We start from the raw sequence: 72,089 nt of genomic DNA, 5'->3' as shown, positions 1-72,089 counted from the left end.
TCTTGCATATTTACTTTGGGACTACGAGGCGGTACCTCGGGAGATCCCCCCTGTCGTGCATATTTACATTTGGACTACGAGGTGGTACCTCGGGAGTGCTCCTGTTGTTTACCTCTATTTATTGTGCTGATATTTTCTGAAACTTCTTATTGTTTAAATTCTCAGTCATTTCAAAATATTATTATTTCTTCTGCCTTACTTTTCTTTTAAACCAGTAGGGCCCTAACCTGACCTCGTCACTACTCTAACGAGGTTAGGCTTGGCACTTACTGGGTACCGTTGTGGTGTACTCATACTACACTTTTACACATCTTTTTGTGAAGATCCAGGTTCTTCCCACCAGACCAGATACCAGTGAGTTGGACCGCACGTGGAGACTTCAAGATATATCTGCCAGCGTTCGCAGACCTCGGAGTCCCTCCTCTATCCTTACTATGTTATTTTCCTTATTTTCTTTAGATTCTAATGTATAGAGACACTTAGTATTTGCTCTTAGAAGCTTGTGACTTGTTTTCACCGGGTTTTGGGAGTTATAATTATTGAATGTCAGTTTTATATTTATATATCATGTGTTGAGGTTGGAGTTTAGTTTATTATTCATTGACCCCGCAAATTGTTAGGCTTACCCAGTCTTAGAGATTAGGTGCCATCACGACATCCTACGGATGAAAAAATGGGGTCGTGACACGCAGAAAATTAGTGATTAGTGAAAAGAAAGATTTTTACCTTTCTTAGAATTGTACCTGGGGTAAAACTCCCCTACTATATATAGGGGATACTTATTATTTATTAGAGACAGTGTAACGCGCATACCAAGGCAATATACTTCTGTTTCTGAAAGCTATTCAAAGTTCTTATTCTTGTTCGTAACTTCTTCACAAGTGCAAGCTCGGAACCGAAGGCGGGTTCCTTGTTAAGCTATTTACCGAGCTCGGACTCATTTTTATCATTGGTTTGGTAATTTATTACGTCTTTTATTTGCTTATTCTAACGTCATTAATCACTTGTATTGAATTAATCCACATATCCTTAAAATCGCGTATAAATTCAATTGTTATCTGTTTTTAAAGGTAAACAATATTATTATACGACAGTATACGTTTTAGACAAGTTTATATTATAATATCAGAAAATAAGTTTTACTTCTATTGTTTTCTATGAGAAGTTTGAAAATAGTAACAATATCCAAGGAGATATATCGTAAATTTTGGAATTACAATCAAATTTCATTTCATTTAGTTCGAAAAGGCACTTGATTAGATAAAAAAAAAAATATAGTCACTTACACAAAGGAAATGGGATCATCGTCATTATATGCGCACTTACATAAAGTATGAAAAAACACATGATTTGAAGATTCTCATCCTAGGCCCCTAAGATAAGCTTGAATATGGGGTTAGATGCTTCGTCCTTGTCATTTGTTAATTGGATAGAAGCTATTTTCACTAGCAAACAAGGGCAGGGCTAAGAGTTTTAGGTTATATGTTCGGACAAACACACTCTAACTTTAGTCCAAATTTTAGATTTATTTTAAAAATTTAGTAAATATGTACTATAAATTATTATGTAATTTAAAATCTGGCAATTTAAAAGACTAAAATTCTAACCGTATAAATTTCAAATTTTGATGCTACCTCGACTAATTGCTACTTGGAGTTCCTAATATTTAGTGCGAGTGGTCGCTATACAATGAGATGACACGAGAATTGGAACATTTTTTGGTCACGGATAACGTAACACATGATGAGTTCTGGACCAGTTTAATCATCGTACCATTTGAGCATCAAATTTTGATGGACCTTGTTCTCCAATTGACAAGATCGATAGAAAAAAAAAAACGAGAAAAGAAGTAAGTTGAGTGCTATAAAATTCCACTACAACATAGAGATAGGACAGGTAAAAGGATAATCAGCAATTTTGAATGGTAAATATGGCAATGGTGGGGATCCATTTGTTGGGATATATACTATTAACCATGGGTTTGATTTAGATATAGTATTTATTATGAAATAATTATTTATTCAGTTTTAATAAAGTTTTAAATAGATCATATATTAGTCTGTGTCATTTGGTTATATAGTAGATGATTTAGTGTATAGAGTTTAGCTTATACACGGAAGATTAAATCATCGGTTCTTATAAGTATAAAGTTTGAGTTCATAATCTAACGATAGAATTGGACAAACCATCATGGATAATTGTAGCACAAGATTAAATATAATTTATCTTGATTATGGGAATGGTTTAATTCCAACTTCTTGTGCTAGTACATTTTGTATGTATTGAATGGACCAAGTAGAGATAAGTATTTTATACTGACTTAATAAATTAAACTCTCTAGCCATTAAATGTACCTATACTCTTAATTTTGATATAATTATTATTAACTGTGTATATTATTATTGTTTTGATTTATTAAAAGGCGAGATTCTTTTGTGGGTCAATATGCCTGGTAAATTGGATAATAATAATGTACATTGGCGAAGTTTAGTTAGTTGATGGAATCCATGTATCGGTTTAGAGATTGATGATACACCTTTATGAAAGCTTATAAGTTTTCATGTGTAAACCTAGCCGGTGAATTTTGTATCTGACACATAAAATAAGTTAAGCGAAAGTCTAAAGAAAATAATCAATAAATTAAATCGTCAGTAATTTAATTTAATTGATTAGTATCTGAATCTTAACATGGGGAGTTAAATAAGATTTAATGGATGGATTTCGAAATTGAATAAGGAGTGCAATTACGAATTTTTAGTGGAATAATTCGTAATTAATTATGGTGAATATTAATTTCGAAAATTAGAAATTAATTCCATAATTGGAAGCCTTGTTAATTAAATTCTGTGATCCCTGCTGTGCCTAAATAATAGAAAATAAAGGAATCATTTTTCTGGTGAAAAAGAAAACCCAACAGGTTTTGAAAAAGAGTTTTAACCCTTAAAACTTGTGCTATAAATACATAAGGTTTTTCACCTAGAGGAAGAAGAACAAGGTGGCCGAAATTTTCAGCCTTTTTCCTAGAAAATTTCACCCACACGAAATTATTATTTCCGGATATTATTTGGGTAACACAGTAGAAGACCGTGGAACGTTCGCGAATCTTTATCATGCTGATGATGGAGAATTCATTGAGTTATTGTGGAATTGGAGGCTCATGTGATAGAGGAACTTTGTTCACGCTTCAAGAGGTAACTCGCGAAATTCCGTTTATGCTAGTTGTCTATATTACATGTAATTTTTATACTGGGATTGCTTCCGCTGCTTATATTAATCCATCAATTGATATCAAAGCCCACTCACATCTAATTAGATAATTAAATTTTTCATGAAACAAGAATATCGTGTTTATATGCGTTTTTGAATTACATGTATATGTGGTTTTCTGAAAAACTGCACTGCTGTTTTGTGAATTAACTGTGCAAAAAAATTGGATTATTCTTGTAATCATGAGATATCTGTTTTTATTGATATTTGATTGGGATGATCTGGATTTTTTTGGTGAACCCTAGAAAAATGCAAAACCTAATTTTGACCAAATTGCCGGTATTTTCGGAGCTCACCGAACTTGACGGACTCCGATTGAGCTGAAATTTGGTGGGTCCATTGGAAATGGCGTGGTGAGAAAAACGCACTGCTTTAGAAGTTAATCATGGTGTTTAGGCATTTTGAGGTTGTTTGGACTGTGTTTTGGACATTTTTCTAATTTTTGGAAATTATTTCTTAATAATTTTAATTCAATGGTGGTGAGGGTGACTCTCCATGGTCTCCATAATTAAATACTGGTGATATAATAGGTTTACACATTGGCTATTAGTAAATAGACATGTTGTTATATTAAATTTAATAATAGAAGTGTAGGATTTATTGACTAGGTCTTACAAAGTATACTTGATATTGTATGATGATATAATTATTTTGTAAGAAAGTGAAATCCTCTGTTTGATATCCTGGATGACTAATGATTGGTGCGTTTGGAATATTTGTGCATAAAATATTTCTCAAATTTTAGTTTATGTTTTCATGCCCTACGTGATTACTAGTCTTGGATTTTCGATTAAAAAAAATATTCTCTAGTTGGAGGTTGTAATTAAGTGAAATATGACGGTATTTTGTATGAGTTTTATATTATTGGTATGGCTTTTAAGCTGTGGTCCATAATCTGTCGTAAAATAATTTTATGAGCTACATGTATCTTCAATCGTAAATTGAGAATTTTGTGAGTAATAAATAGTTACCATTAAAGTGGTCTGTTTGTTTGAACTCATGAAAAATTCTTAATAAATTTGTACATATGAAATTGTGTCTATTCATGGATTGAGAATTATGATTAATAAGTAGGATCCACAAAATGGTCTATTTATTTGAGTCATTAAAATCTGCTTAATGTACCATGTGAAAATTATCTTTGATAAATCTACATTAGTGGTGGAGGTTCTTAATTAGAAAAAGAGTTTTATCTTTGGGTACTAGTGAGACCAACTCCATCCAGGAGAAGAGATATTAGATTTTTCGCCGAATGGGAGAAAATATAATATCTTAGGTTCTTGTGTATTTAATAAAAGGATAATTTATTATAAAAGGAGATATTATGTATCCTAGAAATAGGAAGAACATAATATATGCCTTGAGCTCATAGTATAATTATAAGGAGAATATAAATCAATATCATAATTATTTTAATTCATGAAACTGCTTAAACGATTATTCTCCGAGTTTGGTTAAAGGCTGGTGGTCATGAATTTGATAAAGTCCGATTGACCTGAAACTTGGTATGTTCATCGAAAACGATCTAGTGAGAAAAACTCACTGCTATGCAGTGAATCATGCTGTTTTTCGGCATTTTGAGGTCGTTTAGATGGGTTTTCAAGCAGTTTATTAAATTGAATTTGTTATAAATATGAAAAAATTATTCTTTATATATCGGCTATATTTGTGTTAAATATGAAACATGATGATTTAACTTGATATGATATATAGCAAGAATGCAAATCACATGGATTTAACCCTAAATACGCCAAAAATAATTTATTTGAATTTGGTCTAGTTTTTTGGTGATCGTTAATTTCACGATCTCCGAATGACCTGAAATTTAGTAGGATCATCGGAAACGACCAATTAAGCAGAACTCACTGCTATGCAGTGAACCAGATCGTATTTTGATGATTCGAGATCGTTTAGATGAGTTTTTTGAAGGTTTGGCGGATTAAAGTGTGATTTACATACGAAAAGTCATTCTTTCTATCATTTTATTTATGTCTAATCTGGAACATGATAACACATGTTGATTTGACATGAATTGGTACATGATAAAAATGTAGGTCATATTTTAAATTCTTAAAAAATGCTTAAAATGATAATTTTCCAAATTTGGTCGCAATTTTTGGAGATTGTGATTTTAACGATCTCCGATTGGTCTGAAATTTGGTAGGTTTATCAGAAATAACCTAGTGAACAATACTCACGGCTATGCATTGAAAAACGTTAAATTTAGCATTTTAAGACTGCTAAAATAAAGATTGAGCATTTTATTTAATTATGGAACTTAATCCTCAGAGAAAAGTTCGTGGTTGTGATAAAGTGGTGATAGGAATTAACCCCTATGTTCTCCATTTTTTATTTATAATGAGATAATAAATTTACGCGTTGACATTAGGTCTTCCTCCATATCGGATAAATTTATTATGAACTCACTGGATACAATTACTAGTTATTGATAACCTGTATTAACTCTCTATCTGTAACGACCTGGCCGGTCATTTTGAATATTATAACCTCGTTCCCCCATTTACTACTCAAATTATGTCTTGCAATTGATTTATGACTTATCGGGTTAGTTGGTTCGGGTCCGGAAGGAATTCGGAATGAAATATGACACTTAGTCTCATAATTGAAAATTTAAGTTAGAAAAATGGACCGAATATGGACCTATGTGTAAACGAACTCGAATTTAAATTTTGATGATTCCAATAGCTCTGTATGGTGATTTTGAACTTAGGAGCGTGTCCGGAATATTATTTGGAGGTCCATAGTGGAATTAGGCTTGAAATGCCGAAAGTTAAATTTTTGGGAAGTTTGACCAGAGGGTTGACTTTTTGATATCGGGGTCGAAATCCGATTCTGAAAATTAAAATACCTCTGTTATGTCATTTATGACTTGTGTGCAAAATTTGAGGTCAATCGAACGTGATTTGATAGGTTCCAAAGTCATTTGTAGAAATTAGAAATTTCAAAGTTCATTAGGCTTGAATCTATGTGTGATTGTGTTTTAGTGTTGTTGGATGTGATTTGAAGGCTCGACTAAGTTCGTATGATGTTTTAGGACTTGTTGGTACATTTGGTTGAGGTCCCGGGGGCCTCGGGAGAGTTTCGGATGGTTAACGGATCAAATTCGGACTTAGAAGAAATAGCTGAAGTTTCTGCCCTCTGCTGCAATCGCACCTGCGGAAATTCCATCGCATGTGCGAGCTCGCAGAAGTGAGCCTGGCAAGCGCAGATGCGCTATCACTACCCGAAATTTCCCACCGATGGGACCGTGATGGCGCCTAACATTTCACTTGCCAGGCAAGCCGACGTTAGTGAATCATTAAATCAATTCCTTATTTCCATTCAGTAAATAACAATAATTAACTAAAATAAAATATAATAAGTGCGGAATATCATAAAACTGTATTAATTACTACCACCCGGATCTGGACTCACAATTCATGAGCATTCTAGAATTTACTATAAGTGATAGTCTGAAAGAAATACAACTGTCTGAATGAAAGAAAATAGTAGGACATAAAAAGATAGACGGGAACTTTAAGGTCTGTGAACGCCGACAAATCTACCTTGAGTCTCCGGACAACGGACCAATAGCAAATCTCGATCAACCTGAGCCGGTATCAAAATCTGCACAGAAAGTGCAGAGTGCAGCATCAGTACAACCGACCCCATGTACTGGTAAGTGTCGAGCTTAACCTCGACGAAGTAGTGACGAGGCTAAGACAAGGCACCTATAATCAACCTGTACAATTTAACAGTGTATACGCAAATAACAAGAATGAAGAACTAAACAGGAAATGTCGAGAGGGGAGACATACTGAGGGAAATACAGATAAAGAACTACAATAGAATGATCACCGGAGCAGTCAATATACCATGAATCAACATGAATAATGAATACAGTAAAGAAAAATGTACGGCATCACCCTTCGTGCTTTTACTCTCAATCTCATCGTAAAATTAATAGAAACGGCACGACATCACCCTTCGTGCTTTTACTCTCATATCATGGCACGACATCACCCTTTGTGCATTAACCCTCACAATATGGTACAACATCACCCTTCGTGCATTAACACTCACAATATGGCACGACATCACCTTTCGTGCATTAACACTCACAATATGGCACGACATTACCCTTCATGCATTAACACTCATAATATGGCACGACATCACCCTTCGTGCATTAACACTCTCCCTTACCATAATGTAATGCATGAATAACAACAGGGAGATAGAATAATAAGTACAAACCTTACTTCAACATTTGGTTCCATAATATCAATCTCAACTTTGAAATAAAAATTTAATTATCACCAGAAAATTCCTTAAACATGATAAGAACGATAATTTGAACAATACCAATATGACACGTAGCAATTTGGCATAGGAATAAGACAATATAAGAAAAACAGAGAAACATGAAAAACAAGTAAATTAGCGGCGCATAAGTACTCGTCACCTCACATATACGCCGCTCACATGAATTTCACTTAGCAAATAATCTAAGATTCCTAATTCCCTCAATTCGGGGTTAGACACAATATTTACCTCGCTCCGAAGGCCACTTAATTATCAATCACAACTTTTCCTTTAGAATTCACCTCCAAACTACTCGTATCTATTCAAAAATGACTCAATAATATCAAATATTGCTAAAGGAATCAATTATATTTCATAAATTAAATTTTCTAATTTTTCCTCCAAAAAGTCAAAAAATTGATCCCAGGCCCGCTTGGTCAAAACCCGAGGTTCAGACCAAAATCTTTTTACCCATTCACCCCCGAGCCCGAATATGTAATTAGTTTTGGAATCCAACCTCAAATTGAGGTCTAAATTCCCAAATTTCCGAAATCTCTATTTTCTACCCTAACCCCTAATTCTACCATGAAAACTCTAGATTTTAGGTTGAAAGTTCAAGAAATATAATAGGTAACTGAAAGAAAATGGTTTAGAATCACTTACCAATAATTTGGGGACGGAATGACTCTTGAAAAATCGCCCCTCACCGTTTGGTTTTTGAGAAAAATGAGTTTTTTGGCAAAAATCCCGTTTTGGATTCTGTTAAGTGCTAGGCGACAGTGTTCATCGCGTTCGCAAGAGCACTGTCGCGTTCGCGAAGTGTATGGCCTGCCAAGCCTTCGCGTTCGCGAGGCAGTGCTCGCGTTCGCGTAGGCTACCCTTACCTGGTCTTCGTGTTCGCGAGACATTGCTCGCGTTTGCGATGAAGAAAAGGCTGACTCCCCCTCCCCAATGCCTAATGCTATGCGTTCGCGATGGGCTTGTCGCGTTCGCGACGGGTAACGCCCCCATCGCTTCGCGTTTGCAACCAAGCCTTCGTATTCGCGAAGAAGAAATCCTCAGTTGCCCAGTTTACTCTTCGCGTTCGTGAGAGTACCTTCGCGAACGCGAAGAAGGACATGCCAGAACGCAGATTTTTCAGAAAAACTAGATTTCCAAAGTCTAAAACATCCCGTGGCCTATCCAAAACTCACCCAAGCCCTCGGGGCTCCAAACCAAACATGCACACAAGTCTAGAAACATCATACGACCTGCTCGTGCGATCATCAAAATAACACCTAGAACTCTAAATTTAGCACCAATTCAAATGAATTCTCAAGAACACTTTAAAATTTCTATTTTCTCAACTCGACGTCCGAATCGCATCAAATCAAGTCTGTTTCTCACCAATTTTCACAGACATGTCTTAAATATCATAATGAACCTGTACCGGGCTCCGAAACCAAAATATGGACCCGATACTAATAATGCCCAATATCAATCAATTCTTAAAAATAAATAATTTTCAAACTTTTAATTTTTATCAAAAATTCATAACTCAAGCTAGAGACCTCCAAATTCGATTCCGGGCATACGCCGAGGTCCCATAATTCGATACGGACTACCGAGATCGTCAAAGCACGGATCCGGACCCGTTTACCAAAAATATTGACCGAATTCAACTAAAATCAACCTTTAAGGCAAAAATTCTTATTTTCATTAGTTTTCAACATAAAAGCTTTTCGGAAACCTGCCCGGACTGCGCACACAAATCGAGGAGGGTAAAATGAGATTTTTAAGGCTTAAGAGCGCAGATTCGAGTTCTAAAACATAAGATGACCTTTTGGGTCATCACATTCTCCACCTCTAAAACAACCCTTCATCCTCGAACGGACATAGAAAAATACCTGGGCTGGTGAAAAGGCGGGGATATCTACTCCACATATCGGACTCAGACTCCCAAGTAGCTACCTCAATAGGCTGACCTCTCCACTGTACTCGAACTCAAGGGTAACTCTTTGACCTCAACTGACGAACCTGTCGGTCTAGAATGGCCACCGACTCCTCCTCGTAAGTCAAATCCTTGTCCAACTAGACAGAGCTGAAATCTAACACGTGGGACGGGTCACTATGATATTTCCAGAGCATAGACACATGGAATGCCGGATGAACTGAGGATAACCCTGAAGGCAACGCAAGTCTATTAGCTACCTCCCCCACTCTCTCGAGGATCTCAAATGGCCCGATATACCTAGGGTTCTAACTTGCCCTTCTTCCCAAATCTCATAACACCCTTCATGGGAGATACCCGAAGAAATATTCTTTCTCCAACCATGAATGCAATATCACGAACTATATGGTCAGCATAACTCTTTTGCCTGGACTGAGCTGTACGAAGTCGATCCTGTATAATCTTAACCTTGTCCAAGGCCTCCTGAACTAAATCTGTACCCAATAACCGAGCCTCCCCCGGCTCGAGCCACGCAACTGGAGACCTACACCTCCTACCATATAATGCCTCATAGGGAGCCATCTGAATGCTCGTCTGGTAGCTGTTATTGTAGGCAAACTCCGCTAACGGCAAAAACTGATCCCAAGAACCTCCAAAGTTAATAACACAGGCGCGGAGCATATCCTCCAAGGTCTGAATAGTTTGCTCGGACTGCCCGTCCGTCTGAGGATGAAATGTTATGCTCAACTCAACCCGCGTACCCAACTCACGCTGAAATGCCCTCCAAAAGTATGAGGTAAACTGCGTACCTCGATCAGAAATGATAGACATGGGCACACCGTGAAGACGAACGATCTCACGAATATAAATCTCAGCCAACTGCTCCGAGGAATAGGTAACTGTCATAGGAATGAAATGCGCTGACTTTGTCAGCCTGTCCATAATGACCCAAACTGCATCGAACTTCCTCTGAGTCCGTGGGAGTCTAACAACAAAGTCCATAGTGATACGCTCCCACTTCCACTCAGGAATATCTAACCTCTGAAGTAAACCACCAGGTCTCTGATGCTCATACTTTACCTGCTTGAAATTTAGGCACCGAGCTACATAGGCAACTATGTCCTTCTTCATTCGCCTCCACCAATAATGTTGCCTCAAGTTCTGATACATCTTGGCGACGCCCGGATGAATAGAATACCGGGAACTGTGGGACTCCTCAAGGATCAACTCACGAAGTCCATCCACATTAGGCATACAAATACGACCCTACATCCTAAAAACTCCGTCATCTCCAACAGTAACCTGCTTGGCACCACCGTACCGCACTATGTCTCTAAGGAAAAGTAAATGCGGATCGTCATCCTACCGATCTCTGATGCGCTCAAACAAGAAAAACCGAGCGACTGTACAAGCTAGAACACAGCTGGGCTCAGAAACATATAACCTCACGAACTGGTTGTCCAAGGCCTGAACATCCAATGCAAGCGGTCTCTCACCAACTGGAATATATGCAAGGCTACCCATACTGACTGACTTTCTACGTAAAGCATCGGCCACCACATTGGCCTTCCCGCGATGATACAATATGGTGATATCATAGTCTTTCCATAGCTGCAGCCACCTCCTCTGCCTCAAATTGAGTTCCTTCTACTTGAACAAATACTTCAAGCTCCGATGATCAGTGAATACCTCACATGGCACGCCATAAAGATAGTGCCTCCAAATCTTCAGCGCGTGAACGATGGCTGCCAGCTCTAGATCATGAACATGGTAATTCTTCTTGTGAACCTTCAGCTGCCGTGAAGCATATATAATAACCTTGCCACCCTGCATCAATACCGCACCCAGACCAATACGAGATGCGTCACAATATACTGTATAAGATCCTGAACCTGTGGGTAACAACCAATACCGATGTTGTAGTCAAAGCTGTTTTGAGCTTCTTAAAGCTCACTTCACACTCGTCTGACCACCTGAACGGGGCACCCTTCTGGGTCAATCTAGTCAACGGGGCTGCTATGGATGAAAACCCCTCCACAAATCGACGGTAATAGCCCGCCAAACCCAGGAAACTACGGATCTCTATAGCTGATGTGGGTCTAGGCCAATTCTGGACTGCCTCAATCTTCTTAGGATCCACCTGAATACACTTTGCTAATACAACGTGACCCAAGAAAGCAACTGAACTCAACCAAAACTCGAATTTTGAGAACTTAGCATATAATTGACTGTCTTTCAGAGTCTGAAGAACGATCCGAAGATGCTGCTCATGCTCCTCTCGACTGTGGGAGTAGATCAAGATATCATCAATAAACACAACCACAAAGGAATCCAAGTAGGGTTTGAACACCCGATTCATCAAACCCATAAATGTTGCTGGGGCATTTGTCAGCCCAAATGACATCACTAGAAACTCATAATGCCCATACCGAGTCCGAAAAGCTCTCTTAGGAACATCAGATGCCCTAATCCTCAACTGATGGTAGCCAGATCTCAAATCAATCTTTGCAAACACCTTGGTACCCTGAAGCTGATCAAATAAATCATCAATCCTCGGTAATGGATACTTGTTCTTGACGGTGACTTTGTTCAACTGTCGATAGTCTATACACATCCTCATCGATCTATCTTTCTTCTTCACAAATAACACAGGTGCACCCCAGGGTGAGACACTAGGTCTAATGAAGCCCTTATCAAGCAAATCTTGCAACTACTCCTTCAATTCTTTCAACTCTGGCGGGGCCATGCGATATGGCAGAATGGAAATGGGCTGAGTGCCCGGAGCCAAATCAATGCAGAAATCAATATCCCTGTCGGGTGGCATCCCCAGCAGGTCTGCAGGAAACACCTCTGGAAACTCACGAACAACTAGCACTGAATCCATGGAAGGAACCTTCGCACTAGAATCGGGGACATAAGCCAAATAAGCTAGACACTCCTTCTCGACCATATGCCGAGCCTTCACATAAGAGATAACTTTGTTGGCAGAATGGCCAAGATTCCCTCTCCACTCTAATTGAGGCAACCCCTGCAAGGCTAAGGTCATCGTCTTGGCGTGACAATCTAATATAGCATGATAAGGTGACAGCCAATCCATACCCAGTATGACATCAAAATCAACCATGTCGAGAAGTAAAAGATCTACACGAGTCTCAAGACTCCCAATGGTGACCACACATGAATGATAAACACGATCTACAATAATAGCATCTCCCACTAGTGTGGACACATACACAGGAGCACTCAAAGAATCACGGGGCACAACCAAATAGGAAAAAAATAGGAAGACACATAGGAGTAAGTAGATCCCGGATCAAATAGAACTGAAACATCTCTACTGCAAACTGAAACAGTACTTGTGATAACATCATCAGGTGACTCATCCTCAGGCCCTGCTGGGAAAGCATAACACCGGGGCTAGGCCCCACCACCCTGAATTACGTCCTTGGGACAGCCTCTAGCTGGCTGGTCTCTACCTCTAACGGCCTGACCTCCACCTCTAACTGTTTGGCCCCTACCTCTGGCTGCTGACCCCTGCCTCTAGCTGGCTGAGCAGGTGGTGCAGCAACTGGTGCCGGAACCATGGCACGAGAACTCTGATGCTGTGAGCTGCCCGTTGCCTGAGGGTAAAATCTAGCAATGTGCCTCGAATCACCACAACATAACCTCGGCTGCTGTGACTGCTAACCCTGAAATTGACCTTGTCGACCTGAATAACCACCCTGATAACTCTGGAGTGGAGGTGCACTAATAGGAGCTGGTGGTGCACTATAGGCTAGCTGGTCGGAATAATGCATCTAAGGGCCACGACCACCTGAGGCACCGTGGGATGCCTGGAGCGCTGAATGAAACGGCCTGGAGGATGGCCTCTACCAAAAGTACTCCTGCCTCTAGATGAGGCACCGCTGAACTCACTGGAATGACGAGGCCTCTTGTCAGACTCCTGACCTCCCTGAGTAAGAACCATCTCGATTCGTCTGGCGACATTAGTAGCCGCCTGAAAAGAAATCTCACTCCCAGTCTCCTTAGCCATCTGCAATCTGATAGGCTGAGCAAGTCCATCAATAAACCTCCTCACCCTCTCTCTCTCGGTGGGAAGCAGAATAATGGCATGACGGGCCAAATCCACAAAACGGGTCTCATACTGAGTAACGGTCATACTGCCCTACTGGAGATGCTCAAACTGACGGCGACGCCCCTCTCTCAATGTGATAGGCAGAAACTTCTCTATGAAGAGCTGAGAGAACTGGTCCCAAGTAAGAGCAGGCGACCTAGCTGGTCTGGTCAACAAGTAATCCCTCCACCATTTCTTGGCGGAACCAGTCATCTGAAATGCAGCAAAATCGACCCCATTGGTCTCCACTATACCCATGTTCCGTAGAACCTCGTGACAATTGTCAAGATAATCCCGGGGGTCCTCTGAAGGAACACCACTGAAGTGAACAGAAAAGAGCTTGGTAAACCATTCCAATCTCCATAAAGCCTCAGAATACATAGTTGGCCCATCTCCAACCTGTGCCGCAATAACCGGCTGAACTAACCCGATTGGCTGAGCTGCTGGAGCCTGATATTGGAGAGCTATCTGCTCCGGAGCGGGAGTGGTAGGAGTCTGGGCTCCTCCTCCAGCCTGAGAGACTGCTGGTGCCATGGGAAATGTGCCAGTCTGGGCCACACTCTCCATAAGGCCCACCAAACGGACCAAAACGTCCTGAAGTACTGGGGTAACAATGAACCCCTCCGGAATCTGAGCTGGTCTGACAGGAACAGTCTGGGCTGGAACCTCCTCGTCAATGTCTATCTGAGGCTCCACTACAGGGGCTGCTGCTCGGGCCCTAGGCTGAGCCCTGCCCCTGCCTCGGCCTCTGGCACGGCCTCGGCCTCGACCTCTGCCCCGCGTAGGAGCTATCACTGGAGGCCCTAGCTGCTGCTCAGCTGAGGAAGCGGTACGTGTTCTCGCCATCTGCTAGAGAATAAGAATAGAAGAGTTCAATCAATATTGAGAAAGCAAAATCGCACGACAAGGAATAATAGAAGTGAAACTTGTTCCTAAACTTCATAGCCTCTGGAAGATAAGCACAGACGTCTCCGTACCGATCCTCCAGACTCTACTAAGCTTGCTCGTGAATCGTGAGACCTATGTAACCTAATGCTCTGATACCAACAGTCACGACCCGAAATTTCTCACCGACGGGACCGTGATGGCGCCTAACATTTCACTTGCCAGGCAAGCCAATGTTAGAGAAAAACCAATTCCTTATTTCCATTCAGTAAATAACAATAATTAACTAAAATGAAATATAATAAGTGCAGAATATCATAAAATTATATTAATTACTACCACCCAGATCTCGAGTCACAATTCACGAGCATTCTAGAATTTACTACAAGTGATAGCATGAAAGAAATACAACTGTCTGAATGAAAGAAAACAATAGGACATAAAAAGATAGACGGGGACTTCAAGGTCTGTAAGCACCGACAGATCTACCTTGAGTCTCCGGACAGCGGACCAATAGCAAATCGCGATCAACCTGAGCCGGTATCAAAATCTACATAGAAAGTGCAGAGTACAACATCAGTATAACCGAACCCATGTACTGGTAAGCGTCGAGCCTAACCTCGACGAAGTAGTGACGAAGCTAAGGCAAGGCACCTACAATCAACCTGTACAATTTAACAGTGTATACGCAAATAACAGGAATGAAGAACTAAACAGGAAATGTCAGGAGGGGAGACATACTGAGGGGAATACAGATAAAGAACTACAACAGAATAATCACTGTAGCAGTCAATATACCATGAATCAACATGAATAATGAATACAGTAAAGAAAAATACACGGCATCACCCTTCGTGCTTTTACTCTCAATCTCACCATAAAATTAATAGAAACGGCACGACATCACCCTTCGTGCTTTTAGTCTCATATCATGGCACAACATCACCCTTCGTACATTAACACTCACAATATGGCACGGCATCACCCTTCGTGCATTAACACTCACAATATGGCACGACATCACCCTTCGTGCATTAACACTCTCCCTTACCATAATGCAATGCATGAATAACAACAGGGAGATAGAATAACAAGTACAAACCTTACTTCAACATTTGGTTCCATAATATCAATCTCAACTTTGAAATAAAAACTCAATTATCACTAGAAAATTCCGTAAACATGATAAGAACGATAATTTGAACAGCACCAATATAACACGTAGCAATTTGGCATAGGAATAAGACAATATAAGAAAAACAGAGAAACATGGAAAACAAGTAAATTAGCGGCGCATAAGTACTCGTCACCTCACATATACGCCGCTTACATGAATTTCACTTAGCAAATAATCTAAGGTTCCTAATTCCCTCAAGTCAAGGCTAGACACAACACTTACCTCGCTCCGAAGGCCACTTAATTCTCAATCACAACTTTTCCTTTGGAATTCACCTCCAAATCACTCGTATCTATTCAAAAATGACTCAATAATATCAAATATTGCTAATGGAATCAATTATATTTTATAAATTAAATTTTCCAATTTTTCCTCCAAAAAGTCAAAAAATTGACCCCGGGCCCGCTTGGTCAAAACACGAGGTTCGGACCAAAATCTTTTTACCCATTAACCCCCGAGCCCGAATATATAATTAGTTTTGGAATCCAACCTCAAATTGAGGTCTAAATCCCCCAAAATCCCTATTTTCTACCATAACCCCTAATTCTACCATGAAAATTCTAGATTTTAGGTTGAAAGTCCAAGAAATGTAATGGGTAACTGAAAGAAAATGGTTTAGAATCACTTACCAACAATTTAGGGAAGGAATGAATCTTGAAAAATCGCCCCTCACCGTTTGGTTTTTGAGAAAAATGAGCTTTTTTGGAAAAAATCTCGTTTTGGATTCTGTTAAGTACTGGGCGACAGTGTTCATCGCGTTCGCGAGAGCACTGTCGCGTTCGCAAAGTGTATGGACTGCCAAGACTTCGCGTTCGCGAGGCAGTGCTCGCATTTGCGTAGGCTACCCTTCCCTGGTTTTCGCGTTCGCGAGACATTGCTCGCGTTCGCGATGAAGAAAAGGCTGACTCCCCCTCCCCAGTGCCTAACGCTATGCGTTCGCGAAGGGTAACGCCCCCATTACTTCGCGTTCGCGACCAAGCCTTTGCGTTCGCGAAGAATAAATCCTCAGCTGCCCAGTTTACTCTTCGCGTTCGCGAGAGTACCTTCGCGAACGCGAAGAAGGACATGCCAGAACACAAATTCTGCAGAAAAATCAGATTTCCAAAGTTCAAAACATCTCATGGCCTATCCGAAACTCACCCGAGCCCTCGGGGCTCCAAACCAAACATGCACATAAGTCTTAGAACATCATACGGACCTGCTCGCGTGATCAAATCGCCAAAATAACACCTAGAACTCTAAATTTAGCACCAATTAAAATGGGATTCTCAAAAACACTTTAAAATTTCTATTTTCTCAACTGGACGTCCGAATCACGTCAAATCAACTCCGTTTCTCACCAAATTTCACAGACATGTCTTAAATATCATAATGAACCTGTACCGGGCTCCGAAACCAAAATACGGACCCGATACTAACAATACCAAATATCAATCAATTCTTAAAAATAAATAATTTCCAAACTGTTAATTTTCATCAAAAATTCATAATTCAAGCTAGGGACCTTCAAATTCGATTCCGGGCATATGCCCAGGTCCCATAATACGATACGGACCTACCGGGACTGTCAAAGCATGGATCCGGGCTCGTTTACCAAAAATATAGATAGAAGTCAACTAAAATCAACTTTTAAGGCAAAAATTCTTATTTTTATTAGTTTTCAACATAAAAGCTTTTCGGAAACCTGCCCGGACTGTGCACGCAAATCGAGGAGGGTAAAATGAGATTTTAAGGCTTAAGAGCGCAAATTCGAGTTCTAAAACATGAGATGACCTTTTGGGTCATCACATACGCAAATGGACTGTGGGGCAGTGGTCACAGGTGCGAGGGAAATTCCGCACTTGCGTGAGCGCAGATGCGGAGGGACGCGCGCAGAAACGGCTTGCACAGAAGCACAAATAGACGCACAGATGAGGGCAAAGGTGTAGATGCGGGACTTTTTCCGCACATGCGGTTGGCGCAAAAGCGGCCAAGTTGCCGCAGGTGCGATAACCTCTGGGCAGTACAAAAACATAGGGGTTACGAGCTTTTGCCATTTTTGGGCATTTCAAGCTCGGGTTGGGCGATTTTGAGCAAGGTTATCACGGGAAAACTTGAAGTAAGTCCCTTGTGATCATTTCTACTCCATAATATTGAATTATCATCGAATAATCCGACTAGATTAATATTTTTGACGTGTAAATCGGGGGTTTTCAACTTAGGGATTTGAAACAAGATTTGATGATTTGGAGGTCGAGTTGATGTCGAATTTTGGTAAAATTAGTATGGTTAGACTCTGGGTGGAGTGAGCTTTCGGATTTTGTAACTTTTGTCGGGTTCCGAGACATGGGCCCTACAGGCGATTTTTGAGCTAATTTTCGGATTTTTATGGAAAATTATTATTTTCTTATGGAATTAATTCCAATGAATTTTATTGACTGAAATGAATTATTTATAACTAGATTCGAGGCGTTTGGAGACCAATTCACGAGGAAAGGACGTTACAGAATAAGAATTTCACGCTTGAAGTAAGTAACAGTTTTAAATCTGGTCCTGAGCGTATTAAACCCCGGATTTGGTATCATGTGATTATTTTAGAGGTGACGCATATGCTAGGTGACGGGCGTGTGGGCGTGGGCCGAGGGGATTGTGACTTGGTCCGTCCCGAAAAATCGTAAAGTTGAATAATTTATTGTTAGCTATATGCTCTCTATGTGTTGATAAAATTTGACTATAAATCATGTTAGAAATCATGCTTAGGCTATGTGATAGTACTGTTGGGACCCACAGAGGTCGTGTACTTGTTGAATTGCCTGCTAAATGCTATATTTGCTCAGTCTCAGTTTTTACTTGTACATTTTATCTCAGTCTCTTTTATTATTATTGATACATCATATCATTATTGTTTGGGCTGATTTCATGATTATTGAGAGCCCGAGAGACTGGAGAGATTTTTGACTGAGTGAGGTCGAGGGCCTGATTGTGAGATATTGATACTATGACACGTGGTTTCAGAGATTTTCCAATAATGACAGATAGCAACTAAGTGCAACAACAAATGGAAATCAAGTACAACCTCTTAGGACAACAATCACTCACTGGGCTCCCAGCCCTCATCACTCCCTGGGCTCCCAGCCCTCATCACTCTCTCAATGGGTACTCACGCTCACTGGGGGTGTACAGACTCTGGAGGGGCTCCTACAGCCCAAGCGCTATAATCTGCACGGACAACTCACGTGTTGCACGGACAACTCACGTGCCATAATATAAATATCTAGATCTGCACGGCCAACTTACATGCTGCCCGGCCAACTCACGTGCTATAGTATAATATAAGGATCCGCACGACCAACTCACGTGATATAGTATAATATAAGGATCCGCACGGCCAACTCACGTGCAACCCCCCGGTCAAACTTTCCAAAAATTTGACTTTCGCCATTTTAAGCGTAAATTAGCTACAGACCTCATATTTTCAGTCCAGACACGCTCCTAAGTCCAAAATAATCCAACAGAGCTAATGAAATTGACGGAACTCCATTCTGGAGTCGTCTTCACACAGTTCCAACTACGGTCAAAATCCTAAGACTTAAGCTTCTATTTTAGGGACTAAGTGTCCCAAATCACTCCGAAATCAAAAACAAGACCTCTAGGCAAGTCACATAAGCAGAAACTGTTTATATACGGATTACATGAATATGAACTGTATAAAAATTAATTTGACATTAATCTGCCAGATTTGATAGCATGTCTATTCTTGGCTGAAATTACTCGAAATGAACCATAACTGTGTAGCTCGTTACTATCTTCAGTTCCTTATTTATTATTGTTACTTGCTGAGTTGGTTGTACTTATACTACACCCTGCACTTCGTATGCAGATGCAGGTGTTCCCGGACATAGCGGGTGTTGATTCTTTCGCGCGATTGATTTTCAGGAGATTTTGAAGTAGCTGTCGTGTTCCGCAGACCTTGTCTCTCCCTCTCTATCTCTTTGTTTACCGTATTTGGTCTCAGACTATTATAGACTATATTTTTCAGACTTGTATTCATATTAGATGCTCATATACTCAGTGACACCAGATTTTGGGGAGTGTTTGTCTTGTATTTAAATATTATATTTTCAATCTTGAGAGAAATTGTGGTTTATTGAGATTTTCGGCTTGCCTAGTATTGAGATAGGCGCCATCACGACGGGTGAGATTTTGGGTCGTGACACTATCTGAGTTTAAAGGGTTAAATCAATTTTGTAACTAAAATACAATCATGATTAAGTGGTGATGGAAATATATTTTTATGGTCTTCCACTATTAATTTTAAGAGAGTAATAAATTTATGCGTTGAATTTAGGTCTTCTTTCATATCGGATAAATTTATTGTAAGCTCACTAGGTGAAATACTAGTAATTGATATCTTGTATTTACTCTCCATCTGAGTATACATGTTGGATCAATGGAACTAGAGCTATAAATTATGAGGTTCACTTGACTTAAATTAACAAAATACTCTCCATTTGAGTTGGGTCTGTTTTAATTATTGGAGTGAATAATCTGGCATTATATATGTATTTTGCATGAGTAGTTCTTTTTCCATCGAAATTGCTATTCAGGATGCATGACATATATGTGTAGTGTGTTTAAAATTTTCATATTAAAAGGTTATATACAATTAACTGGAAATAATAGTATACTCTACGTCTGAGTTGGTTCTATTTATTTTTGGATTGCATAATTCTTGCATTATATAATATACTTTGCATCAATGATTCTTTTCCCATCAAAATTTATTATTCGAGATGCATGTATGTATATAATTATTGAATGTAGTCTGAATTTTACTATTCAGTGTTTTGACTTATTATGATCTATTTAATATTTTTATTTCAACTCCATAATGACTTCATGCTATTTGTCGTATTACTTGTTAAAATTTTCTTTTAGTGATAAGACATTAATTTAAAGGATGCGATATATGTACCTTTTGTTAGAAGGAATTTAATTTCGATTTCTGGGCAAAATAAGAGATGGATATTTGTTTTCTTTTTCGAATAACTCTTGAGTTATTAAGCTTGATAAATATTTTATCATTTGTGGTACATGAATGCATAACCTTGTTATTGTATATTAATGTCTCTCCTGAACAGAACAATATTAGTCTACCTCATAAGAGAATATGTTCTTCAAAAATTGAGAAAAACTTATCTGTACACTTTCGTCTAAGTCATATTAATCTGGATAGGATTTCAAGTTGGTCAAGGATGGACCTTAAGGTTCATTGAAAGTAGAGGCACTACCAACTTGTAGATCATGTTTAGAAGGAAATTTGACTAAAGGTTGTTTCCCTTCAAAAGGAAATAAAAGCTAATGATAAGCTAGAATAAATCCCTTCTGATTTGTATGGTTAAATGAACATACTGGTAAGAGATAGTTTTGAGTACTTTGTGGCGTTCATAAATGATTACTCAAAATATTAATATATTTATTTGATGCACCGCAAGTCTTAATGATTTAAGTAATTCAAGGTTTTTAAGACTTGAAACGGAGAAGCACCAAGGAAATATATTAAGTTACTATAATTTGATTGTAGTGGCGAGTACCTCTCTAAAGAGTTCTTTTGTTACTTATCAGAATAAGGGATTACATCTCTATTGTCTATACTGTAAACTCCATAATAGAGTGGTGTGGTAGAAAGAAGAAATAAGTCTCTTTTGGACATGGATAGATTAATGAAGTGTTATTCAGATTTGCCTTATTCGTTTTTGGAATATTTCCTAGAAACTGCAAATTACATTCTGAATTTAGTTCCTTCTAAGTTAATATCTGTGACATCTATAGAACTGTGGACTGAATGTAAGCTCAGTTTGTGGCATGTTCAGATATAAAATTATCCCGCATATGTGCTGAAAGGGAAAGCGAATATGTAATTTGGAACTAAGAATGGATAGGTGCATGTTTGTTGAGTATCCAAGAAAACGAATGGAGTATTATTTTATTGTCCTAAAGAAAATAAGGCAATTGTTAAAACAATGGCATTTTTCTAGATAAGGACTAATTAATAAACCATGTTCCTAGAAGTAAACTATTTTTACAGGAACTGGGCAAAGAAATAACTAGATGTTCAAGAACATCAAAATTCACACGTCGGAATTGACGTTCCATTGCATTTAAGTAGTGGGAGAACGTTAATAGATATAATATGCCTTTATCGAGTGAGGGTGATGTTTGAACAGTGAACACTATAGTAAGAAGTAGCTAATATTTCAATACCGTAAGGTAATGAAGGTAATATTAGTAGTACTTCGTCGTAGTGGGAGAATACTAAGGAAAATCATAGTTCGGTGTACACTCTTGGGATAGTTTCGGTAACAGGATCCCTGAAGAGTTTAATACCAAACTAGATAGTGACGGCAAAGAACTACTAGACAAAGATTGCATCGAAAATAACTTGTCAAGATTCTTTAACAAAACCTTATTTGGTGAATACTTTTAATAGTCATGTAAAAGAATGCCAGAGAAAGTTGTAGATGTATGGCTATGAGTCTAAGTGGGAGATTGTTGGGGCATATACTATTAACCATGTGTTTGGATATAGTATATTCTAACAATTGTCATGGTTAAAAGCCTAAGTGGGAGATTGTTGGGATATATACTATTAACCATGGGTTTGGTTTAGATATAGTATTTATTATGAAATAATTATTTATTCAGTTTTAATAAAGTTTTAAATAGATCATATATTAGTTTGTATCCTTTGTTTATATAGTAGATGATTTAGTGTATAGAGTTTAGCTTATACACGGAAGATTAAATCAACGGTTCTTATAAGTATAAAGTTTGAGTTCACAATCTAATGATAGAATTGGACAAACCATCACGGATGATTATAGCACAAGATTAAATATTATTTATCTTGATTATGGGAATAGTTTAATTCCAACTTCTTGTGCTAGTACATTTTGTATGTATTGAATGGACCAAGTAGAGATAAGTATTTTATACTGACTTAATAAAATAAACTCTCTAGCCATTAAATGTACTTATACTCTTAATCTTGATATAATTATTATTAGCTGTGTATATTATTATTTTGATTTATTAAAAGGCGAGATTCTTTCGTGGGTCAATATGCCTGATAAATTGGATAATAATAATGTACATTGGCGAAGTAATAGTTATTTGATAGAATCCATGTCTCGGTTTAGAGATTGATGATACACCTTTATGAAAACTTATAAGTTTTCATGTGTAAACCCAGCCGGTGAATTTTTGTATCCGACACATGAAATAAGTTAAGCGAAAGTCTAAAAGAAATAATCAATAAATTAAATCGTCAGTAATTTAATTTAATTGATTAGTATCTGAATCTTAACATGGGGAGTTAAGTAAGATTTAATGGATAAATTTCGAAATTGAATAAGGAGTGCAATTACGAATATTTAGTGGAATAATTCATAATTAATTATGGTGGATATTAATTTCGAAAATTAGAAATTAATTTCATAATTGGAAGCCTTGTTAACTAAATTCTATGGTTCATGCTGTGCCTAAATAATAGGAAATAAAGGAATCCTTTTTATGGTGGAAAAGAAAACTCAACAGATTTTGGAAAAGAGTTTTAACCCTTAAAACTTGTGCTATAAATATATAAGGTTTTTCATCTAGAGGAAGAAGAACAAGGTGGCCGAAATTTTCAGTCTTTTTCCTAAAAAATTTCGCCCACATGAAATTACTATTTTCGGATATTATTTGAGAAATACAGTAGAAGACTGTGGAACGTACACGAATCTTTATCATGCTGATCATGGAGAAGTCATTGAGTTGTTGTGGAATTGGAGGCTCGCGTGATAGAGGATCTTTGTTCAGGCTTCAAGAGGTAACCCGTGAAATCCCGTTTATGCTAGTTGTCTAGATTACATGTGATTTTGATACTGGGATTGCTTCCGCTGCTTATATTAATCCAACACCATTAACATTAGAATCTCTCTTATCTTTTCTGCAGTTCTTACAGGGACATGAAGCACTCGCTATATAATATTACTAGTAAGGGTAACCCATGCTGCGCATGGGCCCAATAACATCATATTTAACGGATGTTTATGTAAATAGTCATCCATATTCATGGTTTACCTTTTCTAGCGATATATATAATTTATACATTGAGTATACAAAATTATACACATATAATATATAAATTATGCATATATTATATCTCCACCGAATATTTTTAGTTTAAACAGTTGGGTGGGCGGCTATTTGGGTTAATATTTCTATATTTAGGTTATGTTAATTAGCGTGAGTGAATTATTTTCTTAATTTATATGAATTGATAATCTAAAATTATATGATTTTAGAAATAAATATACTACAGTTAGATATTCAATTTATATTGAGTGAAAGAATATTAGTTTTAGTTTAGAAAAAGGAAAATACAACAAGATTTATTTTTTGGTATGCTATAAATTTCACGTGTAAGAAGAAGATATTTGATAGTACATGTGCCCAAGAAATAAGCTAGACATGACACTTGCGAATTTGTGAGAAAATAAAAGTTAATTTTATGTAACTCCAACTTTAAATAATTTTTCCCTTATTTTCCAAAGCTGTCTAAATGGAATTTGCATGAATTAATCATTCTCTCTAAATAACCGTAAACGAATAAAAGTTACTAATAACATAATCTAACCTTGAGATATTTATGTTAAACTCGTAAATATTTCTAAATGTTCTACTATTTTCCCCCCTCATTTAAGTACTCTCTTTATCTCATTGTATAAGACCTAACTACGGGTTAGAGAAAATAATAGTAATATTTTCCCATAAGAATTTAATTTTTTCCTAGTAAAATAGTTTTAATTATAATTTCATTTTTATAGTTTAAATTCTTAGGACATGATGTGAATTCTACTTTTGAAAAGATTACAGTGTTCTTCTCATAAAACATTTGAAAAGCTGTATTTCTCTCGATAAAGCTTTTACAGTGAAAACGTTTTGCCCGTATTTTTCAAAGAATTTAGTTGGAGTTCAGTGGATGCTATAAAACACACATTTTTTCCTAAAAGCGGTCAAATGGAGATTGCAGAAACTTAGCAAAGAAATAAACATGCTAACTTTTAAGTTATCTGAAGTTATTTGACACTTTCTATTAGATATAGAGCAAGCAAAAACATATAATACCAATGGTTCTATAAATGAGATTCAAAGGTATAAGAGAAATAAATGTAGGGACCAACCTAAACTTTCTAAATGGTCCAAGAAGATCAAGTTGATATAATATTCAATCTCTTCAAGATACATAGTGTTGGAATATGATTTAGGTGGTAAAAATTAATTTGAGATTAATCTATGCTATATGGGAGGTGGGATCTGCAGTAGCTTTGGATGCCATTTAGCATTTGAAAATTTTTCATTAGAAGCTACCCCGTATCTTAAATCTATTTATATTAATCTACATAATCTTCTTAATTTGAAATATAAGTTATAGCTAATCTTCAAGTGTATCCGTTAAGATTTTAGCAATGATTTTCTACGATTAATTATATGGCTAGCAAGTATAGGCCTTCAGCGAGAAAAGCTGAGGGTCTAATTGTAGAAATTGGCAGAAAATTTTGGAGGACTATGTTGTAGGAAATTTTGGAGGACATGCATAGATTAATAAATTCAACTGATAGATTATTCTGTAAATAGACTTATATTAAAATATTAATATAACAGGAGCAAACTATTAGTGAGACATTCAGGACATATGTATCAGCTATGATAACAACGATTAAATTACAAATTTTATGTACCAGTTCTTTGAATTAATAGTTCTCAAGTTTTAAATCAAGAATGCAATAAGATGCTAGGGTGTTCAGTGTGGTCCCATCATAGACAAACAGTGAGCATGGGCCCTCAAAGTACAGCTGCGCAGGGATATTTCAACGTGGCACAAGGTCTGCACAAAACGATGGTCATCTTATGTAGTTGTTGTTAACGTCCAAATACTGAAGCACTGAGTGCAACTCTCTCAAGTAAGCTAACATGATAAATTTTGAAAATGCCCTTAATTTAAACAGGCATGTTGACGGGCTGGTGCCCGCTATTCCCTCTTCTAAGAAGTAGGAAAATTCATATTATATGTAGTAAAAATGTTTTAAGTACAAATAAATAAATGTTTATGTTTACTTTTACTTTGATCTTCAGTATTGAAGTTCATGAACACGTAAAACATTCATTTACACCAGCTCATATCAATTTATATTATGGTTAAGTAATAAATTAAATAAGAATATATATATATTAACTAACTATAATTTAATAATAATGATCATATTTATAAAAATAATACTAACATATATGTTTGACCAAAAAGTATAATTTTCGGTTTAAACTATTATATTTATGTAATAAAAGATTAAACCTAGTTAATGACAATATCTCTAGATGCGAATCTTGAAAACGTGTATAAGGTGGGACAGATCCAATAAGGGGTTGACAATAACACGCATTAAATAGTCATAAAGTATGATCAATAATGGAAGAGTAACTGATCATAAATAGCAATAAATGACATTGAAGTAAATAAGAGAAGTGATTCACCCAATAAACAATGAGGTAGGTGATTATTCCTCCTACAATGATGAGTGACAGACATATCTTAGAACATTCAAAATATTCTCGGATCTTATGAAAAAATGTACAATAATATGAGCAAGAATCTTGATAAAAAGGTAGTCTTTGTGTCTTTACAAGAGAGAATCTTTTAGCAAAGTCTGCTCTTATCACAATGAATATCACATGCCCTTATTTACTATCTTTTTTCTATTTATATGGGACATACCCCAATAAACCCTAGTAGTACAAGTATAAAGAATATCCAATGAAATATTCTCTTTAATATCCTTCCCTAATAAACTAGTCGTTGCAGTTCTTTTTGCGGCGCTCGACATCGATCATCTTTTGTATCTCGACCACGGGCTTCGCCATCTCCTGGTCGACCTCAACTGACTCTTTTCTCGATGTTACTTAGTCCCAAGTAATGAGACAATTTTTGACCCATACAGTTAGTACATCCGCTTATTAAGACCGGCATCTGACGAGCGCAAAACACACACTTAAATTATGCTCGCTAGTCAAAGATAGTATAGATAAATTATCGTCTCCACAGGGATTGGAATTAAACAGTGTTGAATAATTTTCAGTTGATTACTATCCAGAAAAATTAATACTTGGTTGGATATCTATTACTACGATTAACTATTGAAGTTCAAGCAAATATCAATTGATCAATAAAAAGAGCAAGTAAGCATGAAGAAATATGTCACGACCCAATTTTTCCTCCGTCTGGGCATCGTGATGGCACCTAGTCTTAGGGACTAGGTAAGTCTAACAATAATTAAAATAACATTATTTAAATAGAATCTCTTAAAACTCCCAAAACCGGTAGTACAAGCCATAAGCTCTACAGAATATTTGCTAGAAAACTTCTAAATACAACTTTCTAGAAATAAGAATAAACAGTGCAAAACGAAAAGTTGAAGGTGACTCTGAAGCCTACGAACGCAGCAGCAGGTTTACCTTGAGTCTCCACAGTAACAGTCCACACAAATAGCTAACGAACAAGTACCTGGATATGCACAAAACAATGTGCAAAAGAATAGCATGAGTACACCACAGCAGTGCCCAGTAAGTATCAAGACTAACCTCGGTGAAGTAGTGACGAGGACTAGTCAAGACACCTACTGGTCTAATAAATTGAACAAGTATAAGTATAGGGATGACAGAACATGACATCTATCTAAGGACCCCGAGATATGACTAACGACATAGCAACTGCAATAAGGAAGGAAAAGCAGCAAGCAACAGCGGAACACCAGAATAAGACACAGAAGAATGAACGAAAACACAACCCAAATCCAGAAATCACAATACAGTAAAGGCAAGTAGTAACTCAGCAGCTGCAATAGTTTTCGCATCAGGTCTCAGCCAACAACCCCAATAAATTAGTCAAAATTCTTCAAGTGTAAACATTCACCCGTAAGTTTTTTTTTTAAATTGAGGTCTTTAGAATATAATCCTTTCCAATAAGAAATTATTTTTGAAATATACTTCCTTCAAACATAGTTCTTTCAAGATAAAACCTTTCAAATATAAACTTTTCAAATAATTAGCCTTCAAACATAGTTCTTTCAAGATAAATACTTTTTAAGGATAACCCTTTCAAATAAATATCTTCAAATATAGTTCCTTCGAGATAAATACTTTTCAAATATAAACATTTCAAATAATTAGCCTTCAAACATAGTTCTTTCAAGATAAATACTTTTCAAGTATAACCCTTTCAAATAAATATCTTCAAATATAGTTCCTTCGAGATAAATACTTTTCAAATATAAACTTTTCAAATAATTAGCCTTCAAACATAGTTCTTTCAAGATAAATACTTTTCAAGTATAACCCTTTCAAATAAATATCTTCAAATATAGTTTCTTCGAAATAAATACTTTTCAAATATAAACTTTTCAAATCATATCCTTCGAGTATAAGTCACCTTGTGACACCTGAGCATGGAAGATTTGCAGCCCTGAACACAGATATAACCACAGTGGGAAATCTACCGGAATACCGTCCCGTAATTCCAAAATAAATATGCAGTGCTGGGGGATCTCCCGGAATACGTCCGTAGTCCCAAAGTAAATATGCAAGACAGGGGGATCTCCCGAAATACGTCCATAGTCCTAATTTAAATATGCAGTGCTGGGGGATCTCCCGAAATACATCCGTAGTCCCAATTTAAATATGCAGTGCAGGAGGATCTCCCGGAATACGTCTGTAGTCCCAAAGTAAATATGCAAGACAGGGGGATCTCCCGGAATACGTCCGTAGTCCCAATTTAAATATGCAGTACTGGGAGATCTCCCGGAATACGCCCGTAGTCCCAAAGTAAATATGCAAGACAGAGAAATCTCCCGGAATATGTCCGTAGTCCCAATTTAAATATGCAGTGCTGGGGGATCTCCCGGAATACGTCCGTAGTCCTAATTTAAATATGCAGCGCAAACAACAGAGATAACAACTATAACACGACAGAAACCTCGTAAATCACCACAACGAGTACAAAAGCAACAATGACAGAAATGCAAAGTACGGCGAGCAAATCAACTCAAAAATTTAACTCACAAGAACGGTATAACTCATTCACAAGAAATAACCACAGTAAAGAATGTTAGGCACAAGGAGAACAACTTAACAAGGGAAAACAAAACAAAAATATAGAAACGATTCCACAATATTCAAGTCAACAATAAGAAGCCAACACAAGTCAAATAGTTGCAAATAATGGCAAGTCAACTAAGATATAGGTTATCTAAACTCCTTTTGAGGTTGAGCAATTACGAGAAAAATTCAACAATTCAAATAAGGATAAGCAGCGAAAGATAATCATAACTCCAATTAAGACTAAACAATTATAGGGTGATAAAATAATGATTTCAATTAAAGATAAGCAGTTATGAAAAAAAATAATATATAGCACGGCGATAGAAGAGGTAAAATCTTTGGTTAAGTCGAATAAGGGTCAAATAGACAGTAAGAGTGAATCCTAAAGCAATTATCTCTAGTCAAAGCATGTAGAGGTGAAACTAGCAAATAAGAATTCAAAAAGATCAAAAACAATATCATACACAGTGAATATAAGGACATAAGAACCCTAAAAGGCCAACTTTCCACAAATAGGTCCGAGCACGCACTCGTCACCTCGCGTACACAGACTACAATCAACATAGATAACTCAAATCCTAAGGGATAGTTCCCCCACACAAGGTTAGGCAAGATACTTACCTCGAGTCAAGCTCAATAAATCCGTAAGAATGCCCATTCCACGAATATCCGGCTCTGGATGGCCCAAATCTAGCCAAAAGAAGTTACATATCATAATTACAACAATAATAGACTCATCTAATTAACGAAATCAACATTTTAACGAAAATTCCAAAATTAACTCAACATCGCCCGTGGGGCCCACTCACGAGTCCAACCATATAAGAATTACTCAAATCCGACCACAAATCCCCTTTCAAAACTCGAAATCTTCATTGAAGAAGTTCTTCCAATTTTTCCCAATTTCAACCCCAAAAATCCGAAACTAAATGGAGAAAACAACTATAGATTAATGGAATAGAACCAAAAACGAGTTAGGAATCATTACCCCAAAGTTTCCTCCGAAAATTCCTCGAAAAATTGCCAAATTCCGAGCTCTCAAGTCCAAAAATGAAGAATGAAACCAAACCCTCGGATTTCTCTTTTCTGCCCAGGCGTGACGGCACCTGTGCATAATTAGCCGCATCTGCGCGACCGCAGGTGTGCACGTCCAAGCCGCAACTGTGCTTCCTCTCGCTTCCATCTTTCTGCTTCTGCGCTTGCCTCTCCGCATGTGTGCTCTCGCACCTGCGGCCTCTTCACCGCAGGTGCGAAAATACCAGAAGCCTGAAGACTTAGCAACAACACAAATCAAACTTTTAATCCGGTAAGCACCCGAAACTCGCCCGAGTCCCCCGGGACCTCAACCAAACATACCAACCAATCCTAAAACACCATACGAACTTAGTCGAGCCCTCAAATCACATCAACTAACGATGAAACTACGCATTGCACCATGAATCGAACTTAAAAATTTCAAATCTTTCAACTTCTAAAACCTGTGCCGAAACCTATCAAATCAACCCGGAATGACGTCAAATTTTGCAGGCAAGTCCCAAATAACATAATGGAGCTGTTCCAACTCTCGGAATCGCATTCCGACCCCGATATCAAAAGTCCACTTCCAGTCCAAATCTCCTAAAATTTGACTTTCGCTATTTCTAGCCTAAATCCGCTACAGACCTCGGATTTTCAGTCCGGACACGCTCCTAAGTCCAAAATCACCCAACGGAGCTAATGGAACAGACAGAACTCTATTCCGGAGTCGTCTTCACGTAATTCTGACTACAGTCAAAATTCTAAGACTTAAGCTCCCGTTTTAGGAACTAAGTGTCCCAAGTCACTCCTAAACAACCGGTAACTAAATTCAACCATGCACGCAAGTCAATACACATAATATGAAGCTGATCATGGCCTTATGCCGCCGAACGAGACTTAAATTCTCAAAACGACCGGTCGGGTCGTTACATCCTTCCCCTCTTAAACAAACGTTCGTCCTCGAACGTGCTAAGCATCGCCTCGAAGTCTTGAAATCACTAAAAGCACATGTTCAACATACACCCGTGGTTGACCCCACATCACCCTAATCCACATAAGCCTGACGATACCATAACAACTATAACACGACAGAAACCTCGTTAATCACCATAACGAGTATAAAAGCAACAATGACGAAAATGCAAAGTACGACGAGCAAATCAACTCAAGAATTTAACTCACAAGAACAGTATAACTCATTCACAAGAAATAACCACAGTAAAAGAATGTTAGGCACAAGGAGAATAACTTAACAAGGGAAAACAAAACAAAAATGTAGCAACGATTCCACAATATTCAAGTCAACAATAAGAAGCAACACGAGTCAAATAGTTCCAAATAATGGCAAGTCAACTAAGATATAGGTTATCTAAACTCTTTTTGAGGTTGAGAAATTACGAGAAAAATTCAACAATTCAAATAAAGATAAGCAGTGGAAGATAATCATAACTCCAATTAAGACTAAACAATTATAGGGTGAGAAAATAATGATTTCAATTAAAGATAAGCAGTTATGGAAAAAAAATATAGCACGACGATAGAAGAGGTAAAATCTTTGGTTAAGTCGAATAAAGGTCAAATAGACAGTAAGAGTGAATCCTAAAGTAATTATCTCTAGTCAAAGCATGTAGAGGTGAAACTAGCAAATAAGAATTCAAAAAGATCAAAAACAACATCATACACAGTGAATATAAGGACATAAGAACCCTAAAAGGCCAACTTTCCACAAATAGGTCCGAGCACGCACTCGTCACCTTGCGTACACAGACTACAATCAACATAGATAACTCAAATCCTAAGGGGTAGTTCCCCCATACAAGGTTAGGCAAGATACTTACCTCGAGTCAAGCTCAATAAATCCGTAAGAATGCCCTTTCCACGAATATCCGGCTCTGGATGGCCCAAATCTAGCCAAAAGAAATTACATATCATAATTACAACAATAATAGACTCATCTAATTAAAGAAATCAACATTTTAACAAAAATTCTGAAATTAACTCAACATCGCCCGTGGGGCCCACTTCTCGGAATCGGGTAAAAATCATAAAATATGGACACTCATTCACTCACGAGTCCAACCATATAAGAATTACTCAAATCCGACCTCAAATCCCCTTTCAAAACTCGAAATCTTCATTGAAGAAGTTCTTCCAATTTTTCCCAATTTCAACCCCAAAAATCCGAAACTAAATGGAGAAACAACTATAGATTAATGGAATAGAACCAAAAACAAGTTAGGAATTACCCCAAAGTTTCCTCTGAAAATCCCTTAAAAAATTGCCAAATTCCGAGCTCTCAAGTCCAAAAACGAAGAATGAAACCAAACCCTCGGATTTCTATTTTCTGCCCAGGCGTGACCGCACCTGCGCATAATTAGTCGCATATGCGCGACCACAGGTGCGCATGTCCAAGCCGCACATGCGCTTCCTCTCGCTTCTGCGCGCCAAAATCTGCATCTGCGGGCATCGCAGATGCGGAATTTTCCTCGCACCTGCGACCCCTGGCACTCCTCCACCTTTCCGCTTCTGCGCTTGCCTCTACGCATGTGCGCTCTCGCACCTGCGGCCTCTTCATCGCAGGTGCAAAAATACCAGAAGCCTGAAGACTTAGCAACAACACAAATCAAACTTTTAATCCGTTAAGCACCCGAAACTCACCCGAGGCCCCCGAGACCTCAACCAAACATACCAACCAATCCTAAAACACCATACGAACTTAGTCGAGCCCTCAAATCACATCAACTAACGATGAAACTACGCATCGCACCATGAATCGAACTTATAAATTTCAAATCTTTTAACTTCTAAAACCTATGCCGAAACCTATCAAATCAACCCGGAATGACTTCAAATTTTGCAGGCAAGTCCCAAATAACATAACGGAGCTGTTCCAACTCTCAGAATCGCATTCCGATCCCAATATCAAAAAGTCCACTTCCGGTCCAAATCTCCAAAAATTTGACTTTCGCCATTTCTAGCCTAAATCCGCTACAGACCTCGGATTTTCAGTCCGGACACGATCTTAAGTCCAAAATCACCCAACGGAGATAATGGAACAGACAGAACTCTATTCTGGAGTCGTCTTCACTTAGTTCAGACTACGGTCAAAATCCTAAGACTTAAGCTCCCGTTTTAGGGACTAAGTATCCCAAGTCACTCCGAAACAACCGGTAACTAAATTCAACCACGCACGCAAGTCAATACACATAATATGAAGCTGCTCAGGGCCTTATGCCGCCGAACGAGACTTAAATTCTCAAAATGACCGGTCGGGTCGTTACAAAATATTTATGAGGAAACTAAGGGTAATTGACTAGATAGGTGCACGATAACTAACTCGGGAACTAATTCTTGAATTAATTCACTCTATAATACGATCGATTCTTACGAATTCAACCGATTATCAGATTACTCTTGAAGTTAATATTCCTCTCTCGATTAAATACTAGTTCAGTAATTAACCCAATTGAAGCATGGTAAACTAGATCATAAGATGTGCAGAAAATTAATATCGAACTTCTCTTTCGATTAAGAAAAATACTAATTAACTCCATAATACAATTGAAGCTCCATCAATTAATTCTAGCAAGTATCAAGAATCAAATCCCTTGTCCAGCTATTGAAACACCATATCTATCAACACCCAAATGGAAATTACTCCATAACAATGGAGTAGGATATCTCAAATAAGTTTAAGAACAAAGAAAACATCAATTCTAAAGATTGATACAAACTCTCGTATTGCACCGTGTGTGGGTTGAAATCTTGAAGAATTCTTGAGTCTTCTTCCTTGGTGGCTATCTAATATTCTCTAGGTCAAACATTCCCCAAAATCCTCTGATGCCCACTTTTTAGACGAGCTAGGCTTCATATAGGTCCAGAAGAGTCGCCTTCGAAATTACAAAAATAGGCTTGGGAAATTTTCCGAACAGGATGTGCGCGATCGCACAGCTGGGCAGGTGGTCGCGCACCGCTTGCGCACCCACGTGCACGACCGCGCACTGACCGCACAATTTGGGCATTCTTCTGTTTCATTTGCGCGCCCTGGTGCGCGATCGCGCACCTGGGTGACTTCCTTCCCTATTCTTCGCTAAGTGCATTATTGTTCGTTAAACCTTGATTACGATCCCAACTTAATCCACGTCTTTTCCTCAGGCTTTAAAAGCTCCATAATAGCTCAATTAGTTCCACAACCTCATCATAAATCAGAGTCGCTCCTACAAAGTATAAAACATACACTCAGTGCAAAATAATACTATTTAGAGCTCAAACACTAGTAAAGTGCAGCAAATTAGAGTGTAATTAATGACAAAAATAAGTAATTATAGCCTACCATCAGCCTCATGCGACCTTAATGAGCGGATTCTATTTATTACGGTTGGTAAAATTTGGACGGCGAGTCGAGCAGTGACGTTTTAGACGAGATGACAACATGACCTTTCATAAACCGCAACTTTTGGGGTTGTGTCGCTTCCACACCAAAATGACGTCATGACATCATGCGTCATTATGACGCATTTTCCAGATGCTTTGCGTCGTTTCCCGTGCGACTGTCAGTTGGGGGCTGCCGTTTCGACTCTAGTTCCAGGTAATGATGGCATAATCTCTTGGTTTTGATGCTCAAAAACTTATAAAGAGAGATGTAACGACATTCATTTGCTCTCTATGTGTTTTTCTCATCAAAACCTTGTGCCTTCTTCTTCTTCTTCCTCCATTGCCGCGTATCTTCTTTACTGGTCTTAGCGATTCTTGTTGCTTCTAATATATTTCTTGCCTGAATATCCCCTCTAAAAAATATGGCTAATGTATCTTCTGGTTCCGGTGTGAGAACTGACCCTGTCCCTTTGGCGGTGCTTATGCCCCCTCGCGTTGATGGCGTCTCTATCGCCGTTGAAGATGAGAATTTTCCTACGTTGGAGGAAATAATTCCTCGTAGTGAGAAAGTTAGGTCCGACTTTTTGAAGGCGCCTGAAGGCGAGCCCGAGGTTTCGGAGTCAGCGATGAAAGAGGTTGATCTAGCTGAGCTTAGGGCAAAATTCAACATTCCTTCCCACATCGATTTAGTCCCAGCACGGCGTGATATGGTACAAATTCACCGCCCCGGGTATTGCGCGTTCTATGTATATCCTTTCCATGTTGGCTATACTCTTCTCCTTCTCCCGTTGGTGGAGGAATTTTGCCGCTACTATGGCGTTTGCCCGGCCCAACTCTCTCCATACATCTACAAGCTTATTAAGATGCTCACAAAATTTGCGGAGTTGGCCGAGGTCGAGGTCACACTCCGCCACCTGATGCATCTCTTCGCCCCTAGTTTCTACAGGGGGACGATGTTGCACCTTCGCCACCGAGGAGGTAAATGCTTGGTGGTGAAGATGGATGACAAGGCAAATCCTTAGTTCTAGCACAACTACTTTTCTGTCAGAAGCGAAGACGTGGTGGCCAACACGAACGGCTTCCCTGAGACTTGGAATTACGATCGTAAGTATCTATTTTTTGTCAAAAGTATTTGATTTGTCTATTTTAATCGCAGGCTTTGAAATTTTGTCCCTTTTTCGGATAGCTAAGACTATGCCCCCTCCTTTGTTTGGGGACATTTCCAACTGGGTTGGCCGGATTCTGCCTCATATTGTGGGGATTCGTTAGTGGCCGAGCTTTCTTAAGAAGTTCGAGCCTGCTTCTTCCATGGCCGGTGAGTTCATCTATATATATATTTTTGTTGTTTTGACCTCATGGTAGCTTGCTCGCTGTAGTTTATTCTGGGTAGTGATAACCTTAAATCTTTCTTTTCCAGTCCGAGGATCTTCGAGGAGGCCGAGGGCTCCTCCTCCTGCATTTCATAAGAGGAAGGTTGCCTCTTCTTCGGCGTCTATTCCCATTGTGACCACGGCTAGGCCAGCTCGATCGTCTGCTTCTGTTTCTTCTTCTGCCGCAGCCAGGTCTGCTCAGTCGTCAGCACCACCTACTTTTACCTCAACATCGGTTTCTTCTTCGCCTGCGGATATATTGATAGTAGAGCTTCCGGCTTCCCCTTTGCATCGTCCAGTAGACGAGGAGGAGGAGGAGTCATCGAGCGGCGAGAATTTAGTTCCCTGTAAGAGAAGATCGGTGGACGTTGGTGATGGGGTCGCCCAGGTTGTGGATTTAGTAAGGGGCAATTTTGTCATCCGTGAGACGGCGACAATAACGCTTGAAGATGATATCGAGTTGTCGTCTGAGATTCTACAATTGGTTGAGGCCACAACGGGCGTGTCCCTTCCCGGTGCCACGATGGAAGACGAATGGCCGTCTGCGAGAGTTTCTGATACTCTACGGCAAAATGAGGCATAGACCTCGCGACCGGCTGATGGCCCTTTGTCGGCCGACGGGAGAGGTAAAGGTGTTGCTAAGGATGGCTATAATACAGGCTCTGATCTTGATGCCGATGAGATGAGGATGATAGGGGAAGCATTTACCCAGCTCAAAGTGAAACTGGAGGGGTCCACGCGAACCATTGCGATCCCCATGGATCGAGATTTATTGGTAAATACGGAGAATGTAGTTCCTTTCCTTGGTCCCCTCTGTTCCGACGTGGAGGGTAAAACCCTTGAAAAGCTGGATGACACTACCTTATCAAGGAGCATAGCCGGCCTCACTCTCAAGGTGAGCTTTTCAACTTCTTTCATTTTTGTTTGACAAGTTCAACGTTTAGGCTTCGTTGTTACTCTCCGTTTTCCTTTTCTTTCTATTTCAGACTGTGATTTTGGAAATTAAAAGCGCCCAAAGAGAGGAGAGGCATAAGGCTATTTTTCTAATGATGGAGCGAAAATACCGCGAGTACCATGGCAAGTACCGCGAGATTTGTAAGGAGTTTGGTGAGAGCGGCAATTTCCAGGCTCTTCGAGATGAACTGAAGGAAAAGGATGACGAGCTGGTGGTCATTGAAAAATGCAGCATTCTTGAGGGGGCCCTAAGAGATAAAGAAGAGGAACTTGAGGTTAGCAGTTGGGACGAAGCCCAGTGCGACGATCTCCAAGCCCATGTGGTCTTACTGCGCGCCGAGCTTGAGGAGTGTCAATTCAAAGTGGATGCTTTAAGTGCCAAGGTCACCGAGAAGGCAGCGGATCTCGAGAAGGCAGAGTTAGCTTGGTCAGGGGCTATGAGGAAGGCGAAGGCTTTGGAGATCATGATCGGTATTCTTTATTCCGAGCGAGAGAGTGCCTTGGAGACGGTCAGACTCAAAGAAGAACGGCTTTGTGAATAGATTAGAGAATTAGAGAAAGAGGCTTCTGGCCTTTGTGATCGAGTCGCCGCTCTTGAGGTCGAGAAGGCACAATTACTGGCTCGGCTATCCTCTTCCCGCACTTCTAATTTTCCCGATGTTCCTCGAGATTTGTACGAGGAATGGATTCACGCCGAGGCCCAGTTGGATATATTTAGAGATCTGATGAGGGCGGTAACCATTTTAGAAGCCGTCTTCGAGGATGCTCGTGTTAAGGCACGTGGAGCTAGGGTCATTTGTGGCTACAATCCTGCTACACCGGAGGCCGGTGACGATAAGAGGTATGCGGGCATGGATCTGATTGAAGAGGACACCTGGTATGAAGACGAGTATCCTGAGGCTGATGGTGATGGTGAAGGGGCAGGTAGGGATTGCCTAGGTGATCAAGCCGATGGCGCTGCTAGGCCTGGCGGCGATTAGTAGTTTTTCTTTTCCTTCTTTTTGTTTTGCCGCAAACTTGTGCATTTTTTGTGGGCATTTTTTCGAGCCTTTGTAAAAAATATTCTAAGTATGAAATACCAGTTTTGTTATTTGTACTTGATTCTTTTTCTTCGGTTCGAGCTTGTATGCTTTTTGATCTTGTTGCTTGGTTGCCTTAGTTTTCTGAGTCGTAATCACTTAGCTCGAGTAGGGTTGAACATATCCTTAGTTTAATTACGGTCGCGGGTCAACAAGTGTTAGTCCGATCGAGGTCGAAACAAAACCTAAGTTTGATCATAGCCTAGGGCCAGTAGATGTTGGTTTGAACGAGGTCGAACATATCGTATGTTTATTTACTACCGTGGTCTGGTTAGGTATTAATTCAAACGAGGTCAAATATGACCTATATTTAGTTATGATCGAGGGCCGGTTGGGTGTTAACTCGAATGAGGTCGAAAATAATCTATACTTAGTTATGGCCGAGGGCCGGTTAGGTGTTGATTCCAATGAGGTCGAATATAACCTATACCTAGTTATGGCCGAGGGCCGGTTAGATGTTGATTCAAACGATGTCGAATATAACCTATACTTAGTTATGGCCGAGGGCCGGTAAGTTGTTGATTCGAACGAGGTCGAATATAATCTATACTTAATTATGGCCGAGGGCCGATTAGGTATTGATTCAAACGAGGTCGAATATAACCTATACTTAGTTATGGCCGAGGGCCGGTTATGTATGCCTCTAGGTGTGACATTTGTCGGTGTTGTGATCTTTAAGGCAATGTTGCCTTGGTTGTATATTTGGAGAAATAGAAATAAACTTCATGCATTCGTGCTTTGTTCATACACTTGAAGAAATTTACATATTTTTTTGGGCGTTGGTTGGCATTCCAGTCCCAGTCCCAGTCTATCTAGTCCCTTTATTGGTCGACCTAGAGAAGTCTTGAGATGTCGAGCAATGAACTAGCCAGCCTGTGCCTCCGTCTATGCGCACTTCAACCTGAAGTATCCACTACGTCGCCTCGTTAAAAACCTCATTGAGAAAACTCAATTGGGACAAAACTCAAGTGAGGGAAAAAGAGTACGACTTTGGGGATGCTTTTTCTCTTAAAAGTTGAAGTACTTGAGGTGTGCAATATTCCAGTTGTTTGGTAGTAGTTTTTCTTCCATTGTTTCTAGTTGGAATGACCCTTTGTTCGCTGTTGCCGTGATTTTGTATGGGCCTTTCCAATTTGTTCCTAGTTTACCTTCCCATGGATCTTTGTTCACTTGTGTTTTAGCTTTAAGCACGTAGTCCCCGACTTTGAGTGGCCTGATCTTTGCCTTATTGTTATAATAATGTTCTTCTTATTGCTTTTGGGCGATCATCCTTACGTAGGCCATATCTCTTCGTCGAGCGCTTGCCTTCTGCTTTCATCGTTACTGGGTCCACTTTCGTTGGAGTATCTTAGGCTGGGATCCCCGACTTTGACCGATATTACTGCATCAGTCCCATAGACCAATGAGTAAGGCGTCTCTCATGTGCTCGTCTTCGGCGTTGTTCGGTAGGCCCAGAGTACTTCTGGTAATATTTTCGTCCACAATACTTTGGCGTCTTCGAGTTTCTTCTTCGTGATGTTCAATATCGACTTGTTGGATAACTCCGCTTGTCCGTTTCCCTCGGGGTGGTACGACGTTTAGAGTATTCTTTTGATATGCTATTTTTCAAAAGGTTCAACAACCTTTTTTCCCGTGAATTGAGGTCCATTGCCGCAACTGATCTCTTTGGGAAGACCGAAATGACATATGATGTTTTTCTATATGAAGGCCATCACTTCTTGTTCGTGTATTTGGGCGAATGCTCCTATTTCTACCCACTTAGAGAAATAGTCAGTTAAAACCAAAAGAAATCGTACGTTACCTCGTCCTGCCGGGAGGGGCCTACGATGTACATTCCGCATTTGATGAATGGCCAAGGGGAAGTCACTGAGTGTAGCTGTTCGCCTGCTTGGTGAATCATTGGGGCATACTTCTGGCATTGCTCGCTCTTTTTCATGAAATCTGCGGCCTCTTTTCTCATGGTAGGCCAGTAATACCCAGCACGTATGAGGCATCTGACCAAAGCCCGATTGTTAGAATGAGCTCCACATTTGCCTTCGTGGACCTCCTTAAGGACGCGCCACGTCTGATTTGGGCCCAGGCATTTCGCCAAAGGGACGTCGTACGTCCTCGTGTATAGATAGTTGTGAATGATGTTGTACTTGGCTGCTTGCATTCGCAATTTCTTGGCTTCTTTTTTATCAACTGGGAGTATTATGTCCTACAAGTATATAACATACGGTTGCGCCAGTCCTAAGTCAGGTTTATTGTTCTTACCTCGATTAGATCTATCGATGAATTGAGAAGGTGGACCACACTTCTGTCTCCGGTTGCAATGTTTTTGGTGGCTCCGGCTAATTTAGCGAGGTTGTCCGCCTCGGTATTCTGTGCTCGGGGGATCTGGTCGAGTTGCTATTCGTCGAACTTGGGTAGCAGCTTGCAGAATTTGGTCTGGTACAACCAGTCAACCTCTAAACCTATTTTTTGGTGGTCAAGTGCTCTGGTATCCCTTCGATGGCTTTGATTTGGTCGGGATTGACCTCGATACCTTGCCGTGACACCAGGAAACTTAAGAATTTTCCTAAGGCCACGTCGAATGCACATTTTACAGGGTTCAGTTTCATTCCGTATTGCCTGAGTATATCGAAGGTTTCTCTCAAGTGGTCGATGTGATCTTCTTTCCTTTTGGACTTGACCAGCATGCCGTGTATGTAGACTTCCATCATTTTACCGAGTTGGTCTTTGAACATCCTCATCACTAACCTTTGGTAAGTCGTCCCCACATTTTTCAGCTCGAAGGGTATGACCCTGCAGCAGTACGTCCCTTGATGGGTGATGAAGGTGGTTTTCTCTTGATCTTCTTCTTCCATGAGGATCTGATTAAGCCCGAGTAGGCGTCCAAGAAGCTCAGTAGTTCATGCCCGACTGTTGCATCGATGAGTTAGTCGATATGGGGTAATGGAAATGAATCCTTGGGGCATGCTTTGTTCAGATCTGTGAAATCTACGCATATCCACCATTTTCCATTCTTATTTTTCACCATGACCATGTTGGCGACCATTGGGGGTATTTCGACTCCCTGACAGAGCCATTTTCCAACAAGTTTTCCACCTCTTCGCGTACTACGTCATTAATTGTGGAGTGGAACTTACGCCTAACTTGACTCACCAGGGGTGGAATGGATCGATGTTCAACTTGTGGGTGGCGATTTCCTTTGGGATACCTGGCATAACTGCATGGCTAAAAGAAAACAAGCCCGCGTTAGCAGTTAAGAATTGACGAAACTTACCCGGCTCCTAAAGTTTGCAGCCGATGTAAGCTTTCTTGCTATGGTCATTTTTGTCTAATTGAACGGGGTCGAGGTCCTCTACGGTCGACCGTATCGGGGTCTTTGATAACGTCCTCGTTGTCATCACATATCAACCTCGACCATGTTGATTACTATGCCTCTTTTTCTTTGCCCTTCATTTGTTGAGTGACCGTACAGTCTAGAGCGATGCGGTAGCATTCCTGGGATGTGCATTGTTCTCCTCGTATACTGAATATTCCCCATGGAGTTGGGAATTTAATGACTTGGTACAAGCTGGAGGGGATGGATCGTATGCTGTGTATCCATGGTCGCCCTATTATGGCGTCGTATGCTGTGTCTTGGTCCATGATATAGAATGTGGTTTCCAGAGTGACGCCACCGTCTAGGACGGGGAGTGTGATCTCACCGGATGTTCGCTCAACTGCATTGTTAAAACCCGTTAGTGTGATGCAGCGTGATATTATCTTATCCTCGAGTTTCATTTGTATAAGTACTCGAGGCTGGATAATGCACGCGCCGCTTCCATCGTCTACCATAATGCGTCTTACGTCGGTATCCAAAATTCGTAAAGTGATGACAGGGGAATCATAGTGAGGGAAAGACAAACCGTTGGTATCTGACTTATCAAAAATGATACTTTCTTCGAGTTCATCATACCGTTCATGGGTGATCGACCGTTTGAGCTTATGTGTTGTGGTGAACTTCACACTGTTGATAGAAGCATCGTCACTTCCGCCAATGATCATGTGGATGGTGCGGGTTAACGAGGGTGGTCTTGGCAGTCCTTGATGTTGTTCACGACCCCTGGAAAAGTTGATCCTTCCCCGGTCACTCAACAATTCTTTGAGGTGTACTTTTCGTACCATGTTTACGACTTCCTGTCTTAGAGCGATGCAATCCTCAGTTTTGTGCCCTCGCTCTTGGTGGAACTCGCATAGGGCGTCCGACTTTCTGGTACTCGGGTCCGACCTCATCTTTTGCAGCCATTTCACCTTTGGTCCGAGTTTCTCCAAGGCGTAGACTATTTTTGTGGATGACACACAAAAGTTGTGAGCGGATAATAAAAGGGGCATACCTCTTTCGTTCCGGTGAGTCCCTATTCTTGATCGGAAGGGTGTGCAAAGGCGGTTTTGACATACGGTAAATGTTGTTCTCTGTTGGGTCGAGGAGCTACAAGGTCCCTTCTGATATCACTTCTTCGATCTTTTCTGGATTCAGCTTGTACCGAGGTCATTCGATGAGTTATCCCGTTGAGGTCGTCCTCATCTGCTCGGACTTTATCACAATACGCGTTGTGTATTTCATCCCAGGTAGTTGGGGGGGGGGGGGTACTTCATAAGCAAACTTAATAACTGTCTCGCTGCCCTTGAACCATTTCTGCTCAGTCTGTTATGAAAAGCCATAACCGCTATTCCTTCTGATACATTCGGCAATGTCATTCTTACTCGGTTGAAACGGGCGAGGAAGTCCCTCTCCAAGAGACTGTTTAATAGCAAATATGTGGTTTACTCTTCTTTCGGCCTTCTTGGCCCTAGCATGGGCCGTTACGAACTTATCGTCCATTTCTTCGAAGGTTTCAATGGAACGCGCATGCAGTTGTGAATACCATGTTAACGTTCTTCCCGTGAGGGTCTCGCCAAATTCTTTTAACAAAATGGAGGATACTTGTTTCTTTGCAAGATCATTGCCTTTCATGGCAGTGATGTAGTGAGTCACATGGTCATTGGGATCGGTCGTGCCATCGTATATTTTCAGATAGGGCGGCATTTTAAAGGTCTTTGGTATGGCATGTGAGGCGGCTTCATCACTGTATGGCTGCTCGATGAACCGATCGGCATCTCTCTTCGGTAAGAGCTTAGGGGCGCCCGGTATCTTGTCTACCCTTTCTTGGTGTTCTCTTATATGGTCCCGAAGTGTTTTGTTCTCATTTTCCATTTCCTCCATCCTTTTCAGAATGGTTGCGAGAGTGTCGTCACATGCACAACTAATGACATTGTGAGTAATACCGGTCGTCGAAGTAGGAAGTTGATCATGCTGCATGTCCGCAGGTGGTACAATGCAAGTCCTCGCATTTTCTGTAGCCGCGTCTTGAACGGGCTTATGGAGGATACTGGTTAGCATGTCGGCTAGCCACGCTTCAAGAAGCTTTTTTACTACCGGTGGTGTCTCTTCCACCACGGATGTGGAGGCTCCCTTACCAAGAGACTTTTTGATGCTATAGTGAGGAGGGGGCGACCCACCTCGCCTGGGGGAGGCATTGGGTATTGCGTCCTTGTCCACTGCTTCATAGCTCTCATTGATGATATTCATGAGGTTGGTTGGGAGGCTAATCGTTATTTTCGTTCTTTCTTCTCTGTTACCTGCCGTATTAGATCTGTGTATACAAAGAAAAAAGGATCTTGTTCTTATTTTCTCTTCTTTATTTTTTTTTACGTTAGTGATTCGTGTTAGTTATAGATCTAGAGGAAACTAAAAGTTTAACTAGGAAATCCTCACAGACGGCGCCAAATTGTTTGACCAAAAAGTATAACTTTCGGTTGAAACTATTATATTTATGTAATAACGGGTTAAACCTAGTTAATGACAATATCTCTATATGCGAATCTTGAAAACGTGTATAAGATGGGACATATCCAATAAGGGGTTGACAATAACAAGTATTAAATAGTCATCAAGTATGAGCAATAATGGAAGAGTAACTGATCATAAATAGCAATAAATGACATTTAAGTAAATAAGAGAAGTAGTTCACCCAATAAATAATGAGCTAGGTGATTATTCCTCCTACAATGATGAGTGACAGACAGATCTTAGAATATTCGAAATATTCTCGGATCTGATAGAAAATTGTGGAATAATATGAGCAAGAATTTTGATAAAAAGGTAATCTTTGTGTCTTTACAAGAGAGAGAATCTTTTAGCAAAATCTGCTCTTATCACAATGAATATCACATGCCCTGTTTACTATCTTTTTCCTATTTATATGGGATATACCCCACTAAACCCTATAGTAGTACAAGTACAAAAAATATTCAATGAAATATTCTTTTTAATATCTCACTCTAATAAACTAGCCGTTGCAGCTCTTTTTGCGGCGCTCGATATCGACCATCTTTTGAATTTCGACCACGGATTTCGCCATCTCCTGATCGACCTCGGCAGACTCTTTTCTCGATGTTACTTAGTCCCAAGTATTGGGACAAATTTCGACCCATACAATATATTTATTGGTAATAAATATTTGATGCTCGAGTAAATTATTACCATTCATAGAAAGTGATAGATGGATGATTATCCTCTCCGACCAGCATTGCTGGCGAGCACATTCCCCTCTCATCTTCGATGCAAAACAGGGTAAGAATTGATCCCTACACGTGAAAAAATATACTTTAAGCCCAAATAAATTAAAGTGGTTCTTTTTCTTGAGGCCACAAAAAATTGTGAAGTGAATAAACCAATACAGTAAAAAAGTAACTGTCCGAGTCAACTTAGCAGGTCAAGTCCGAACAAAGCACTAACAATTCTTTTTAATAAATCGTTCTTAACCGACCACGGCAAAACCTGCCGGCTATGAGCCAACAGTAACAGGTTAAACTGCAACGGCGTTAGTGTGAGTGGCAACATGTTAAAGATCGAGTTAGAAAGTTTAATCCTAAAGACTAATCTGATCTATTAGGTGGAAGATTTCAGTAAATCTATAAAAGAAAACTTTATATATAATTTTATTTTAACTTCATTTTTTGGCTTTTTAATATACAAAACAACTACTACCTCCGTTCTAGTTTATGTGAACCTATTTCCTTTTTGATCCGTTCCAAAAAGAATAACCCCTTTCTAAATTTGGAAATAATTTTGCTTAAACTTACAATTCTACCCTTAACGAGAACCTTTTATAACCACACAAATACTCTGGGGCTTTTTTTGAATTGATTAGGACCACAAATTCTAAAAGTCTTTATTTTTTCTTAAATTGCGTGCCCAGTCAAACAGGTTCACATAAATTGGAACGGAGATAGTAATATTTTTTTACAATCGATTTTTTTTTAATTTCTAATATTACCTAATCTATTTAATATCTCTTGAGACATATTTTCTAATTTACAATTTTAAATTTATTGTTTGTTAAAAAATTATCAAACTCTTTTTGGAATCGTATTAAAGTTTCAACCTTTTTTTGAGTTATGAATAATCAAACTCTTTCTCAATTTATGGTTGTATGCGGTAAAAATCGGTTAGTCCTTCGTATGAACTGGTTTAAATGGTAATACATTGGATCGGAGAAGCGTCTTTGTAGTATCAGGTTGAGGTCCGAAGTCAGGTCACCAAGCTTCGAACCTGAAGGACCAATGTCGAGCTCAATGTTATTATCAAGATCGAGTCCAAGTCGAGCTATGATGCAAAGTAAAGTTATCGAGCTTATGACTCAGAGACCGACCAAACACTGAGCCCGAATCAATACAGGGGTCCGAGTCAGAATCGAGCTCGAATCAGGATCGAGGGCGCGAGTCAAGATCGAAAACTCGAGTCAATATCGAGCTCATAGATCGAGCTCACAGACAAGAGCCGTTGCAATCCCACTAGAGGAGAGAATCCTAGCAGAAATTATGGAAAAACTGATTTGTCATGGGTCTCCCGCTATGTATTTTTAATTATATTTAAAAGTAGGATTCTCCACTATAAAGAGGATGGCTACATTTCTATAAAGGATAATTTTTTTGCTTACATTGTAATTCAAGCATCATATTCTCCTATATTCAAGAGTTATTCTTTTAAGGTTCATAAATTGATTCATCTTGCTTAGTCTTAAAAATCATCTTCTTTCCAACCTTGTTTATTTTGCATTCTTTGCAATCCATATTTAATATTTCTATATATCCTTACGAATTGTATTAAGCTATATCACATATCCTTATAACTACGTACAAATTCAACTCCATCCGTTTTTCGGGTAAACAGTTTGGCGCCCACCGTGGGCTAAGGATAACAGTGGTTATTTGATACGAATCTGCAAAAATACACCATTTTGCGCTTAATGTCTTGGATTTCGGATTAGCAATGACCAACTATCAATCAAATGGCCTTACCTATCGACAACGAAGCCGGTCTGCAAGATGAGAACAACAACTTGGCATCCAGTATCGAAAGATCACTTGTCAACGACGTTGGAGCTCGAATCGAAGTGCCGATGGACATCAATTCGCATGTGGCCATTGAGGCGAACCTACATTCTGAACCTGAAAATAGCATTCATGGTGGCACTCGGTCTGCAGCTCGAGATACCCATAACGTCGAAAAAAACGACGTCAGCTTGCGTATGATTTTTGAAATGTTGCAAGCTCAACATGCAACAAAAGCTCGTTGCAGAGTCAAACCCAGATACCGAGTAGACCGGAGCCCAGTCAACCCCGAGAAATCACCCATACAACGGAACCAGCTAAAATGAAATCAAATGAGCAGGAATCAGGGACTAATCCCAAAATTGCTAAGATGTTCGAAGAACTAACCAAGCGAGTAGAATTGGGAGAAAGGAGGATCGAAACAAACGAAAAAAAGGTGGAAACATACAACTCCAGGGTTGATCAGATCCCGGGGGCACCACCAAAATTAAAGGGCTTAGATTCCAAAAAATTCATACAAAAGCCTTTCCCCCCAAGTGCGGCTCCTAAAACGATCCCAAAGAAGTTTCGCATGCCCGAGATTCCTAAATATAGCGGAACTACCAACCCCAACGAATATGTCACCTCATACACATGTGCCATCAAAGGGAACGATCTAGAGGATGATGAGATCGAATCCGTATTACTGAAGAAATTCGGTGAAACCCTGTCAAAGGCAGCAATGATATAGTATCATAATTTGCCATCTAATTCTATCGATTCTTTTGCTATGCTTGCGGATTCCTTCGTAAAAGCACACGCCAGGGCCATAAAAGTCGAGACCAGGAAGTCGGACCTGTTTAAAGTGAGACAAAGGGATAACGAGATGCTAAGAGAGTTTGTGTCTCGTTTCCAAATGGAACGAATGGATCTACCCCCAGTCACAGACGATTAGACTGTTCAAGGTTTCATTCAAGGTTTGAACAAACGAAGTTCGCCGGCTTCACGGCGGTTGAAGCATAAGCTGATCGAGTACCCAGCTATCACTTGGGTCGACGTGCACAATCGGTACTAATCAAAAATTATAGTCGAAGATGATCAGTTGGGGTCTGAACTCGCTGCTCGAAAGGATATTGTCACGACCCAAAATCCAACTAGTCTTGATGGAACCTAACCCAACCCGCTAGGTAAGCCAACTTTCAACTATCCAATTCCAATAACAATTATTAAAGAAATTTAAGTAAATAATTATCTTAACCTTATACATTCCCCAAGAACTGGTAGTACAAATCATGAGCTTCTAAGAATAGAGTATACAAAGTGAAAATGAAATAAATACATAGTCTATTTGAATAGTACATAAACAAAGCTTTTATAAATCTAAGGCTACCATGAACAAGAGGCAGCTACAACAGGAACGCAGGTACATCTTCAAATCCCGCAACCATTGAGCACAGCAATAACAGCAGTCAACATCTGCACGCAATGTGCAGAAGTATAGTATCAGTACAACCGACCCCATGTACTGAGTAAGTAACAAACCTAGCCTCAGGTTGAAAGTAGTGACGAGCTTCTACTAAGGTCGGGTCCAAATCCACTAATCCACAACAGTTAATAACGACATAAAGCAAATAATACCAGAAGTAACTCAGAGATAAAATGCTCAGTCACATCATGATTTCAGCAATAATAGTTCTTCCTTTCAAGTACATCAGTGAAAACTCAAATCTTTTGTCAAAGTTACCAAAAATGTGAATAAGTTTGAAAACAGAAATTTTTCGAAAATCCTTCCAATAATAAATAAAATATTTCATTTTATTTTCAGATAATCATTGTAAAACAAATGCATCATTATTCCCACCTGTCAACATGTAGGAGAAATCATGAATAATGTGATACCGTACAGCATGAGGAAAATACATCTCTATGCATATATGTCATGTGTGCATGTCAATGCAATATATCTCAGAGATTGTACTCATGTACTCACATTCTCAGAGTACTAAATCTCACTGTCTCGCATTCTCTCTCACTGTGCTCAGCACACTCAATCACTCAGTGCTATACAATACCTGTTGCGGCGTGCATCCCGATCCCTGTTTATAGTCGACTGCGCTCACTGGGGGTGTGTACAGACTCATGAGGGGCTCCTACAGCCCAAGCGCTATAAGCACGGATAACTCACGTGATGTACGGACAACTCACGTGCCATAATATAAATATCTAGATCCGCACGGCCAACTCACGTGCTGCACGACCAACTCACGTGCAATAATAATATAAGGATCCGCACAACCAACTCACGTGCTGCACGGCCAACTCACGTGCAATAATAATATAAGGATCTGCACGGCCAACTCACATGTAATAGTATAATATATATAAAGCCAACATGGCCTGCTGCGGCGTGCAACCCGATCCCAAAAATATCCTCGCAATCAGGCCCTCGGCCTCCCTCAGTCATCAATCTCTCCAGTCTCTCTCTCATGGGCTCACAATGTCATGAGAATAGCCCAAAATGATGATATGATGTATCAATAAATAACAACAGAGACTGAGATATGATATGCAATGAAATGAATATGGCTGAGTATGAATTTTCAACATAATCAATAATTCACAGCAATATGACCTCTATGGGTCCCAATAATACTGGCACATAGCCTCAACATAATTTTTAATATGCTTTTCAGCTCAATTTCTTTAACTCATAAAACCGCGTGGAAAATGCCAAGATTATTTAATTACAAAATTCCACAAAAACAATTATGTCACAATTCCTATAGTGCACGCCCACACGTCCGTCGCCTAGCATGTGCGTCACCTCCCAACAATTCACGAAATACATATATTCAGGGTTTATACCCTCAACTCCAAGATTAGAAGAGTTACTTACCTCGAACAAGCCAAATCCAATGTCGAAAAAGCTAAGCAATACTCCAAAAATTCCATTATGTGCGTATCAATTTCCAAACGGCTCGAATCTAGTCACAATTAATTTGATTCAGCCCACAAAAATTATAAGAATTAATTCCATATCAAAATACTAATATTTTCCAAAAATTCGAAATTACACGTCTTGAAACCCGACAAAAGTTACAAAATATTAACGCCCATCCAACCACGAGTCCAACCATACAAATTTCACCAAATTCCGACATCAACTCGACCCTCAAATCTTCAATTGAAGTCTTTGAAGATTTCTACCATTTTCAACCCAATCTTTACCCATTTGAACTTAACACTCTTTCCATAAACCTTATTGATACGTATAAATAATACAATTACGCCCAAGAATCATACTCTTAATCACTCATCATTACCCAAACTCGAAATTGAAGATTAGGGGTTAGAACCTTACCTCTTTGATGAAGAACTTGAGGGATTTCTTGTTGGATTTCAAGGCTTGGACAAGAATTTAATGAACAAGACACTTCATCTACTTCCTCTCTCTAGAACACTCTCACTTCTCTCTAAAATCATCAGATAATTGCCCCAAAGCCTATTTATCAAAATGGAGTCGGGTTATAAAAATAGAAAAATTAACCCTCCGAAAGCAGGTCTGCGGTCGCATAATGGACCGCAGAATGGGTATGCAGGCCGCAAAATTGATCGCAAAATTGGCGCCCAAAACTGGGTTCTTCAGGTCTATTCTGCGACCAGTTTTGCGGTCGCAGAAGCAGTTTTGCGATCGCATAACTGTTTTGCGATCGCATAATTGGTCGCAGAATTGCATTTTTCCAGCCTTTGGTAATTTGGTCATAACATCTTGTAGGAATGTCCAAATGACGAACGGTTTAAAGAGTTAGAAACTAGACTCAAAGATCTTTCTTTTGATAGGTAATACACTATATAACACTTCGTATCATGAGAGTTATACTCATTTGAAGTTAGGTCTTGTGCGAACTCACTTGACACTTTAGTCTTATGAAATTTTCAACTTCTACATTCGATGCCGAAACCTATCGAATCAAGTCCGATTGACCTCAAATTTTGAACACAAGTCATAAATGACATAATGAAGCTATTTCAATTTCCATAATCGGAATTCCGACCTCGATATCAAAAAGTCAACCCCTGGTCAAACTTCCCAAAAATTTAACTTTCGGCATTTCAAGCCTAATTCCACTACGGACCTCCAAATAATTTTTTCGGACACGCTCCTAAGTCCAAAATCACCATACAGAGCTATTGGAATCATCAGAATTAAATTCTTAGGTCGTTTACACATAATTGAATATCCGGTCAACTTTTCCAACTTAAGTTTTCAATTATGAGACTAAGTATCTCATTTCACTTCGAAATGCTTCCGGACCCAAACCAACTAACCCGATAAGTCATAAATCAACTGTGAGGCATAAATTAAGTAGTAAATGGGGGAGCGGCATTGTGATACTCAAAACGACCTGTCGAGTCGTTACTTTCTCCCCCACTTAAACATACGTTCGTCCTCGAACGTGCCAAGAGTTGTTCTTAACCTCCAAATATCTATTCCACCTTACAACGCACATACCCGGGGGTGATCTCACGTCACCCAATTCTATATAGGCATGACCATACAACATAACTGAAAATCATTAATTCAATCTTAGCCCAAAAACCATGGAGCCAAATTTCTAACATCCAGAATTCTTTTCAAGACCCGAATCTCACATCTACACACTGTATAAGCCTGAACAAGTTGTATCCAGCCATTACCATAATATCAGATATAATCACATAACATACTACACAACTCGTATACTCGTAGTACCATTTCTGATCACAGTAACTGCTCAAAACCAACTAAGTACTAGTATAAAACCCCGCATCCAACAGAACCTCATTTCAAAACCTCCGTACACTGCCAATGATGAAAGAAACAATCAAAACTCATAACCACTCATCAGATCAACTAGCCATGGAGCTCTCTCGTCCCAAACAGAACCATAATCTTCTCCTAAGCCGACTTTCAATATTATCCTCCCGAATATACCGTAATCAAGTACCTATTCTAGGTCCAATGACCTTATATTATTAAACACAACTATCCCACAAACACGCCACATCAATATAACTCACGCCACAATTGCGCAATCTGTGTACCCAAATATGGGAGATGTCTCAAGGAAGAAAACTGTATTGCAAGTTCAACAAGCACCACTACAACCGCAATGTTACAACCAACTCCTCAAATTTCATGAAGAGGATAACCGTAGGTGCATGTTCACAATTGTAGAGGAAGAAAATTAATGAATCAGATAAATTATCATAGAAATAAAATTCCCACACACGGCACGGACAACTCACTTGCCAATAATATGAATCACCCGGCATGGTCACAGGCCTCCAGTCCCAGCATATCATACATGAGCAATTAAACAATTACACTTGTATATATGATAATGAAATAAGATTTTCATGCTCCTGGACTGGTAAAAAAAAATAATACGCCATAGTGTATGCATGTGCAAAGTCTGCTATCACACTTCAAATCGGTGATTTAACGCAGAAATAGTAACTACCTCGTTTATTCGGGGGAATTAGCCTCTTTGTAACCTCAAATGTAGCCCAGATAGTTTTCAACAAAGGTACGAACATAAAAAACTCTATAACTTTATGCTTAACAATTAACTCTAGGCATATCATAGCCTAAGCATTCTTTCGAGTAGGAATACTTGCCCCGATACTCACATATGGGCTCAACCTCACATATATGTGCACTCATAACGTGTAGCTATCACAAATAAATAACGCAACTAGTGCTTCCACTGGGCTTTAAATAAAATAGCCACCTCAAATAGTTCGCAACCCCGAAACAATATACTTCTGAGAACTCCCCGTCTCCAAATTCATCGAAAACATGAATCACCGTAACTAATCCCAACTCCAGCACTAAAATGACTAACACATCTTCCATTCACTATAATCCCATGGGGAATACTTTCATAATTCTTCCGTTCGATATAGCAATAATTAAAATATCAGGAGTATATCAACCAGGTGGGTACTGCAATACCGATGAACATCCGTAAGTCAAAACACAATGCGCTTTCTGAAATGCGAACCCTTCTCAGGAATTACCAAGCAGTTATAACACCCATCGAAATATCTGAAATTGACCACGTTGTCCAACATTCGTTACCTTCTCTTCACGACTGAACTGTCACCCTGTACATGTAAATCTTAATCTCGCACAACACATCGCATCTATTATGCCATCATGTGAAAAACACAAGAGTCCTATTATCAACTTTTAGTCACCAACAATTTACATACTCTATTAGTTTGAAACCGTTCTCTTGCTCCTTTCCAGGAGGAAATCACAATAGATAATACGTTCTCCACACCGGTAGAAAAGTATCTGATTCAAACCATGGTAGAAACCATCATGAACACTTTTAAATCCATCTGCACATAACCAAGCTATTAGAATTAAATTCCTCTAACTCGACCAAACCACGTAGGTCACCAAAACCCAAGGATATTTCCACCAAAACATCTGTAAAGTCTTACCACGTCGTAATTACCCAAAGGACCGATCCTACCATTACCACACCGGTCTAGCCTACTACCCAGTTGTCCTATTTCTCTGAGTCCCTTCCGAATTTGCCTTCAAATTGATACTTCTCCTTGCTAAACACCACGATATTTAACCACAACTCACCCCACAAACCTTAGCATAGAACCACAACGCCCTACGGCCCTTAAGAAAACGTGTTCTTCTTAAGCACCTCCATAAATACCACAACTGTAACACTCACTCCGAAAATACTTTATGTGAGTCTAAAGCCATTTCATTCACCTTCCTGATACCTAAATATAAAATCCATAATGATATACAAAAATACCACAAGTCTCGACTCCATCCAACTTAAATCTCAGATTTTAGCTGCAAATAAATCCGCCAAAAATTTTTAATTGTTACATATAAATCTCGAATCCATTAGAACTTTCTCGAGAATCACCCCCTTTGTTCAAATCCACATTACACCGCACAAATGGGCCAAAGGACACATGCCCCATTAGCACAACAACTCTCAAAGAAGTAACTCTACTTTAATACTACCTATCAAATTCATACTCCGTGCGCACTACATCATTCACAAATAACAACTCACTCATCCCACGATTTTTATATACTCATAAGTGTAATATAACCCGTATCCAGGAATTTCCTTACTAGAGTCATTCTCGAACTCCACCTCTGCAAGTCATCACTGATTCCCAAGTAAACCTCAGAACAAAACACAATTTTGACACATAGCCATGAATTAAATTGCCGATAGCAGACTCCCCCACTTGGCTCAAAGCCATAAATCAAAACATTCGATAACTCACAATAACCATACTCTCTTACTGCCATAATGCTGCAGTCCGTTCAATAGAAATTCTTCTCAAGCTCATGTGACACCAACCATAAAATACCCCGATCATCCTCTAAGCTCGCAATCATTCTCTTGTCACTCAAGTCAAGTTTCTCAACCAGATTCAATTTCAAATCTCTACACATATGCCTTGCTGGCAGAAAAGAAACTCTCCACTCCCATATAAGGAACATTACCGAACATATGAATCCAAAAGCATAATTTACAACTGAAGCAACCGAGCTTAAGCTGCGGTCTAACCATGGCCTCAAGTCCTCCATACTGGTCCATCACCAAAATACAGAATACACATTTCGAACCTCGTTCATGGAAACACAAGCCGGTGATGCACAGCTGATATGGAATACGAATGTGTAGAAGGAATTCAAAGAGTTATATTTCAAGCTGAATCAATTCTGCACGATAAAGAAAGAAAGATGGGAAGTATATATCCTAAATGCCTTGTAGCCTCTCGAAGATAAGTATGGACATCACCATACCGATCCGCAAGACTCTACTAGACACTTGCTCATGACTTGTAGAACCTATGAACCTAGAGCTCTGATACCACCTTGTCACGACCCAAAATCCAACTAGTCGTGATGGCACCTAACCTAACCCGCTAGGTAAGCCAACTTTCAACTATCCAATTCTAATAACAATTATTAAAGAAATTTAAGTAAATAATTATCTTAACCTTATACATTCCCCAAGAACTGGTATTACAAATCATGAGCTTCTAAGAATAAAGTATACAAAGCGGAAGTAAAATAAATACATAGTCTGTTTGAATAGTACATAAACAGAGCTTTTATAAATCTAAGGCTACCATGAACAAGAGGCAGCTACAACAGGAACGCAGGTACATCTTCAAATCCCGCATCCATCGAGCACAGCAACAACAACAGTCAGCATCTGCACGCAATGTGAAGAAGTGTAGTATCAGTACAACCGACCCCATGTACTGAGTAAGTAACAAACCTAGCCTTAGGTTGAAAGTAGTGACGAGCTTCTACCAAGGTCAGGTCCAAATCCACTAATCCACAACAGTTAATAACGACATAAAGCAAATAATACCAGAAGTAACTCAGAGATAAAATGCTCAGTCACATCATGATTTCAGTAATAATAGTTCTTCCTTTCAAGTACATCAGTGAAAACCCAAATCTTTTGCCAAAGTTACCAAAAATGTGAATAAGTTTGAAAACAGAAATTTTTCCAAAATCCTTCCAATAATAAATAAAATATTTCATTTTCTTTTCAGATAACCATTGTAAAACAAATGCATCATTATTCCCACCTGTCAACATGTGTGAGAAATTATGAATAATGTGATACCGTACAGCATGAGGAAAATACATCTCTATGCATATATGTCATGTGTGCATGTCAATGCAATATATCTCAGAGATTGTACTCATGTACTCACACTCTCAGAGTACTCAATCTCACTGTCTCGCATTCTCTCTCACTCTGCTCAACACATTCAATCACTCAGCGCTATACAATACCTGTTGCGGCGTGCATCCCGATCCCTGTTTATAGTCGACTGCGCTCACTGGGGATGTGTACAGACTCATGAGGGGCTCCTACAACCCAAGCGCTATAAGCACGGACAACTCACTTGCTGTACGGACAACTCACGTGCCATAATATAAATATCTAGATCCGCACGGCCAACTCACGTGCAATAATAATACAAGGATCAGCACAACCAACTCACGTGATGCACGGCCAACTCACGTGTAATAATAATATAAGGATCTGCACGGCGAACTCACGTGCAATAGTATAATATATATAAAGCCAACATGGCTTGCTGCGGTGTGCAGCCCGATCCCAAAAATATACTCACAATCAGGCCCTCGGCCTCCATCAATCATCAATCTCTCCAGTCTCTCTCTCATGGGCTCACAATGTCATGAAAATAGCCCAAAAATGATAATATGATGTATCAATAAATAACAACAGAGACTGAGATATGATATGCAATGAAATGAATATGGGTAAGTATGAATTTTCAACATAACCAATAATTCACAACAATATGACCTCGGTGGGTCCAAATAATACTGGCACATAGCCTCAACATGATTTTTAATATACTTTTCAGTTCAATTTCTTTAACTCATAAAACCGCATGAAAAATGCCAAGATTATTTAACTACAAAATTTCACATAAACAATTATGTCACAATTCCTATAGTGCACGCCCACACGCCTGTCACTAGCATGTGAGTCACCTCCCAACAATTCACGAAATATATATATTTAGGGCTCATACCCTCAACTCCAAGATTAGAAGAGTTACTTACCTCGATCAAGCCAAATCCAATGTCGAGCAAGCTAAGCAATGCTCCAGAAATTCCATTCTGCGTGTATCAACTTCCAAACGGCTCGAATCTAGTCACAATTAATTTGATTCAACCCACAAAAATTATAGGAATTAATTCCATATCAAAATACTAATATTTTTCAAAAATTCAAAATTACACTCAAAAATTGCCTGTGGGGCCCACGTCTTGGAACCCGACAAAAGTTACAAAATATTAACGCACATCCAACCACGAGTCCAACCATACAAATTTTACCAAATTCCAACATCAACTCGACCCTCAAATCTTCAATTGAAGTCTTTGAAGATTTCTACCATTTTCAACCCAATCTTTACCCATTTGAACTCAACACTCTTTCCATAAACCTTATTGACACGTATAAATAATACAATTACATCCAAGAATCATACTCTTAATCACCCATCATTACCCAAACTCGAAATTGAAGATTAGGGGTTAGAACCTTACCTCTTTGATGAAGAACTTGAGGGATTTCTTGTTGGATTTCAAGGCTTGGACAAGAATTTGATGAACAAGATACTTCATTTTCTTCCTCTCTCTAGAACACTCTCACTTCTCTCAAAAATCATCAGATAATTGTCCCAAAATAAGTCCCAAAGCCTATTTATCAAAATTGGGTCGGGTTATTAAAATAGAAAAATTAACCCTCCGAAAGCAGGTCTGCGGTCGCATAATGGACCGCAGAATGGGTATGCGGACAGCAAAATTGATCACAAAATCAGCGCCCAAAACTGGGCTCTTCTGGTCCATTCTGCGACAAGTTTTGCGGTTGCAGAAGCAGTTTTGCGATCGCATAACTGTTTTGCGATCGCATAATTGGTCGCAGAATTGTATTTTTCCAGCCTTTGGTAATTTGGTCATAGCTTTTTGTAGGAATGTCCAAACAACGAACGGTTTGAAGCGTTAGAAACTAGACTCAAAGATATTTCATTTGATAGGTAATACACCATATAACACTATATATCATGAGAGTTATACGCATTTGAATTTAGGTCTTGTGCAAACTCACTTGACACTTTAGTCTTATAAAATTTTCAACTTCTACATTCGATGCCGAAACCTATCGAATCAAGTCCGATTGACCTCAAATTTTGAACACAAGTCATAAATGACATAATGAAGCTATTCCAATTTCCATAATCGAATTCCGACCTTGATATCAAAAAGTCAACCCCCCGGTCAAACTTTCTAAAAATTCAACTTTCGGCATTTCAAGCCTAATTCCACTACGGACCTCCAAACAATTTTTCCGGACACGCTCCTAAGTCCAAAATCACCATACGGAGCTATTGGAATCATCAGAATTAAATTTTGAGGTCGTTTACACATAAGTGAATATCCGGTCAATTTTTCCAACTTAAGTTTTTAATTTTGAGACTAAGTGTCTCATTTTACTCCGAAATCCTTCCGGACTCGAACCAACTAACCCGATAAGTCATAAATCAACAGTGAGGCATAAATTAAGTAGTAAATGGGGGATCGGGGTTGTGATACTCAAAACGACCTGTCGGGTCGTTACAGATATCAATCGAGAACAAGGTCCGATCAGGGATCGATACCGATCGTATAACGGAAACCACAGAATCAATGAATCGAGACGTAACCATGGACAAAGCAACAAATGAAGTGATCGAGGTCAAGGGTCTCGGGGGCTGATGAATAGAAGTGGGTTCGACAGGCCTACCGGATCTAAGGAAGCACCTCGGCTATCGGAGTATAACTTCAGCATTGATGCATCCGCCATCGTGTTGGCTATCGGACGCATCAAAGACACTAAATGGCCTCGACCCATGTAGACCGATCCTTCCCAAAGGAATACCAATCAAATGTGTGAATATCATGGCACCCATGGCCACTGAACGGAAGATTGCAAACAACTAAGAGAAGAGGTAGCCTGGTTATTCAATAAAGGGCACCTTCGAGAATTTTTAAGCGACAGGGATTTCGGCAAGCAAAACGAATAAGAAGAACCACAACACATCATCCACATGATCATCGGCGGTGTCGATATCCCTCAAGGGCCGGTGCTTAAACGCACTAAGACATCGATTATGAGAGAAAAGCGATCTCGAACTCAGGATTACACACCCATAAGAATTTTGTCCTTCAATGATGATGATGCAGAAGGAGTCATACAACCTCATAACGATGCACTGGTAATATCCGTACTTATGAATAAAACTAAAGTTAAGCGTGTGTTAATTGATCCAGGTAGCTTGGCCAACATCATTAGATCGAAGGTTATAGAACAGCTCGGTCTACAGGACTAGATCGTATCCGCAACCCTGGTTCAAAACGGATTCAATATGGCATGTGAAACCACTAAAGGCGAGATAATTCTGCCGATAAATGTGGCTGGAACCATCCAGGAAATGAAGTTCCACGTAATCGAAGGTGACATGAGATACAACGCCCTTTTTGGAAGGCCATGGATCCACAACATGAGAGTTATACCTTCGACCCTACACCAGGTTCTTAAATTTCCAACATCGGGGGGAGTCAAAATAGTGTACGGAGAAGCAATTCCGATATCCTCGTCAACAAAGGAATCGAACTTAAAAGGGGAACAAGGTGCCAAATAGCAATCACAGACGTCAACTTTAACCCAACTAGAAAATCAAAAGATCGAGGTAGATGATGATCAAAGGATCCCTCGATCCTTCGTGGTTCCCGATGATTTCGACGCTACCCAATCAACGATTGAAGAAATGGAGCAAGTCATACTAATCGAACATTTGCCCGAACGAAAGGTATACCCGGGAAGGGGATTAACCCCCGAAATCAGGAAAAAGTATATTCAGTTTCTTATCGATAACATAGACTGTTTTGCTTGGTCCCATTTAGATATAACAGGGATCCTATCGGATATAACGACGCATCGGCTAAGCCTGGACCTTAAGTTCAAACTGGTGAAGCAAAAGAGAAGACCCCAGTCCGAGGTAAAACACGCATTCATAAAGGATGAGGTAACTAAACTTCTCAAAATAGGGTCCATTCGGGAGGTAAAATATCCCGAATGGCTAGCCGATGTAGTTGTAGTCCCTAAAAAAGAGAACAAACTTAAAATGTGTGTAGATTATAAGGATTTAAACAAGGCATGCCCCAAAGATTCTTTTCCGCTGCCTAACATCGATCACATGATCGATTCCACAGTTGGCCACGAGGTCCTTACTTTTCTCGATGCCTATTCCGGGTATAATCAAATCCAAATGAACCCGGAAGACCAGGAAAAGACTTCATTTGTCACCAAGTATGGAACATATTATTATAATATGATGCCCTTCGGGATAAAAAATACAGGAGCTACTTACCAACGCCTAGTAAATAAAATATTTGAGGAACAAATAGGTAAATCAATGAAAGTTTATATTGATGACATGCTAGTTAAGTCCCTGCGCGCAGAGGATCATTTGACTCATTTGCAGGAAACATTCGAGATTTTAAGGAAATACAACATGAAGCTCAACCCCGAAAAATGTGCTTTCGGGGTTGGTTCGGGCAAGTTCCTTAGTTTCATGGAATCAAATCGGGGGATCGAGATAAACCCCGATAAAATCAAGACCATCAAAGACATCACCATCGTGGACAGTGTAAAAGCCGTGCAGAGGCTAACAGGGCGGATTCCTGCCTTAGGCCGATTCATTTCAAGGTCGTCAGATCGGAGCCATAAATTTTTCTCTCTACTCAAAAAGAAGAACGATTTCGCTTGGACCCCGGAATGCCAGCAAGCGTTAGAGGAATTAAAGCAATATCTATCGAGCCTACCACTGCTTCATACTCCAAAAATAGACGAAAAACTTTGCTTGTACTTGGCAGTATCAGAAATCGCGGTAAGTGGTGTCCTAGTTCGAGAAGAGCAAAGTACGCAATTTCCCGTTTATTATGTAAGTCGAACCTTAGGAGAAGCAGAGACCAGATATTCACACTTAGAAAAATTAGCATTTGCACTGATAAGCGCCTCTAGAAAGTTAAGACTGTACTTTCAATGTCACCCCATATGCGTACTGATCACTTACCTACTTCGTAATATTTTGCACAAGCCTAAACTATCATGCCGATTGGCTAAATGGTCCTTCGAGCTCAGTGGGTACGATATCGAATATCAACCCTGTACGGCCATCAAGTCTCAAAATTTAGCGGACTTCGTGGCCGATTTCATGCCGACCCTCATACCCGAAGTTGAAAAAGAACTCTTATTGAAATCGGGTACATCATCGGGGGTATGGACCCTTTTTACGGACGGGGCTTCGAACGTAAAAGGGTCCGGGCTAGGCATCATTTTAAAGCTGCCTACGGGTAACACCGTTAGGCAATCTATCAAAACTACTAGTTTGACTAACAACGAAGCCGAGTATGAGGCCATGATTGCAGGTCTCGAACTAGCTAAAATCTTGGGAGCAGAAGTCATTGAAGCCAAGTGTGACTCTTTGCTGGTGGTAAATCAAGTAAACAAAACCTTCGAAGTTCGAGAAGATAGAATGCAAAGGTACTTGGAAGACAAACTGCAGGTCACTTTGCACCATTTCAAAGAATGAACTTTACAGCATATTCCACGAGAACAAAACAGTGAGGTCGATGCACTTGAAAATTTGGGATCATCGGTCGAGAAAGGAGAGATAAGCTCGGGGACAGTCGTTCAACTCTCAAGATTCGTAATCGAAGAAGGTCATGCTGAGATAAATTCTTCAAGCTTAACCTGGGATTGGAGGAATAAGTATATTGAATACTTAAAGAATGGAAAGCTCTCATCGGATCCTAAAATTTCGAGGGCCCTACGAACCAAAGCTGCTCGATTCATATTAACTGCAGATGGAACGTTATACCGAAGGATATTCGATGGACCATTGGCAGTATTCTTAGGTCCAGGAGACACCGACTATGTCCTATGTTAGGTGCACGAGGGCACTTGTGTAAATCACTCCGGTGCCGATTCATTAGTCCGAAAAATAATCAGGGCAGGGTACTATTGGATCGATATGGATAAAGATGCAAATGAGTTTGTTCGAAGATGTGACAAATGTCAAAGGTTCGCACCAATGATCCATCAGCCCGGAGAGCAACTTCACTCAATCCTATCCCCATGGCCATTCATGAAATGGGGAATGGATATCGTCGGCCCTCTGCCATCGGCCCTAGGTAAAGCTAAGTTCATTTTATTTATGACTCAATATTTCTCTAAATGGATTGAAGCACAGGCGTTCGTGAAAGTAAGAGAGAAAGAGGTTATAGACTTTATCTGGGATCATATCGTATGTCGATTCGGGATACCCACCGAAATAGTGTGTGACAATGGGAAACAGTTTGTCGGCAGCAAAGTGACGAAATTCCTCAAAGACCACAAGATAAAAAGGATATTATCAACACCGTATCACCCCAGCAGGAATGGATAGGCCGAATCGACGAACAAAACTATCATTCAAAGCCTAAAGAAGAGGCTGAACGACGCCAAGGGAAAATAGAGAAAAATCCTACCCGAAGTTCTTTGGGCATATCGAACAACATCAAAATCAAGTACGGGGGCAACCCCGTTCTCCTTAGTATATGGCTCTGAAGCATTGATTCCAGTCGAAGTCGGGAAACCCAGTGCCAGGTTTTGATACACAATAGAAGAGTCAAATAACGAGGCTATGAACACTAGCCTCGAATTATCGAATGGAAAACGAGAAGCTGCTCTCGTCCAATTGGCCGCCCAAAAGCAGCAAATCGAAAGATATTACAATCGAAGAACCAAGCTTCGCCATTTTAAACTCGGGAACTTAGTGCTAAGGAAAGTCACCCTCAATACCCGAAATCCAAACGAAGGAAAACTAGGACCGAACTAGGAAGGACCATATCAGGTTCTCGAAAACGTCGGAAAAGGATCATACAAGCTCGGCATTATAAACGGCAAACAACTATCAAGCAATTGGAATGTGTCGCACCTAAAACGATACTAATGCTAAGGTACGACCCTCCCATGTTCGTTTATATTTCAAAACTAACCCTTGCAGGAGTTCGATCAGGAACAAGGATGGTTTATTCAACACCAAAGCCCTAGGTCTGAAAGCACGTGTTGCACTCTTTTTCCCTTAGACTAGTTTTATCCCAAATGGGTTTTTCGGCAAGGTTTTTAATGAGGCAACCATTGATCGTGCTAACTTAGAACAGTTCAATAGTATCCGAGGCCTCTTTACAATCGACCTCGAATACTTGAGGGGAATTACCCTTCAAACATATCAAGTTCGATGCAAGAAAGTTACTTCATAACAACAGGGTTCCAATAGGAAAAATAGTAAGAGCCAAATGGTCAAAACGAACCGTGTTCATGTAGTTGGCCCAAGCCCTGACACAAAACATGAACACATGTATAATGACTTACAAAGAAAACTTTCTTCTTTACCCATATTTTATATCCAAGAAAAATTCCTCTATTTCTAGATTTATTATGCAAACAGACTTAAGGGCCGACCACTACCCCTTAAATCGGGGACTGCCAACCGAAAATCAACGAAGCCCAAGGGCTACATCGACTTGAGTTCGAGCAACCATTCTCACTCGGGGACTATCTACGAATCCCTAGGGATACCCTATTTTTAGTTCGAGAAATCACTCACTCAACCATTAAGCCTACGGGCTATAATACTTCGAGTTCGAGCAAGCACTCACTCGACTACCAAGCCTACGGGCTACTCTTATTTTGAGTTCGAGAAATCACTCACTCAACCATTAAGTCGACGGGCTACATTACTTCGAGTTCGAGCAAGCACTCACTCGACTACCAAGCCTACGGGCTACTCTTATTTTGAGTTCGAGAAATCACTCACTGAACCATTAAGCCTACGGGCTACATTACTTCGAGTTCGAGCAAGCACTCACTCAACCGTTAAGCCTACGAGCTATGTCACTTCGAGTTCGAGCAAGCACTCACTCGACTACTAAGCCTACGGGCTACTCTTATTTTTGAGTTCGAGAAATCACTCACTCAACCATTAAGCCTACGGGCTACATTACTTCGAGTTCGAGCAAGCACTCACTCAACTATTTAGCCTACGGGCTATGTTACTTCGAGTTCGAGCAAGCACTCACTCGACTATTAAGCCTACGGGCTATATTACTTCGAGTTCGAGCAAGGTACTCACTCGAACACTAAGCCTACGGGCTACTCTTAGCTTGAGTTCGAGAAATCACTCACTCAATCATTAAGCCTACGAGCTACATTACTTCGAGTTCGAAATCACTCACTCGACTATTAAGCCTACGGACTACATTACTTCGAGTTCGAGCAAGGCACTCACTCGAATACTAAGCTTACGGGCTACTCTTATCTTGAGTTCGAGAAATCACTCACTCAATCATTAAGCCTACGAGCTACATTACTTCAAGTTCGAAATCACTAAGCCTTCGGGCTACATTACTTCAAGTTCGAAAACGCTCACTCAGATATAAAGGCTACAAAGTCCGAATTCGACCAAATTGCCTAAAGCCTTATGAAACATTCATAAGGCACGAGTAAAACGAAATCTTCACAAGACAAAAAATAAAACAAAGGCAAGACCGGAAAAGAAAATATATTTGTATATATTTACAAGATTATTTACATGATTGTTTGCAACATCTGAAATAGAAACTAAGGGACTAAGTTTCTTGGTTATCCCCGGGGGCGGTCTCTTCGCCATCGGGCTCCTCCTCGCTCTCAGACCCGCTCTTGCTCTCATCACCGTCATCATCGGAAACCAAGGCTTCAGCATCGGCTTCGAGCTCCTTCGCGCTTTTTATATCTTCGGTGAGGTCGAAACCTCGAGCGTGGATCTCCTCGAGGGTCTCCCTCCGAGATCGGTACTTAGCAAGCTCAACGACCCAATGTGCTCGAGTGTTGGCGGTCTCGGCTGCCTCTTTTGCTTGTACCTGAGCAGCTTAAGCATCGGCCCGGTAAACGGCCACGAATGCATCCACATCAGCCTTTGCCTTTTCGGCGTCGGATTCGGCCTTAGCGAGTTTAGAAACCAACCGAGCCTCGAGCTCCTCTATTCTTCTTACTTGAACTGAGCTTTTCTCCTTCATACTTTGAAGCTGAGTTTAGGCCGATGAAAATTGGGCTCGAGCAGCCTCTTTCTCTCTAACAAAGCGGTCCATACCTTCTTTCCACTTCAAGGACTCCGCTTTTATCATATCAACCTCATCGTGGAGTTTCCCGATCATCTCAATTTTCTGCTGCAACTGTGAGACCGAAAAATTAGCCATCGCTCTGGTATAGAGCCCATAGGCTTTTAAAAGTATCATTACATGCTCAACAGATCGGTCTGATCTTGGTGAGCCTTGGCCAACTCAGCTCGGAGGTCTTTATTTTTTCTCTCCCCTTTGCCCTAAGAGGATTTTAAGAGAGTTCCTCTCCTCCGTGACCCGTTGAAGATCGGTCTCGAACCGATGCAGCTTAGCTCGAGACCGAGAACTCGCTTCTCGATGAACCACCACGGCCTGCTAAGAAAGAAGAAAAAAAGTTAGGAAAGAATAGAAAAACATAAAAAATAAAGAGAGTTAAGATCTTACTCGATTCAGAGCTAGCTACGCTTCACAAAGGAAGCCCGACACATCACTGGGGCCAGCAGCGTCCTCGACCCCCATAAATAGATCATGGAAAGGGTCCTCCCCTTCTTGAGACCGGCTCATCTCGAGAGCCCCCAAAGCTTGGGCTTCCAGAATAGCCCCTCCGGAAAAGGCAAGGAGAGTGGGCGAATCTCCGATTACTATTGCCCCAGGTGACTCGCTTGGGGCGTTCTCCTCAGTTCGGAGAGCTTCAAGACCGACCCCTTCCGATGTACCCACCGTTTGATTCCGATAGGAAGCATCCCCGATCTCTAATGACTCGGGGACTTTGCCTGAACCTTCCTCCGATATCTCCTCGGTTCGAGGCAGAGCCTTATGAATCACCGTCGATTCAGCCACCTTTGGGGCATCGGTGCTTTTCTTTATTCGGGCCGCCAGCGCGGACCCGCCATCTTCTTCTTCTTCGTATTCATTCCTTAGATGCAAAACTAATTCTACAGTCAAAGGAATGGTATTCACAAAAAGGGGGATATCGGTGAGAAAAGAAATGAAAAGGCAAAATAGTAGGAGATAACAACAGAATTACACTTACGCTTCATGTTCCACTCCTCGGGAAAAGGCATCTTTTCGGTCGGAATCAGATCCGAAGTCCTTATTCGGACGAACCTGCTCATCCAGCCTCGATCCCTATCCTTGTCTATGCTCGAGAATAGAGCCTTGGTAGCTCGACGCTGAAGTTTTATTAACCCTCCTAAAAAAAGGCGAGGACAGTATAATCAGATGAGATGATTGAGGGTGAAAGGCATCTCCTCGATTTTGTTCACGAAGTATCAGATCAAAATAGCGATCCTCCAAAAAGAAGGATGAATCTGTCCTAGGGTTATTAGGTATTTACGATAAAAATCTATGATAACAGGGTCGAGGGGACCTAACGTGAAAGGGTAAGTGTACACACTTAAAAACCCTTTCACGTGAGTAGTAATATCCTCTTCGGGAGACGGTACTACCACTTCTTTGTTCCCCTAGTTACAATTTTTTTTATCTGCTCGATATACCCCCCGATTATCAAACAAATATATCTCGATACGGGCTCACATCGGCCGGGAACCGGCAAACCTTTATCGAGTTTGAAATCGGAAGTAAGAACACACGCCGCCGAAACGCACTCCTCAGGCCGTGGATCCTCCAGTGTTTTGTCGGCGGCGGATTGGGAAGAAAAAGCTTTTTCTTTTTGGGGGACTGTTTTTGATGTCTTCACCATTTTTGGATTTAAAGAAGGTGATAAAGATTTGGTGGTTTTTAAGCAAATAATCACAAATCTACGAATGAACTCAGAAGAGACGAAAAGGAACTCAGAAAATTTGGAAGATTGAAGACGTAAAAATGATAAATGGTAAAAGAAATGACTATTTATAGATTGAAGCAATGGCGGTTCAATAACAGCGGTGGCCAACCACCTTCTAACACGTATTTAATGCCTTGGGAAGCTAAACCGACGAGACAGCTATCATGTGCGTCATGATCGAGCCCAATGTGAATGTCAGCTTATATCTGAGCGAGCTGCTGTGAAATCATGTCGTTCCTCGCTACATCCTTCTCGAGAAACGAGGGGACAATCTGTATGCAGTAAAAACCGGTTAGTCCTTCGTACGAACTGGTTTAAATGGTAATACATTGGATCGGAGAAGCGTCTTCGTAGTATCAGGTTGAGGTCCGAAGTCAGGTCACCAAGCTTCGAGCCCGAAGGACCAATGTCGAGCTCAATATTATTATTAAGATCGAGCCCAAGTCGAGCTATGATGCAAAGTAAAGTTATCGAGCTTATGAATCAGAGAGCGACCAAACACTGAGCCCGAATCAATACAGGGGTCCGAGTCAGAATCGAGCTCGAATCAGGATCGAGGGTTCGAGTCAAGATCGAAAACTCGAGTCAATATCGAGCTCACATACAAGAGCCGTTGCAATCCCACTAGAGGAGAGAATCCTGGCAGAAATTATGGAAAAGTTGATTTGTCATGGGTCTCCCACTATGTATTTTTAATTATATCTAAAAGTAGGATTCTCCACTATAAAGAGGATGGCTACATTTCTATAAAGGATAATTTTTTTTGCTTACGTTGTAATTCAAGCATCATATTCTCCTATATTCAAGAGTTATTCTTTTAAGCTTCATAAATTGATTCATCTTGCTTAGTCTTAAAAATCATCTTCTTTCCAACCTTGTTTATTTTGCATTCTTTGTAATCCATATTTGATATTTTTATACATCCTTACGATTTGTATTAAGCTATATCACATATCCTTAGAACTACGTACAAATTCAACTACATCCGTTTTTCGGGTAAACAATGGTCTAGAGAGTGATTCCCAAAAAGACTATCCCTTATCTTAATTTATGCTCAACAGTTCAATCTTTCTTTTTTTAGTATGAAAAATTATATTTCTCATTTAAAACACTAACTATATTGTTTAAAAAATTCTACCATGCCACCACTTCGTGTTGTGATCTCAAGCGTTGATCAATCTACTAATGATAAACAGACCAAATAGAGACCCTAATCCAAAAGACTACCATATTAGGTGGGAGAACCTATTCAACCTATAAAGTTCATTACCAATATACTCTTTACAAAAAACAAAGGAATCAGTTTGGTATTGTTGCGTTTCCTGATCAACCTACACCAACTTTTTTATGCCCACTTTACTTTGAATAAAAACTCTAGTTTGTAGCTTAAAGTGCAATGGTTTGGCTAGTGGGAATCGTAGGGCAATAAAATCATGAACTTCCGCTGCTTCAGTGAAGTTATTAAGTTGCGGCTCTCTGTTAACTTTCAGAGATATACTATTTAAAGTATAACAACTCAGTACACTAATCTCCCTCGAAATTAATCAAAAGGATGAATTACTTAAGTCTAATGTATATAGACTTACCTTAGTAATTTAGTTATTGTTTGTGGACAATGCTTAGTCTTTCGGTTTAGGATTTAAATTTTATGAATTCAACATTTAAGTTTTTTAGTATTGAACCTATTATATTCTTAAAGTTATGGATTACTCACTATATATTACAATTTTAATGAATTTTACACTAAATTTATACTTTGCATAAAAAGTTCTAGGTTCAGATGAACCCGATACTGTGCGCCTGTCTTAAAGAACATATGCACGCTTTGCTAATTTACTGGATTTGCTCTATAATTACCATCGACACAAGCGTGCAGTAAAAAGAGAGGCCTCAGTAAAAGTTAAAAAAAGAAAGAAATAAAAAAGCAAAGAAGATCTCTGCTATTACAAGAATCAATGAATTAAGAAGAACAACGAAATGACAAAGCCCCTTTGAACAAAAAGAAAAAGAATCATATGCTTTATTTTTGTGTAAGAAAATTAGCAGAATCAAAACAAACCTCTTCAGCGGCGACAATTTTACTGATCAAAAGAAGAGATGTGCGATCGTTTTCCTTTTATGGTGATTGTTCGACGTTTTGAGTCTTTTGTCAGCCTTTCCATCAATTCTATAATTTCTGTCTTCTTCAATAAAAGCCATTAAATTCTCTGTTTTTTTTCATTGATTTCGATTGTTCCCTGATTTCTCCTTTGAAATTTCTCCCCTGAAGACAAATCACAGAAATCAAAATTGACTCGTCTGAGAAAAAGAAATAATTAATATTTTGATCCATCGCTGTCTCTCTATCTGCTAGCAGCACAGCTGTTTCTCTTTTTCTTTGCGTCATTTTTATACGAGAAAATTATATTTTTTGTTGTTTTAAAAAATAATTGACGATAAAATATATATATTTTTTGTATATATATGTATATAATATACATATTTTATATATATTTTTTTGCTATGTATTTTGTTTCGATCAAACGATCAATTTTGTATTTTACTTTTTTATGATCACTTAAAGTGGTTAGTTACTTCATGCATGGTGAAAGAAAAGAAAAATAAAAATGGTTTGGCAGGTGAATAAAGGACTGAGTTAAATTAGGCATGTCTTTTTATTTAAGTTTACTTTTATGTATGTCAATTTATCTTACACTACTACCTCATATAAACGATAATATAATTATATCATAACTATCATAAGTAGTGAAACTGATAATAAGAAAAGTAAAGTAGTCACCTAGTACGTTAAATTAACATATAATGATATGTTATAAAATAAAGACCGTAAAGTAAATAAATAGAAGACAAGTATAGAGGGAGATTGATATTTTTATTCAATTTCAAACTGTTGTACATAATGAACTGAAAAATTCTCTATTTATAGAAGAAAGGAAGCAGTTGCGAGGCTTTTCAGGAAGCAGCTGCGAGACTTTTCTTAAGCTACTTGTAAGCTGTCTGCATGAGCTGCTTGCAACCTGCCTGTTTAATAAGAAGTTGCTGCAAATCATTTTATTGAGTTGCTTGCAACCTGCCTGCATCAACTGCTTGTAGATAAATTTCAATAGAGTACCAAACGGATAATCTTCTTCAGGAAGATTATCTATAGTGGAGTAATAAATGTACATCCACATTATAATTATTTTCATAACACTCCCCTTAGATATTCATTAAAAGATATTGTGCCTCGTTAAAACCTTACTAGGAAAAAACCTAGTGGGAAAATCCTAGTGAAGGAAAATCCTAGTGAAGGAAAAAGAGTACACATATTTAGTAATACGCAATTCTAGCTGCCTCATTAAAAACCTTACAAGAAAAACCTCATGAAAAAAATCTTAGTAAGGAAAAAAGAGTACAATGCGTATTTCACTCCCCCTGATGAAAACTTTGTTCCAATTATTTGAGTCTCCGCATATCAATCTTGTATACCATCTTCTCAAAAGTTAAAGTTGGCAAAAATTTAGTGGACAAATCTACTGGATTGTCACTTGAACAGATTTGTTGCACATCGATGTCACCATTTTTCTTAAGATCATGTGTGTAGAATAATTTTGGTGAAATATACTTCGTTCTATCTCATTTTATAAATCCTCCCTTTAATTGGGCTATGCATGCAACATTGTCTTCGTATAATATTGTGGTTTTTTTTTATCACATTCCAACTCATATTTTTCTCGAATAAAATGAATCACTGATCTCAACCATATGCATTCCCTACTTGCTTCATGAATAACTATTATCTCAGCATGATTTGAAGAAGTAGCAACAATAGATTGCTTTGTGAAGCGCCATGATATGGCAGTACCTCCACATGTAAACACATACCCGATTTGAGATCGAGCTTTATGGGGATCGAATAAATAACCTGCATCTACATAACCAATATGATCTGCACCACCTTTGTTAGCATTAGCAAGATACATAAGTGCACCAATTGCATTGAAATAGAGTATTTCAGGACCAAGAAGTTCCTTCTCCTCTTCTGGAGGTCATAACGAATCCGTATTCACTTCAAGTGATCGAACACCCATTTTGTGTACTTAATGGGTGCGTTTTGTCCATGTAAAAGCATTTTAAGACCTTTGCTGTATAAATAAATTGATGGATAAAGATCTCGTCTCCTAAATATTCAATTTGCAGACTAAGACAAAGTTTTTCCCTTTGGATCTCTACTGGAGTTCCTATGAGATTTATGTAATTAACATAAATAGCAAGTATAACAAACTCTGATGGTGTTTTCTTTGTAAAAACGCATGGAAAAATACCATCATTTATATGACCTTCATTTATCAATTCAATGAGGCGATTATACCACATGAGACCTGATTGTTTTAAATCATACAAAGATTTTTGTAATCTGATTGAGTACATTTCTCGAGACTTTAAATTATATGCTTCAAGCATTTTAAATCTTTGTAACGACCCGACTTGTCATTTTGAGAATTAGCATTCCGTTCGGTGGCTTAAGGTCTCAAGAAGCTTTGAAATGTGTATTATGACTTGCGAGGGTGGTCAAGTTTGGTTTTTCGGACGATTCAAGATTTAATTGAAAGAACAATTCTTGTTTTGGAAGCTTAAGTTTAAATAATTGACCGGATGGTGAATTATGTGAAAATGATCCCGAAATGGAGTTTTGATGATTCTTATAGCTCTGTATGGTGATTTTGGACTTAGGAGCATATTCGAAAAATTATTTGGAAGTCCGTAGTAAAATTTTGTTTGAAATGGCGAAAGTTAAATTTTTGAGAAGCTTGACCGGGGAGTTGACTTTTTGATATCGGAGTTAGAATTCAGTTCCGAAAATTTTTATAGATCTGTTATGTCATTTATGAGTTGTGTGCAAAATTTGAGGTCAATCGAAATTGATTTGATAGGTTCCGGCATCGAATGTAGAAGTTGGAAATTCTTAGTTTCATTAAGCTTGAATTGATATATGATTCGTGGTTCTAGCGTTGTTTGACGTGATTTGAAGTTTCGACTAAGTTCGTATGATGTTTTAGGACTTGTTGGTATGATTTGACGGGTCCCGAGGGGCTTGGGTATATTTTTGGATCATTGGTTGAGAGACTAGTAAAGTTAAAAAATTTGGGAGTTTGACCATGATCAATATCGGATCAAGACGACCTCTTTTCAGTATTTTGCGTGTGCGAGCAGGTCCGTAGCATATTTTAAGATTGAAATTCATATATGGTTTGTGTCCGCAAGGTTCCGGATGAGTTTCAGGGAAGTTTGAGTTTGTTGGTTTCTGGTGAGGTACTGTTCATTCGCAATTGCGAACCATTTATCGCAATTGCGAAAACACTGTTCATCCGTAATTGCAAACCATTTATCGCAATTGCGAAAATACTGTTCACTCGCAATTGCGAATAATTTATCGCAATTGCGAACATTGTTCATGGGAGGTACTATTCATTCGCAAATGCGAAGTTTTTGTTCGCAAATGCGAACATGGGCAGAATGTTTAAGATCTGAAAATGGGACGAACCATTTTTACCGATTTGGAGCTCGGATAGAGACGATTTTTGGGAGATTTTCAGAGAAAATAATGGGGTAAGTGTTCTTAACTCAATATTGTTTAAATTACCCGAATCCATGATTGTTTTTAATATTTAATCGGTGAATTAAGTTGGAAAATTTAGAAAATCCTCTTGGTTTAATTTGAAGATTTGAGGGTGGAGTTGAGGTCGAATTTTGGTAAAATTTATATGGTTGGACTCGTGGTTGGATGAGCATTCATATTGCGTAACTTTTGTCGGGTTCCGAGATGTGAGCCCCACGGGCGATTTTTGAGTGTAAATTCGGATTTTGTGAAAAAATTAGTATTTTGATATGGAATAAATTCATATAATTTGTGTTGACTGAATCAAATTAATTATGACTAGACTCGAGCCGTTTGAAAGTTGATACGCGCAGAATGGAATTTCTGGAGCATTGTTTAGCTTGCTCGACATTGGATTCAGCTTGTTCAAGGTAAATAACTCTTCTAATCTTGGAGCTGAGGGTATGAACCCCGAATATACGTATTATGTGAATTGTTTGGAGGTGACGCACATGCTAGGTGATGGGCGTGTGGGCGTGCACCATAGAAATTGTGACGTAATTATTTCTGTGGAATTCTGTAGTCAAATAATCTTGGCATTTTCCATGTAGTTTTATGTGTTAAAGAAATTGAGCTGAGAATCATACTAAAAATCATGCTGAGGCTATGTGCAGTATTATTAAGACCCACAGAGGTCATATTGCTGTGAATTATTTGTTTAAATTGAAATTTTCATACTCAGTCATATTCATTTCATTGCATATCATATCTCAACCTCTATTGTTATCTATTAATGCATCATATCTTCATTTTGGGCTAGTTTCATGACATTGTGAGCCTGAGAGACTGGAGAGATTGATGACTGAGTGAAGCCGATGGCCTGATTGTAAGGATAATTATGGGATCGGGC

The 72,089-nt window shown here is 39.4% G+C and overlaps 1 protein-coding gene and 1 long non-coding RNA gene across 2 annotated transcripts; both read right to left on the bottom strand.

Moving 5' to 3' along the window:
- Positions 1 to 41,065: 41,065 nt before the first annotated feature.
- On the bottom strand, positions 41,066 to 41,800 carry LOC138908618 (uncharacterized). The gene has a single exon (XM_070199297.1). It carries the CDS (start codon positions 41,798 to 41,800, stop codon positions 41,066 to 41,068), a length of 735 nt encoding a protein of 244 aa, XP_070055398.1.
- Positions 41,801 to 54,050: 12,250 nt separating this feature from the next.
- Positions 54,051 to 68,006, bottom strand: LOC138906900 (uncharacterized). Its single transcript, XR_011414524.1, has 3 exons — positions 67,661 to 68,006; positions 55,692 to 55,779; positions 54,051 to 54,291 (listed from the first exon to the last, which is right to left on the bottom strand). It is a non-coding gene; the product is annotated as an uncharacterized lncRNA (long non-coding RNA).
- Positions 68,007 to 72,089: the final 4,083 nt, after the last annotated feature.

Source organism: Nicotiana tomentosiformis, chromosome 3 (genome assembly GCF_000390325.3).
Source record: "Nicotiana tomentosiformis chromosome 3, ASM39032v3, whole genome shotgun sequence".
Taxonomy (NCBI): domain Eukaryota; kingdom Viridiplantae; phylum Streptophyta; class Magnoliopsida; order Solanales; family Solanaceae; genus Nicotiana; species Nicotiana tomentosiformis.
This window is presented reverse-complemented; position numbering and strand designations above follow the sequence as displayed.

Excerpts from the sequence above, each read along its gene's own strand:
- LOC138908618 (XM_070199297.1), bottom strand. The coding sequence starts at position 41,800 with ATGGTACGAAAAGTACACCTCAAAGAATTGTTGAGTGACCGGGGAAGG.